General features: G+C 47.1%; 2 protein-coding genes across 4 annotated transcripts in view; one reads left to right on the top strand and one right to left on the bottom strand.

Moving 5' to 3' along the window:
• The window catches only part of LOC129694670 (uncharacterized), a 14,142-nt gene extending 5,964 nt beyond the window's left edge, over nt 1-8,178 (top strand). The window contains exon 2 of the mRNA XM_055631392.1: nt 3,702-8,178. Within this exon, the coding sequence (XP_055487367.1) occupies nt 3,702-7,462 (3,761 nt within the window). The 3' untranslated portion in view covers nt 7,463-8,178. The remainder of the gene's footprint in view (nt 1-3,701) is intronic.
• Nucleotides 8,179-33,727: 25,549 nt separating this feature from the next.
• LOC129694672 (zinc finger SWIM domain-containing protein 3-like) lies at nt 33,728-58,778 on the bottom strand. Of its 3 annotated transcripts, XM_055631397.1 has the most exons (8): nt 58,641-58,772; nt 55,569-55,743; nt 53,701-54,002; nt 50,587-50,695; nt 47,317-47,557; nt 44,121-44,556; nt 41,497-42,347; nt 33,728-33,992 (listed from the first exon to the last, which is right to left on the bottom strand). In XM_055631397.1, exons 3-8 carry the CDS (start codon nt 53,955-53,957, stop codon nt 33,940-33,942), a joined length of 1,947 nt encoding a protein of 648 aa, XP_055487372.1. In that variant the 5' UTR covers nt 53,958-54,002; nt 55,569-55,743; nt 58,641-58,772; the 3' UTR covers nt 33,728-33,939. The 3 variants fall into 3 exon arrangements, with proteins under 3 accessions (XP_055487372.1, XP_055487374.1, XP_055487371.1); XM_055631399.1 differs by lacking the exon at nt 55,569-55,743 and having other exon boundaries at nt 41,627-42,347; nt 58,641-58,778; XM_055631396.1 differs by lacking the exon at nt 55,569-55,743 and having other exon boundaries at nt 58,641-58,778.
• Nucleotides 58,779-60,948: the final 2,170 nt, after the last annotated feature.

The raw sequence follows: 60,948 nt of genomic DNA on the forward strand, positions 1-60,948 counted from the left end.
CAAGCTGGTGATAGATGTTTTTTTGGGTACAGGCACGATGGTAGCGGTCTTGAAGCATTTAGGGACAGTGCATGTTGACAGAGAGAGGTAAAAGATGTCACTAAAAACCTTTGCTAACAGTCCCGCAGTACTCTCCCTGGGGTGCCATCTGGACCAGCAGCCTTCCTGGGGTTGGCACTGCAGAGTGCTCTCCTGACATCCTCTGTGCTCACAGTGAGTGCCAGGTCGTCGGTGCTGGATGCGGCTGCAGGTGCAGGCTCCGCCTCATTCAGCTCAAAATGGGAGAAAAAGTGGTTGAGCTCCTCAGCTAGCGAGTTGCTACTGCTGCTGGTGGTTGACCCCTTGTGTCCTTGTAGTTGGTAAGTTGCTGAATGCCCTGCCAGACACGCCGAGGGTCCCTCTCGTTAAAGTCCCCCTCTAGTCCTCTTCCATACGCTGCCTTTGCCTCTTTGATGGCTCTCTTTAGTTTGGATCTGGCAGTGCTGTACAGTTCACCATTGCCAGATCTAAAGGCTGTTGCGTTCCCTCAGCAACTTCCTAACATCACTGGTCATCCATGGTTTGCTGTTTGGATAATACCTGACCTCTCTGTCGACAGTGATGTTAGTAATGCAGTTCTGTATGTAGAACATGACTGTGGATGAATAGTCTGTTATGTCCTGGTTTGCGAAAATATCCCACTGGGTGCGCTCAAAGCAGTCCTGAAGTTGGGCGGCAGCGCCCTCAGGCCAAGTCTTTATGTTTCTCACACTGAGATGTCTGTATGCTGGGGTGAGAAAGAGGGATAGAAAGAGGAATTGTAAGGGTAAAAAGACCCTAGTTGAATCAGGAGTTAAAATTGGCATGTAGCAAAAGTAATGCTGTGGTTGTTATGGGAGATTTCAACATGCAGGTAGACTGGGAAAACCAGGTTGGTACTGGACCCCAAGAAAGGGATTTTGTTGAGTGTCTTCATGATGGATTCTTAGAACAGCTTGTATTGGAGCCTACCAGGGAGAAGGCAAGTCTGGATTTAGTGTTATGTAATGAACCGGATTTGATAAAGGACCTCGAGGTTAATGAACCATTAGGAGGCAGTGACCATAACATGGTCAGGTTTAATCTACAATTGATGAGGGAGAAGAGTAGATCGGAGGTATCGGTGTTGCAGTTGAATAAAGTGGACTATGGGGGCATGAGGGAGGAGCTGGCCAAAGTTGACTGGAAAGATACACTAGCAGGGATGACAGTGGAACAAAAATGGCAGGTGTTTCTAGGAATAATACAGAAGGTGCAGGATCAGTTCATTCCTAGGAGGAAGAAAGATTCCAAGGGGAGTAAGGGGCGACCATGGCTGACAAGGGACGTCAGGGGCAGTATAAAAATAAAAGCTAAGAAGTACAACATAGCAAAGGTGAGCGGGAAGCAAGAGGATTGGGTAATGTTTAAAGAACAACAGAAGATAACCAAAAAGACAATATGGGGAGAAAAGATGAGGTATGAAGGTAAGCTAGCCAAGAATATAAAGAAGGATAGTAAAAGCTTCTTTATGTATGTGAAGAGGAAAAACATTAGTTAAGGCCAAAGTTGGACCTTTGAAGACCGAAAAAGGTGAATTTATTATGGGGAACAAGGAAATGGCAGATGAGTTGAACAGGTACTTTGGATCTGTCTTCACTAAGGAGGACACAACAATCTTTCTGGTATAGTAGTGGCCAGAGGATCTGCGGTGACAGAGGAACTGAAGAAAATCCACATTAGGCAGGAAATGTTGTTGGATAGACTGATGGGACTGAAGGCTGATAAATCCCCAGGGCCCGATGGTTCTGCATCCTAGGGTACTTAAGGAAGCGGCTCTAGAAATCGTGGATGCATTGGTGATAATTTTCCAATGTTCTATAGACTTAGGATCAGTTCCTGTGGATTGGAGGGTAGTTAATGTTAACCCATGTTTAAAGAAAGGCAGGAGAGAGAAAACAGGGAATTATAGACCAGTTAGCCTGACATCAGTGGTGGGGAAGATGCTGGAGTCAATTATAAAAGATGAGATGGCCGCACATTTGGATAGCAGTAACAGGATCGGTCCAAGTCAGCATGGATTTACGAAGGGGAAATCATGCTTGACTAATCTTCTGGAATTTTTTGAAGATGTAACTTGGAAAAGGAACAAGAGCGAGCCAGTGGATGTAGTGTACCTGGACTTACAGAAAGCATTTGATAAGGTCCCACATAGGAGATTAGTGGGCAAAATTAGGGCACATGGTATTGGGGGTAGAGTGCTAACATGGATAGAGAAGTGGTTGGCAGACAGGAAACAAAGACTAGGGATTAATGGGTCCCTTTCAGAATGGCAGGCAGTGACGAGTGGGGTACCGCAAGGCTCGGTGCTGAGACCGCAGCTATTTACAATATACATCAATGATTTGGATAAAGGGATTCAAAGTAACATTAGCAAATTTGCATATGACACAAAGCTGGGTGGCAGTGTGAACTGTGAGGAGGATGCTATGAGAATGCAGGGTGACTTGGACAGGTTGGGGGAGTGGGCAGATAAAGTTTAATGCGGATAAATGTGAGGTTATCCACTTTGGTAGCAAAAACAGGAAGGCAGATTACTATCTAAATGGCGTCAAGTTGGGAAAAGGGGAAATACAATGGGATCTGGGGGTCCTTGTTAATCAGTCTATGAAAGTAAGCATGCAGGTACAGCAGGCAATGAAGAAAGCGAATGGCATGTTGGCCTTTCTAACAAGAGGAGCAAAGAGGTCCTTCTGCAGTTGTACAGAGCCCTAGTGAGACCACATCTGGAGTATTGTGTGCAGTTTTGGTCCCCTAATTTGAGGAAGGACATTCTTGCTATTGAGGGAGTGCAGCATAGCAAGGTTAATTCCCAGGATGGCGGGACTGTCATATGCTGAGAGAATGGAGCAGCTGGGCTTGTACACTCTGGAGTTTAGAAGGATGAGAGGGCATCTCATTGAAACATATAAGATTGTTAAATGCTTGGACACGCTAGAGGCAGGAAACATGTTCCCGATGTTGGGGGAGTCCAAAACCAGGGGCCACAGTTTAAGAATAAGGAGTAAGCCATTTAGAACGGAGGGAACACTTTTTCTCACAGAGAGTTGTAAGTCTGTGGAATTCTCTGCCTCAGAGGGCGGTGGAGGCAGGTTCTCTGGATGCTTTCTAGAGAGAGCTCGATAGGGCTCTTAAAAATAGTGGAGTCAGGGGATATGGGGAGAAGGCAGGAACGGGGTACTGATTGTGGATGATTAGCCAGGATCACATTGAATGGCGGTGCTGGCTCGAAGGGCTAAATGGCCTCCTCCTGCACCTATTGTCTATTGTCTATCCTACTTGGGCCAGTGTTACATTTATACCAAGCCTACAAACCTGTACGTCTCTGGAGTGCGGGAGGAAACTGAAGATCTTGAAGAACACCCACGCGGTCACGGGGAGAATGTACAAACTCTGCACAGACAGCACCCGTAGTCAGGATCAAACTCGGGTCTCTGGTGGTGTAAGCGCTGTAAGGCAGCTACTTTATCAACATGCCGCAATGCCGCACCTATTACTGATGTGAACAGTCCAGTGAGTGTAGAGTGTTTGACTTTTAGCCAAAGACACATCCTGTACAGAGATTGAATCTACTGAAGGAATATTATTCACTTTGAGTAATTTTCACATTATTAACATGTTTTGATCGCTGATTTATTTTGTAGGCATCACCCTGTGGGACTTGCAGACACTGCAGAGCAACCTTGACTGTCGTGACCAGCCCAGCACTGAGTTTCACATCATTGCATCAGACTCCATGGATAAGAAAGCCACTGCCCTCAATGTGTCAGCATCACTGAAGGCGAGTTTCCTGGCTGGGTTAGTGGAGGTGAAAGGGTCGGCAAAATATCTCAGTGACACGAAGGAATCAGAGCAACAAGCACGAGTTACCCTTCACTACAAAGCAACAGCCGGGTTTTATCAACTGACGATGAATCACTTAGGGAGACAGAATATTACCTACCCGAGTGTGTTTGATGAGGGCTCAGCCACCCATGTTGTTACAGCAGTGCTGTATGGGGCCCAGGCCTTCTTTGTGTTTGACCAAATGGCTTCATCATCAGAGAACATACAGGATATTCAAGGTAACATGGAGGTGATGATTAAACATCTCCCTATGATTGCGATCGAGGGAGAGGCCTCCCTAGAAATGACAGATGAACAGAGCTCTCAGGCCGAGAAGGTTAGCTGCACCTTTTATGGGGACTTCTCGCTGAAGAACAATCCCACCACCTTCAAAGAAGCCATCAATATCTACGCAACACTTCCACACCTCCTGGGCTCAGGTGGAGAACATTCAGTCCCCGTCACAGTCTGGCTCTATCCTCTCAATAAACTGGACACCAAAGCTGCCCAGCTGGTGAGGGAGATCAGCGTGGGACTGGTCAATCGCTGGCAGCGTGTCCTGGAACAGCTCAGTGAGGCCGTGATGAGGTGCAATGACCTGATGAAAGACAGTGTCGCAGTTCAGTTTCCTGAGATCCGGGACAGGATATTTCAATTCCGAGAGATGTGTCCGGAGTACAAACTGGTTTTCCAAGGGACCTTAGCCAGAGTTTTACCGTCCATTCGGGGCGGTGGGAAGGAGGAAGTGTTGCTGGCGGACATACTGAAGAACAGAGAGCAGTCACCATTCAAACACCAGGCACTGACCACATGGCTGGATGACAAGGCACGGGAGATGAAGGTTGTGCGATTTTACCTCAGAATATTGAAAGATATACCAGTTGTGAAATCAGAGAGTGAATTAGATGACATGTTGATGGATTTAACAACAGATTACGTGGTCTGCTTTACATTTACAACATTACATCATGAGGATCTCTACCTGTCAGAGGCAAACAACTACCTCCAATCTCCCACAGCTCAGAAAATGGAGACACAACCTCCTGCTGATGGAGCCTGTGCACAACGACAAAGTGACTCCTGGTTTAATTTGCCATCTGTATCCCGGAAGATGAGGGAGCTTTCAGGATCATTCCTGGACTTTGCCACCGCCAATATAGCAGATGGGAAAATAAAATTTGCTGTTGTATCTGTGCGGGATGACAGCAACATAGGAGCGTCAATTTACCTGTATGATGGAGGATGTCTGGAGAACCGGTGCTTTGTTCCTCCGTTACAGCCCGAGATACCTACGTCTATTAGAACAACACATGACAGTGTGACGCTGCAGTTACAGCCACCAACATTTGGTGCTGGTGAAATTGTGGGCTACAAGGTAGAGTACCGAGGTAGCCAGCAGGAGGAATGGACAATTCTGGATACACCTGATCAATGCCACTCCTTCACAATACCTGGGTTACAGCCACACCAGGAGTATCACTTCCGATACAGAGCAGTGACCAAGGTCGGGGTCAGCAAGGCCAGTGAGAGCTACAGGGGCATCACCCGGCCAGCAAGTCCACCTGGTAAACCAGTCTTCCAGGATTGTTCATCCAGCCCAACACTGCACTGGGACAGACCAGGTCAGATTGGAGCTGATGTTAATATATTTCGGTACAGAATTGAATATAGAGAAGAACCGTCAGATAATTTCAACATGAAAAATGGATTATGGGAGGAAGTTAAGACAACAGACACACAATGTCACTATCGTTTAGAGGGACTAAAACCCACGACCGTCTACCGAGTCCGAGTGTCTGCTGACTGCGGTGAAACAGGGTCTAGTGAAGCAAGTGAGGAGGTTTCAATAAAAATCGGAAACACACCAATCACAATAACCCGGAAACATTGCAGAGATACTCAATTAATATTCAAAGGAAACCCTTCCATTTACAAGCTCAAACTACAGGAGGAGATAGCAGATAAAGTCAAACAGCTTGTGAAATGCTCCTTCGGAAAACCCACCTCAAAATACACAATGAAGACAATTATGGTCCTGGGAGCAACTGGGTCAGGAAAGACAACCCTCATCAATGGGATGATCAACTACATCTTGGGCGTGGAATGGGGAGACAACTTCAGATACAAGTTAATAGCGGAAGAGACAGGAAAATCCCAGGCTGAGAGTCAGACATCCTCCATCACTGCCTACCTGCTCCACCATCAGGTAGGATTTAACATCGATTACTCTCTGACGATCATCGACACGCCAGGATTCGGGGACACCAGGGGCATCAGCCGGGATCAACAGATCACTGAGCAAATCCGTGAGTTCTTCACTTCCCCACAGGGTGTTGATCAGATTGACGCCGTGTGTTTTGTTGCTCAAGCCTCCCTGGCTCGCCTCACTCACACACAGAAATACGTCTTTAATTCGATTCTTGCTATTTTTGGCAAAGATATTGCAGAAAACATTCAGATCCTGGTGACGTTCGCAGACGGACAGCCTCCCCCCGTCCTGGAAGCCCTGAAATTAGCTGAGGTACCATGTCCCAAAGACACAACGGGTCTGCCAGTACACTTCAAGTTTAACAATTCAGCCATTTTTGCCCAGCGTCCAACCTCTGTAAACTATGGCAACGAGTGCAGATCCCATGACAGTGGAGTAGGGGGAGAGAACGATGATAACTTTGATGCAATGTTTTGGAAGATGGGAGCAAACAGTATGAAGAAATTCTTCACAGCTCTGAACACAATGGAAACCAAAAGTTTGAGTTTAACCAGAGAGGTTCTGAAGGAACGTAAGCAGCTGGAAGTTGCAGTGGAGGGATTGCAGAAGCAGATCCGAGCTGGTATCACCAAACTGGAAGAACTCAGGAAAACAGAACAAGCTCTGAACCAACACCAGACCGAGCTGGATGCAAATAAAAACTTTGAATATGTGATTGAAGTTACAGATCCAGTACAGGTGGACATTAGCGGGAGTGGTAAATACATCACCAACTGTCAGAAATGTTTCTTTACCTGCCACTATCCCTGCATCTATTCTAACGATGATGATAAACGTAAATGTAGTGCAATGGACCAACAAGGGAACTGCAATATCTGTCCACAAAAGTGCATCTGGAATGTTCACTTCAACCAAAAGTACAAGTTTGATTATGTAACGAAAAAGGAGAAGAGAACATACAGGGAGTTGAAAGAAAAGTACGAGAAGGCCTATGGTGCGAGGATGACCCAGCAGAATGTTATGGAATCACTTGAGCGGGAGTTTGATGACGTGGAGTACACAGTTCTGGCGCTGATTGATCAATTATCTGGCAGCATTAGACGACTTGAAGAAATAGCTCTGAGGCCAAACCCATTATCCACCCCAGCTTACATTGACCTCATGATTCAGTCTGAGAAAGAAGAGGCGAAGCCCGGGTTCAAGGAGCGAATTCAGACACTGAGAGAAGTAAAGGAACAGGCAGAGTTAATACAAAAGGTAGAAAATAATGAGAATCTGTTACCAGGGGAGTTGAAGGGAGGTCCAATAGTTGGGAAAAAGACTCAAGGAAAATGTTCTAAAATAATAAATTGGTTCACATCCAATAAGTAGATGATAACCATTCCAACTGTTCTCAAATAGAGGGCGCAAATGTCTCACTCAGCCCAGAAACAGTCCATTCTTCTAATTCCCTCTCCTTCTCCTGCCTCACCTTCCCACAGCCTTTCACACCACACCTTGCTTCCTCAATACTGCCCCACCCTCACCCGCTAGCTGCCACACCCTTCACCCTGCTACTCGTCCAAGTACCACATCAGTACCTCATGAGAGCCTGAAGAATCTATCCACAACCCTTCATATAACCATATAACAATTACAGCACGGAAACAGGCCATCTCGACCCTTCTAGTCCGTGCCGAACACATAATCTCCCCTAGTCCCATATACCTGCACTCAGACCATAACCCTCCATTCCCTTCCCATCCATATAACTATCCAATTTATTTTTAAATGATAAAAACGAACCTGCCTCCACCACCTTCACTGGAAGCTCATTCCACACAGCTACCACTCTCTGAGTAAAGATGTTCCCCCTCATGTTACCCCTAAACTTCAGTCCCTTAATTCTCATGTCATGCCCCCTTGTTTGAATCTTCCCTACTCTCAGTGGGAAAAGCTTTTCCACGTCAACTCTGTCTATCCCTCTCATCATTTTAAAAACCTCTATCAAGTCCCCCCTTAACCTTCTGCGCTCCAACGAATAAAGCCCTAACTTGTTCAACCTTTCTCTGTAACTTAGTTGCTGAAACCCAGGCAACATTCTAGTAAATCCCTCTGTACTCTCTCTTCAAAACCTTTCCTCCTGTTCCATGTTCAGTTGCCGCGCGGAGAGCCCTAAATCACGGCGCTCAATTCTTCACTAGATGGACTGCCCCCTGCACCAGTTCGTAACCTGTCTTCCCCAAACCCCACTCTGTCCATTAGGTCAGACGGCACATTTGTACACCCAGCGTTGGAGAGGTGAAGCTTTCTGCCAGCTGTGTTCTACAATCATTCACATTCCGAGTCACAACTTCTGGGGGGCAAAGTAGTCATAGACAATGTCATGGAAACTGTTTTAACCCCCCCCCCCCCCCCCCCCCCCCCCCCACCCCCCCCCCCCCCCCCCCCCCCCCCCCCACCCCCCCCCCCCCAGCCTCAGGAAATGATACAGAGCGTGCGTGTCGACCTCAGCAGGACTGGACCTCTGTCGCCACTGAGACAGTGACAAACACACAGGAACTCCTCCAGCTCACAAGTACGTTGAGAAGTAGGGCTCATCAAGAGCCAAGAAGGACCAAATGAAATGGAGCATCACATCAGAGAACAACCTCCTTCACTCTCCGTGTGCTCACCACTCAGGGATCAGTACCTTCCATGTCCTGGACCCCATCACCCGATGGATGATGGACATTCTCCATGAAGGAGGAGCCTCAGGCCAAAGCCAACCAAATACCCCCATCTGCACACAAAACCATCTGCAAGAGGGACCACAGGGCACCAGACATCTGGGAACTAGAGCTGGGAGATAGCTGCTGGGTATCACTGTCATTGGAATGTGATCCAGAGCAGATTACATGGTGGTGTTTACAGGGAGCTGTGGAACTGGTTAAAGGCAAATATTAGTTGGGCGAGCTAGACTGCCTTCCACAGACATGATGGACTGAATGACCTTCTACCGTGCTGTGACTATCCCAGATTGCACCAGACCCATTCTCCAGCTTGACCTTCACCTTGATGTGAGCTTTTGGTTCCATGTTTATTATATTACCGAGGTCTTGTTCTACCTTCGGGACCGGGGATAAAAACATCGGTGAAATTCAGGTATAGGGTAACGAGTGAGGATGAGGAAGGACATCTGAGCCCCCTTGTGAAGAGGCTCAGAGTCCCTCTTGCACTCGGGGACAGGGTACGAGCTTGCTTTCCCCGCTGCCTAATGCACATCCTGCCCATCGATTCGCCAGCAACTGAGGCAGAGTTTCTGTGTCCCAGCTGGTAACGGGACTGAGTCACCACATTGACACCTTCCTGCCCTGTTGTGGCACATGCCTAGCCTGCAAGTCCTGCATATCGGAATGGAGTTCCTCCTAGTCCCGATGGCACTTCATACAATTTGCAAGTCCCGGCCTTGTTTGTCCTCCCAAATCATATCTCATATCGGCAGTGACTCCCACCTGCCATCCCTCTGACCATCTCACCAAATGAACAATATATCAAGTAGTCTCAGACTAGACTGATCATGGCTGACATCAATTTACATGTCATCTTCAAACTTACTAATCAGACTTCTGTCTTGAGATACAAATCATTCTTCTTTTCAACTGTCAGGCCCCATCACCAGCCTCTCTGACACAACATTGGTTATGGTCATCTGATCATAAATCCTCCACATCACGCTCTGAATCCTATTAACAAGCCCATTATGAATCCAATTTCTTCTAGATCCCAAAAGCTCGAACCTCTGTGACAAGTTTCCCTTATATACCTTGTCAAAGACTACATTACCCTCAATGCCCTAGTCAATACATTTTATTGCCTCTTCAAACAAATAATCAGCTTGATCAAGTAGGATCTCTTCTTAACAAAGATTTTCTGTCTGTGCAAGTGGACATCAACCTTGTTCCACAGCGTTTCTTCTCCTCTATGACTGATAGTAGATTCAGTGCTGTAATTACCTGGTTTATTCACACTGCCCTCCTTGAATAAAGAGACCACATTTCCACTCTTCAGCCTTCGTGTACTTTACTCAGAGACAACAGCAGGAATCCTTGCAAGGCTCAAAGCAATCTCATCCCCTTCCTCTCATAGCAGCCTTGGGTATATCCATCTTAAATCCCTCCAAGTTATCTAATATTTCCTTCTTAATGATAACATGTTTTAAGGTTCACCGACTGCAATGTCGTTCCCTTCCGTGAATACAGAGAAGAATTATTCATTTCAGATTTCATCCACATCCTATGGTTCCAATGGGTCCTATGCATTTGCTGGCTACATTTAAAATGCTTTGGTCTCATTCTTAATCATGTCTGCAATGATACGTTGTGCCCCCATTTGCTTAATAAGCATTTTTTACTTATTACGTCCAATACTCATTTTTTTAAATTCCATATTCTCCCTTTTCTTCATTCCTTGACAACATTTGTCTTCCGAAAGCAATAGGATAAATGTATTTTCCAAATGCAATTGGATAATTTTTTTAAAGAACAAAGTGCGGGGGTAATCCTGCTGTTCATGTAGCATCTCTGGAAGACATGTCCCACTGAGATGCTGTTTGACCTGCTGAGTTACTCCAGCAGTTATTGTTCGACTCATTATCCTTTCAAAAGTTATGTGTAATTTTTCAATGGACCATTGATCTAACGTTGATGCTACTGCATATTCAAGAATGTATACCTGGTAGACATTGCATTGTAATGAATATATGGCTTAATGCTAACAAGCTATTTTTGAAATTAACAATTATAGATGCGCTGGGTTTGATTAATGAGCCGTGTGTGTAAACTTTGATGATTCATTGGGAAGTTAGGTTCTTGTTCTGGGACAAATAAGTAGGCTCATCAGAAGCTACAATGAACACACCCTATTGAGTATTGATCAGGACATCTGACCACTGGGAGACAGAACAAAGTAAGTGTATCCATCAGGGAATATCAGTAAGGGAAAGGTGATGAGGAAACAGAGACAGAAAGAGTGACAACAGAAGGAGAAAAAGTTGATGGTGAAATGAAGAAGGGCAAGCGAATCAACAGAGGAGGGTGTTAAACAGGAATATAACCATATAACTATATAACAATTACAGCACGGAAACAGGCCATCTCGACCCTTCTAGTCTGTGCCGAACACGTATTCTCCCCTAGTCGCATATACCTGCGCTCAGACCATAACCCTCCATTCCTTTCCATGTAACCATCCAATTTATTTTTAAATGATAAAAACGAACCTGCCTCCACCACCTTCACTGGAAGCTCATTCCACACAGCCACCACTCTCTGAGTAAAGAAGTTCCCCCTCATGTTACCCCTAAACTTCTGTCCCTTAATTCTCGTCATGTCCTCTTGTTTGAATCTTCCCTACTCTCAGTGGGAAAAGCTTATCCACGTCAACTCTGTCTATCCCTCTCATCATTTTAAAAACCTCTATCAAGTCCCCCCTTAACCTTCTGCGCTCCAAAGAATAAAGCCCTAACTTGTTCAACCTTTCTCTGTAACTTAGTTGCTGAAACCCAGGCAACATTCTAGTAAATCTCCTCTGTACTCTCTCTATTTTATTGACATCCTTCCTATAATTAGGCGACCAAAATTGTACACCATACTCCAGAATTGGCCTCACCAATGTCTTGTACAATTTTAACATTACATCCCAACTTCTATACTCAATGCTCTGATTTATAAAGGCCAGCACACCAAAAGCTTTCTTTACCACCCTATCTACATGAGATTCCACTTTCAGGGAACTGTGCACAGTTATTCCAAGATCCCTCTGTTCACCTGAATAGAGGGAAAGGAGTCAGAGAGAGAGAGAGACGTTGCAACCACATGCGTCAGGGAATGGGAGAAACATTAGGGAAAGAGGGAGGTGTTGGTGAGGAGGAGAGACGATGGAGAGAGACGATGAGAGTGTGAGAGGTGACAGAAATGAGGCAGAGCCACTGGGGAGAGAGGAAAGCGAAGGTGATGAAGAGAAGTGAGTGCAGTCAAAAACAGACAGAGGTAATGGAGAGGAGCAGAGAAAGTGGTAGATAGATCACAGGGGGGGGGGGGGTGTAGAGGTGATCGAGAGAGACAGGGATGTGGTGACGCTAACAGAGGAGGAGATGGGCAACATGAAGTGGGGCAATGGGAGAGGCAACAGAGATTGGGGCAATGGGATATGTGACAGAGAGTGGGGCAATGGGAGAGGTGACACAGTGGGGCAATGGGAGAGGTGACACAGTGGGGCAATGGGAGAGGTGACACAGTGGGGCAATGGGAGAGGTGACAGTGGGGACATGGGAGAGGTGACACAGTGGGGCAATGGGAGAGGTGACAGTGGGGCAATGGGAGAGGTGACACAGTGGGGCAATGGGAGAGGTGACACAGTGGGGCAATGGGAGAGGTGACAGTGGGGCAATGGGAGAGGTGTGACAGTGGGGACAATGGGAGAGGGTGACACAAGTGGGGCAATGGGAGGGAGAGGTGACACAGTGGGGCAATGGGAGAGGTGACACAGTGGGGCAATGGGAGAGGTGACAGTGGGGACAATGGGAGAGGTGACACAGTGGGGCAATGGGAGAGGTGACAGTGGGGCAATGGGAGAGGTGACACAGTGGGGCAATGGGAGAGGTGCTCGAAGGAGTCAAAAGAGGGAAACAGAAGATGTTACAAAACTTACAAAATTCTTAAGGGAATGGGAGCAGGTGACACGTGGGGCAAAGTGGGAGAGGTGACACACTTAGTGGGGCAATGGAGAGAGGTGACACAATGGGGAGTCTCTGGAATGGGCCAGAGAGGGTGACACAGTGGGGCATATGGGAGAGGTGACAGTGGGGACAATGGGAGAGGTGACAGTGGGGACAATGGGAGAGGTGACAGTGGGGCAATGGGAGAGGTGCCCGAAGGAGTCAAAAGAGGGAAACAGAAGATGTAGTACAGACCCGAACTACACATTTCTTCCAGAACCAAGTAATCTCTTCTCCTGATTTACTTTGTAGATGTTCAGTAATCAAATAATAAATGATTCGTAAAATGAAATAAAATGCTTGCCGCTCTCAATACCAGTGTCTTGTTGTTGATTCCTCTCCACTAGCAAAATAAATCATGTGATTTCTCTAAAATAATACATTACATGAAAATATATACATTACATGAGGTATAACAATCTCCAGAAGAAACAGTTGTGAAAGAGGCAGGTGAAAACAGGGATAATAGGATTCAAAGGGCAAAGGTTCAGTGGGGGTCATGATGATATTACTGATAAAGAACCAGGTGGAGAGATGCAGAGGGTTGTTGGAGAATACTCGTCCCTCAGGTACCTGGTCCTTACTCATGTTTGGATAAGGGCGAGGATAACAGAGAATGTGTGCACACTGTCCATGACACATGCGACCATTCAAGTACAGGGCGAAAAGAGTAAAGCAGTAGCGACAGAGGGTGGCATGATCGAGGGAACAGACGTTGCTGCTCTCTACAGCAGAGACAAGGAGCTTCTGCCCCGTGCTACAATTAAGGATATCTCTGGAGAAAAAAAGAAACAACAGATGCCGGGATCATGAGCTAAACACAAAGTGATGTAGTAACTCAGCGGATCAGGCAACATCCAAAGAAGGATGGTGACCCGAAACGTAGTCTATCCATGTCCTCCAGACCAGCTGCCTGACCCGCTGAGTTATTCCAGCACTTTGTGTTTTATTTAAGGTAATCTCTTCTGGGCTGGAGAAGAACTTGGAATAGGAAGGAAATGTATTCAGGGCCGCGGAGCATTTTTGACAGTGGGGGGGGCTCAGCGATCACTGACCATTCGCCTTGGGGGTACCCAGCAAGAGACTGGAGTGACCGAGTGGGGGGGTGCTCCCATACTGGGGCCTTTTTGAAATGTGATGGATTAAAATCATGTTTTAGTGCATTGTAGAAGTATGGTTACAATGTTTTTTGTTTGAAGTATTTTTAAGATAATGTAGGGCCTACATGAGAGATAGGAGCAGGTGATTATTAATTTTGTTATAGGTCGACCTCCAAAAACCAGAGGATAATAATACAGGCCATCCTGCTCCTCAAAAAGTGGGAGGAGGGGTGGGAGAGGGGGGGGGGGGAGGGGGCGGAGAGGGGGGGGGGGGGGGGGGAGGGGGGGGGAGAGGGGGGGGGGGGGGGGGAGGGGGAGGGGGGGGGGGGGGGACAGGGGAAGTTCCAGGGAGAGGGAGGGGTGGACAGTTTAAGTTCCATTTGGAATATTTTGGAGGACCAAGAAACCAAGGAACAGGGAGGGGGGCAGGGAGGAGGGTGGGCAGAGAGGGGTGGAACTGGGAGGGGGGGACAGGGAGTAGGTGAGGGAGTAGGAGGGCAGGGAGGAGGAGGAGAGAGGGAGAGGAGGGGGGGAGAGAGAGAGAGGAGGGGGTCGCAAGGTTTTTATCAAACGACTTGCGAGAGGCACGACTGGCAGCACGTTGGGTTTGCAGAGGGAGGGAGGGGGAGAGGGAAGGGAGGGGGGAGGAGGATGGAGGGAGGGAGGGAGGGGGGGAGAGGAGGAGGGAGGGAGGAGGGGGAGGGAAGGGGGGGGGGGGAGAGGATGGGGGAGAGATAGGGAGAGGGCGGATCTGAACTCGGTGATGAGCGGGCGGCTCTGACGCGGCCAACCCCGGGCGACGTGGAGCATCGGCAGCTCTTGCCTGACGATTCCCCGGGTCCCCTGCGATCAACGGGAAAATACCAGGTTTCCCAGAGGGAGTAAATGCCCCGGCGCGACAATAACCGCCACCGCCATGTTCATGCCGATAACCGGCTGTGACCTCCCGATCTGCAGAGCATTTTGTGAACAGGGGGCGGGCGGGCGGGGGCGCGGGGTTGGAGCGGGCGGGCGGGTGGTCCAGCTGCGGGAGGCGCGGCACCAGCGGACTTGTGCTGGGCGCGGAGCTTGTGTCCACCACAGATCTTATAGTGAAGCCGCTGCCCCCGGGCCCCACACTCCCTCTCCCGCTGCCCCGGTCCACTCACTCCCTGTCCTGCTGCCCCGGACAGCGAAATCCCTATCCCCGCTGCCCCGGGCCCCGCACTCCCTCTCCCCGCTGCCCCGGGCCCCGCACTCCTTCTGCCCCGGGCCCCACACTCTCTCTCCCCGCTGGCCCCGCACTCTCTCTCCCCCCGCACCTCTCTCTCCCCGCTGCCCCTGCCCCCCCCCACTCTCTCTCCCCGCTGCCCCGGACCCCACACTCCTCTCTCCCCGCTGCCCCGGGCCCCGCACTCTCTCTCTCACCCCTCCCCCGGCCCCCGCACTCTCTCTCTCCCCGCTGCCCCGGGCCCTGCACTCTCTCTCCCCGCTGCCCCGGGCCCCACACTCCCCCTCTCCCCCCTGCCCCGCACTCTCTCTCCCCCCTGCCCCGGCCCCGCACTCTCTCTCCCCCGCTGCCCCGGGCCCCGCACTCCCTCTCCCCGCTGCCCCGGGCCCCGCACTCTCTCTCCCCGCTGCGGATCCAATCTTTGGCCGGAGCAAGATGGCGGAACAAGATGGCGGAGTCAGGTTGCTAAAATGTGTCCTATAATCACCCATGAATCCGCCCATGAGCGGACATGACGTTTGCGTGAGAGTAACCCATCTTGCTCCGCTATAGGATCTTTGGTGTCCACAGCGGCAGGGGGGCGGTGCCAGGAGGCGGGGGGGTGGTGCCAGGGGGCGGGGCCAGGAGGCGGGGGGCGGTGCCAGGAGGCAGGGGGCGGTGCCAGGAGGCAGGGGGGCGGTGCCAGGAGGCGGGGGGCGGGGGCCAGGAGGCAGGGGGCGGTGCCAGGAGGCAGGGGGCGGGGGCCAGGAGGCGGGGGGGCGGTGCCAGGAGGCGGGGGGCGGGGCCAGGAGGCGGGGGGGCGGGTGCCAGGAGGCGGGGGGGCGGTGCCAGGAGACAGGGGGCGGTGCCAGGAGGCAGGGGGGGGGGCCGGTGCCAGGAGGCGGGGGGGCGGTGCCAGGAGGCGGGGGGGGGCGGGGCAGGAGGCGGGGGGCGGGGCCAGGAGGCAGGGGGGCGGGGCCAGGAGGCAGGGGGCGGGGCCAGGAGGCAGGGGGGCGGTGCCAGGAGGCGGGGGGGCGGTGCCAGGAGGCGGGGGGGCGGGGCCAGGAGGCGGGGGGCGGGGCCAGGAGGCAGGGGGCGGGGGCCAGGAGGCAGGGGGCGGGGCCAGGAGGCAGGTGGGCGGTGCCAGGAGGCGGGGGGGCGGTGCCAGGAGGCGGGGGGGGGCGGTGCCAGGAGGCGGGGGGGCGGTGCCAGGAGGCGGGGGGGGCGGGGGCCAGGAGGCGGGGGGGGCGGTGCCAGGAGGCGGGGGGGCGGTGCCAGGAGGCAGGGGGCGGTGCCAGGAGGCAGGGGGGCGGTGCCAGGAGACAGGGGGCGGGGCCAGGAGACAGGGGGGCGGTGCCAGGAGGCAGGTGGGCGGGGCCAGGAGGCAGGGGGGCGGTGCCAGGAGGCGGGGGGGGCGGTGCCAGGAGGCGGGGGGGGCGGGGCCAGGAGACAGGGGGCGGGGCCAGGAGGCGGGGGGGCGGTGCCAGGAGGCAGGTGGGCGGGGCCAGGAGGCAGGGGGGCGGGGCCAGGAGGCGGGGGGGCGGTGCCAGGAGGCAGGGGGGGCGGTGCCAGGAGGCAGGGGGCGGGGCAGGAGGCAGGGGGGCGGGGCCAGGAGGCGGGGGGGCGGGGGGCCAGGAGGCGGGGGGGCGGGGCCAGGAGGCGGGGGGGGCGGTGCCAGGAGGCAGGGGGCGGGGCCAGGAGGCGGGGGGGGCGGGGCCAGGAGGCGGGGGGGGCGGCGGTGCCAGGAGGCGGGGGGGCGGTGCCAGGAGGCAGGGGGGCGGTGCCAGGAGGCGGGGGGGGGCGGGGCCAGGAGGCGGGGGGGCGGGGCCAGGAGGCGGGGGGCGGGTGCCAGGAGGCGGGGGGGCGGTGCCAGGAGGCAGGGGGGCGGTGCCAGGAGGCGGGGGGGGCGTGGATTAGTTGGCATGTGGGAATTGTAACGTCAGCAGCTGGTGAGCGACGTTTAGATTTTTAAATTCGAGTTTTGTGATAAAGTTTATTCAAAATTAGGGAAATAATTGACCAAGGAGTGGATTTCTGAACTCATAAAGACATACAGGGTTTATTGGCTAGACACAAAATGCTGGAGTAATTCAGCGGGACAGGCATAATCTCTAAAGAGAAGGAATGGGTGACGTTTCGGGTCGAGATCCTTCTTCAGACTGATTAATTGGCTCATGCACATTGTAAATTGGCCTTCGTGTGTAGGATCGAGCTAGTGTATGTGGTGACCGCTTGTCGGCGCGGACTCGAGAGGACCAAAGGGCCTGTTTCCACCCTGTATCTCCTAAGTCTCATGTCTAAAGAAGCGATTACTTTAACATGTCATCATTCTCGGCGCGGACACTGTGAGCCAAAGTGACTGTTTCTGTGCTGTACTGTTCTGTATTATTATCTGCAATTATTCCTCTTCAATGATGTTGAGGAAGGACATTCTTGCTATTGGGGGAGTGCAGCGTAGGTTCACCAGGTCAATTCCCGGGATAGGGAGACTGACATATGATGACTGATGGGTCGACTGAGCTTGAAATTAATTAGAATTTAAGGGTGAGAGGGGATCTTATAGAAACATACAACATTCTTAAGGCAGGCCCGTACGAAGCTTTTCAAAAAGTGGGGTGGCATGACAGGGTTACAAAAGTTTTATGTGAAATAATGTGCACATCACATAACAGCGCACATCACAAGCTGGAAGCCCCTCACGTCCAGGTTACAGGGGTTTGCTCTGGGGTTTTAGATGCTCACTGGTGCATTCTGAGCCTTATTTTGGAGCATTTTTGCACCAAACTTATAACCAATATTTCTGAAATAATTTTAGTTGAGTCAAGGGAAATGAGTGGGTGGAATGGGATCATTGTGTATACATTTTTAAATCAAGAATTGTTGTCCTTGTTTTAATAATCAAGTTGTACTGTTGTAAAATGTTATGTAAAATGATATAAAGGAGCATGCAAAATGCAAATAAAATACTGTGTGTTTTTGCAGTAAAGAAAACCTTGTTTAGAAAATGTTTTGTGTGTTGATTTGATTGCCTATTACTGTTAGACTGGGTTAGTGTGTGCAGTGCACCTTTAATGGTCCTCCTGACCTAACAACTTCACATCACATCAACTTCAACATGAAATCGTGATGTGAATACAACATTTAGTTCGACTTAAATTTCCATCATGAAAATTGAAGTCAAACTAAATGGTGCATTTACATAACCATAACTAATCTATTTTACTGTCATGCTATTATAACAAATTCTAGTTCCTTGACTCGTTTTGAATTCTCAACCATAATGTGATTGTGAATAATTGCAGAGCTGCCAAGTTTCACTGAGCATTTCTGTATTTTGATGGCTGAAAATTAGTATTTTGTTGGGGAAATCGGTATTTCTCACATAAATGCAATAGAATATACGACACAGAAACTGGACTTTTGAAAATCAGTATTTTGCATGCAACCTCATGTATTCTCAAATATTAGTATGGAATATTGAAAATCAGTACTACTGAATTTTGAAACCATTTTTGAAATGTGAATTTACAATTCTTGATTTTGATTCCATAATATAAAAATACATAACATAACATAAATTTCACAATTCATCATATAGCTTACCAAACAATCAAACATGCTGGCATGATGCTGCATAATCATTCAGGTGCTCTTGGTAAATGTCACATAAAGGTGAGCAGCATGGTAAGTAGAATTTTAAAGAATCACCCAGTGTTACTATTGTTGAGCCACGTGACTAGTATGACTGGAATTAGTTCTTAGTTCACTGTCACTCAGCACGCTGAGTGCTCCTGAATGTATATTGCCATTTACCACTACTTCTACTAATGCAAAGGCATTCATTGGCTTGAGCCTATATGCCATCCCTGGTTCCACGAATATAGCACCTCAGACAGGTTTATCTAACATGGCAGTCCTCAGTTTGTTAATGCTATCAAAGCATGTGTCGTTCCGAAGTACACTGATGTAGGTGGCTCTACTTCTGCCTCTTCTTGCAGTGCCCCATTTGGTCTCCAAATGTGACTTTATCTTTAATGGCAGTCCTCAGTTCGTTAACGCTGTCCAAGGCCTGTGTCATTCCGCAGCTAGTACACTGATGTTGGTAGCCCGACTTTTACCTCTTCATGCAGTGCCCTGTTTGGGCTCCCAAAGTGTGAGGGGATTAGCAGACAGTTCAGGGTTCCTCTCACAGACTTGGACAACACTCTTGGCAGTCATATATTGCCATTTAGCCATAAATCAAATTTTCTAGTTCCATTTTCCGAGAATGTAACTGTGCAAACCTACTCACCACATTGTCCAAGTCATGGGCAAAGTCATAGTGAATGTGCATTAAGCAGGGCTCAAAATTAGCGGTTGAATGAATGAATGAATGAATGAAAACTTTATTGTCATTCAGATATACACCTAGACACAGTGCACCTTGAACGAAATTTCGTTGCATTTGACTCTCCAAAATCAGTTAAAAGTTAAAAGTTCCAGGTGCGTCCATAAAAATGCGTCATGCGCATGGTTCTGTAAAATAAATATCTATTAAAAAGTTTTTAAAAGTGACGATATTTAAAAAGTTCTAGCCTCGGTTTTTTTGATTGTTCAGTAATCTTATGGCCTGGGGGATGAAGCTGTTGCAGAACCTGGTTGTCCCGCTCTTCATGCTGCGGTACCTCCTCCCAGAGTTAAGCAGTATGAACAGTCCAAATTGTGGGTGTGTGGGGGCTCTGATAATGCCCTTAGCTCTACTCAGACAGCGCTTGTACCCCATGTCCATGATGGAAGGAAGAGAAGTCCCAGTGATTTTTTCCGCTGTCCTCACCACTCTCTGAAGGCACTTCCAGTCCGCAGCTGTACAGCTGCCGCACCACGTGGAGATGCAGCTGGTCAGGACCGACTCAATTGTGCTTCTGTAGAATGTGGTGAGGATGGGAGGGTGGAGGTGTAAACTTCTCAACCTGCGGAGGAAGTACAACCGGGCCATTGGCCCGGGTGCCAATGGCCACCCAAAGTGTCGCCGGGCAACGTAAATGCAGAGTCGTTTTGCCCAGCTTGGCATTGCAGATACTGGTTTATACCAAAGATAGACACGAAAAACTGGAGTAACTCAGTGGGTCGGTCAGCATCTCTGGAGAAAAGGAACGTGACGTTTTGTCTCGGCGACGACAACGTAGTGTGGAGCAATGATATGGGATGTGGGGTGACAGAGGGTCAGAGCGAATGACGGGCCCCGCACAGCAGCGGCAGCGGCAGTGACAGCGGCTCCTCCTCCTCCAGCCCTGATAGCGGCCGCTGCTTGCCAATCCACTAACAGCGGTAACCGCTTTCAAAACAAACCCTTCCGCACGCCGAGGCCGGGAGGAGGGAGGGGGCACCCTTCCACCGTCTGAAGCAGCTGCATCGCTCGGCCCCATACCTTCTGTTGGATGGCAGAGGAAGGGAGGCAATAGACAATAGGTGCAGGAGTAGAGGCCATTTGGCCCTTTGAGCCAGCACCACCATTCAATGTGATCATGGCTGATCATCCCCAACCAGTACCCTGTTCCTGCCTTCTCCCCATATCCCCTGACTCCACTATTTTAAGCCCTATCTAGCTCTCTCTTGAAAGCATCCAGAGAACCTGCCTCCATCGCCCTCTGAGGCAGAGAATTCCACACGGTGGTGAGGAGATCCCAACTGCCTCCCCCTTTGGCGGCGGCACTTGGCGTTGGACAGGAATAGCCAAGGCAGCGGGGCGATGATACCGTCTATGTCCGATGAGCGCTGACCTTCCTTCCTCCCCCTCTCTTGTACGCCCCCCCTTATTCTGGGAACCCGCTCTCCACTGATCCCTATTCCCGCCTCTATTCAGTCCTCACTGACATCCCTGTGCTCCCCTGCCCATCTACTCCCCCCCCCCCCCCCCCATCTATTCATCCTGCACTGATCTCCCTATCCAACTTGCATTGATTCTCCTGCCACCGCCTCCCCCCCCCCCCCCCCACCATACACTGGTTATCTAATTTATCCTGTACTCACCCTCTTTCCCATCCATCCTGCACTGCCTCCCCCCATTCATCCAGTACTAACCCCCTCATTCATCCCCCCCGATCCATCCTGTACTGATTCCCTCATTCATCTTTTACTGAAAGTGGTAGATGGGGAGGGGAGCACAGGGGATGTCAGTGAGGACTGAATAGATGGGGAATGGGGATCAGTGTAGGGTGAAGTGGGGTCCCAGGATAAGGGCGGGTGGAGGAAGGTGTACAAGAGAGAGAGGGTAAGGGGCAGAGGAGGTGGTGAGGAAGGAAGGTCTGCACTTCTCGGACAACACCGGCATCATCGCCCCGTAGCCTTGGCCGTCCCTGCCCACTGCCAAAGGAGGAGACAGTTGAGATCTCCTCGCCACTACCTCCCGTCCTCCGCTGCTTATGGTCTATCGTATGTACTCAGCAAGGACTGTAGTTGTTATCAAAATTTTGATAAAAGGATGGAATGATGAAGCCGAATTTTAGTTAAAAATATAAGAAGATATTAAATTGGTTTCTGGGCTAGCTTACAGCTTATATTTAGTCTCAAATTAGGCTTGCCTTAGGTTGCGGGTGTGTGAGATAATAAATCCTATAACATTGTCTCCCAAGTGACAGGCAGAGGAGAAGCTAGAGAGATAGCTGGTCAAATCTTTGAAGCAAGAGGCAATAAAGCAGATGGCCAATGTTTATTAGGGACCAAGTGACAAAGAAGAACCAGGGAAGTGGAGATAAAATGACCTATGTTTATGGGGGAGGAGGTGATAGAGGAAGAGGGACATAGTTGGTCACATCTTTGAAGCAAGAGGCAATAAAGCAAATGGCCAATGTTTTTAGTATATCTTGTACCATTTAAACAAAAGGCCTTTGATGTGATGCAATTTGTGGAAACCTTTTCCTGTACCTCTGACATGACTAATGTCTGTGGAATGTGCTAAGGGGACAGAAAAAACCTATTTAAGGCAATGTAATTCTGTTGTTCAGAGAAGGTGGCTGAGCACAGTCAAGTGTCTGTGTTGGTCACTTGACTGGAATTCTCGCTCCCTTCCATCGGCCGATGTTAAGTAAAGTTTTGGACTGGTCTACCAAACAGTTTGTGTGGTGTCTGTTTATTAAGAAGCGAACCTGGTTTAGTAGTTAAAATAAGTAGCTTTTTCACCGCCAGCTAACAGGAACGTGCGGGGCCGAGCGGTGCAGGTGCTTCACACAGCGGAAGGGGACCTCCCCCTTCTTTCCTCCCTCCCTCTATCCTCCCAGCCTCGGCATGCGGGAGGGTTTGTTTTGAAAACGGTTATCGCCGTTGGCGGAGTGGCACTCAGCGGCCGCTATGAGGGCGGGCAAGGTGCAGGAGGAGGTGGAGCCACCATCGCCACTGCTGTGCGGGGCCCGTCATTCACTCCGGCCCTCCGCACTACAGCCGTCCCCGCCGCTGACCAGAAACATCACTTATTCCTTTTCTCCAGAGAGGCTGCCTGACCCTCTGAGTTACACCAATTTTTTTGTGTCTATCTATGGTCTAAACCAGCATCTACAGTGTCATGCCGGGTAAAATGACACGGCTTTTGCACGGCGGAACTTTAGATGGCCCTGCTCCCTCCCCTCACAACCCCTTCTCCTCTCTCCCTCTTCTCCCATTCTCCAACCATCTTTCCCGTTTATGGACCCAGCCTGTGACAGCTAGATCCCACTAATAGTACAGCGCAAAGGCCACATCACCTATTTTAGTAACAATGACTATGGAATAAATGCAGGCCCACCGATTCCGCACCGACCAGCGATCCCCGCACACTATCCCAGACACACTAAGGACAATTTATACTTATAGAGGGGGTTGCACGTAAAGTCATAGAAACATAGAAAATAGGTGCAGGAGTAGGCCATTCGGACCTTCGATCTTGCACTGCCATTCAATGTGATCATCCAACTCAGTATCCCGTACCTGCCTTCTCTCCATACCCCCTGATCCCTTTAGCCACAAGGGCCACATATAACTCCCTCTTAAATATAGCCAATGAACTGGCCTCAACTACCTTCTGTGGCAGTGAATTCCCCAGATTCACCACTCTCTGTGTAAAAAATGATTTCCTCATCTTGGTCCTAAAAGACTTCCTTCTTATCCTTAAACTGTGTCCCCTAGTTCTGGACTTCCCCAACATCGGGAATAATCTTCCTGCATCTAGCCCAGTGGTTCCCAACCTTTTTATGGCCATGCCCCACCTAATCACATCTAAAATCCTGATGCCCCCCTTCCCATGTGGTGAAATATAATTCTTATCATTTAAAAAGTGAACTCTGTTTCAGCTGAAGAAGCTTAAAACGCCAATGAAAAAGAAAAATGAAATAAACAAAAGTTTTGAGCAAGAAATTACTAAAGAGGTACCTATCAAATGCAAAATACCATTTGAGCTCACCTCAAGATAATTAGAATAAAGTTAGTGAGACCCTTGTGCTTCATGCCTGCTGCAAAGAGATTTTATATTAGGCACTAATTTAGTCGGCTTCAGTCTCAAATCTCCTCGTTTAGTGATATCCAGTCGATTTCTTTTCTTCAGTAGCAAATCATTTACAGCACTAAAGCCACATTCAGCTAAATATGAAGATGGGAACGGTAACAACAGTTTTCTTGCAAAGCTGGTTGAATTTGGGTATTTAGTTTCTGTCTCATCACAAAGCCATGCCATCGCTCCTTTTATGTTGAATAAAGTTTTAACTGACTCATCATTTTGTATTTCCGAGAGTTCTTCTTGGTACTGCATTGAAACATCAGATAGATCCACTAGCACTGGCTGCATCACCCATGTTGGAAAATCAATCTGTTTTAAATCAGAAAATCTTTCTTTCAAATCAGAGGCCAATATTTTCAGATGATCCACAATGACAAGTACAGCAGCATCAGTCGGCTCACATTTCTTTAGCCAATGAAACTGGTAAACATTTTTGTCAGAAATATGTTTTTGGCATAACTCGATAAATGAAATAAAGCCAAGTATCTTCGCCTTTGCATCAACAAGAGTTTCATTTGTTCCTTGAAGTTGTTTATTCAACACATTCAGTTTTTCAAAAATATCTGCTAAATAACTCACAAACGCTTTTCCATCAACGGTTAGCAGGTGCTTCATTTCAGGCTTGTCACTTAAAAAGTCACTAAGCTCATCAAATAGTTCCATGAATCTTTTCAAACAATTCCCCTTCGAAAGCCACCGTACCTCAGTGTGAAGTAAAAGTCTCACATGGTCTGCATTGTTATCTTCACAAAATTGCTTGAAAAGACGCCCACATTTGGCATTAGCTTTGATAGCATTGATAGATTTTATAACTGATTTCAGTACCTCATTAAGTACAGGAGAAATATTTTTCGACACTAAGTTCTCTCTATGAATAACACAGTGCACAAGAAGCATTTCCGGATTCTCATCTTTCATCAATTTTAAGCAGCCATTTTTCTTGCCCATCATAACAGGAGCACCATCAGCTGCACAAGATGTTATGTTTTCCATTGGTATATTATTGACATCTAAGTAGTGTTTTAGTTTATTATATATATCAGTGGCGGTAGTGGTGGTCTCTAACGATTTGCAGAATAACATTTCTTCAGCAAATTCACCTTTATCAATATATCTTACATAGGTTAGCAATAAGGCCTTACTGTCTCTCACAGTTGATTCATCCATTTGTACTGAGAATTTTCTTGATTTCAGCTTTTCAACAAGTTGTGTTTCAATATCTCCACTCATTTCATCTATTCTTCTCCTAACAGTGTTGTTACTGAGTGGCATGGCTTTAACATCTTTGTTATCTTTTTCCAGAACTGTTTTAAGAAATGCTGATATTGATGGTTTAATTAAATCCTCCCCTATAGTATGATTTTTTCCAGATTTAGCAATGAGTAAAGAAATGTCATAACTAGCCTCAAGAGTACGACTGACAGTAACAGTTTGTGCAGTGAACAGAGACTTTATTGTTGATCTTTTTTCAAACTTATCCTTTAAAGATTTGAAGTAATTCAAATCTGAATTTACATACGCACTATGTTTCGCCTTCAAATGTGCCTCAAGACGACCTGGTTTCATTGATTCGTTGGTCAAGCATTGTTGGCCATAAGAGGCAGAAAGGTGACCGTTCATCATGGACAGCGGGTATGAAACCAAGTTTTAAATATTCCTCTGAATACTGACGAACTTTCTTCTTGCTTGCACTACTCATTTTAGCACGAGCAGACAAAGAAATAATTCTCAGAAAATGGATTGCTTTCCCTTGAGAGAAAACGGAGGAAATAGATATTATAAGGGTAACTTAGCAAAAGCTCTTTGAATCGCATTTCTAAATCCAATTCAATAAATAAGGTTCTCCCATGACCTCGCGCGCTTCATGCGACGTGCATGAAGAGTGATGGCGCGGTGATTATGTAATAACTTACATATTACACAATAAAGACCTTTTTTACCCAAAATAAATTATTTACTCAAAATAACATTTGGAAAAATGGGCTGAAAGATGGCAAATGGAGTTTAATGCTGATAAATGTGAGGTGCTACACCTTGGCAGGACAAATCAAAATAGGACGTACATGGTAAATGGTAGGGAATTGAAGAATGCAGTTGAACAGAGGGATCTGGGAATAACCGTGCATAGTTCCTTGAAGGTGGAATCTCATATAGATAGGGTGGTAAAGAAAGCTTTTGGTATGCTAGCCTTTATAAATCAGAGCATTGAGTATAGAAGCTGGGATGTAATGTTAAAATTGTACAAGGCATTGGTGAGACCAAATCTGGAGTATGGTGTACAATTTTGGTCGCCCAATTATAGGAAGGATGTCAACAAAATAGAGAGAGTACAGAGGAGATTTACTAGAATGTTGCCTGGGTTTCAACAAGTAAGTTACAGAGATAGGTTGAATAAGTTAGGTCTTTATTCTCTGGAGCGCAGAAGGTTAATGGGGGACTTGATAGAGGTCTTTAAAATGATGAGAGATGGCGGAACAAGATGGCGGGGGCTGGTTGCCAAAATGAGTCATAAAATCACCCATGAATCCGCCCATGAGCGTACTACACGTTTGCGTGAGAGTAACCCATCTTGCTCTGCTATAGGATCTTTGCTGATGGGGGGTGAGGGGGAGAAGGAAGTAAAAAGGGAGGAGGAGGAGCCCGAGGGCAGGGGGATGGGAGGAGACAGCTCGAGGGTTAAGGAAGGGGAGGAGACAGCAAGGGCTAGCAAAATTGGGAGAATTCAACGTTCATGCCATCAGGACGCAAGCTACATAGGCGGAATATGAGGTGCTGTTCCTCCAATTCCATCAGGACGCAAGCTACCCAGGTTTGTAGGTTTGATTGGCTTTGGCAAAACTGTAAATTGTTCCTAGTGTGTAGGAAAGCGTTAGTGTACGGGGTGATCGCTGGTCGGCACAGACTCAGTGGGCCGAAGGGCCAGTTTCCATGCTGTATCGCTAAAGTTGATAAAACTTGGGCGAGGGCTTTGTTAACTTTGGTTATGGATGATTAAGGCAAGGGAACGAGTGCATGGAATTTAAGCAATAGGAAGTCACAAAATGTCTTGATGTATATTACCCAATACATGCATGTATTGCGAGCCATTTTGAGGAAGGAGGTGCTGGCTTTGGAGAAGGTCCAAGGGTTTACAAGAATTATCCCAGGAATGAATTGGTTAACATATGATGAGCGTTTGATGGCACCGGGCCTGTACTCTCTCGAGTTTAGAATTATGAGTGGAGACCTCATTGAGGTTCCCCAATTCAATTCACTATTGAAACGTACCAAATAGTGTGAGGCTTGGATAGAGTGGATGTGCAGATGATGTTTCCACGAGTGGGAGAATGTAGGACTAGAGGTAATAGCCTCAGAATTAAAGGACATTCCTTTAGGAAGGAGATGAGAACGCATCTCTTTAGTCAGAGGGAGGTGAATCAGTGTAATTCTTTGCCACAGAAGGCTGTGGAGGCCAAGTCAATGGATATTTATAAGGCAGAGATAGATAGGTAGATCTAATTGATGGGTCATGGGGAGAAGACAGGAAAATGGGGTTAGGAGAGAAAGATCAGCCTTGATTGAATTCTGGAGTAGACTTATTGGGCCGAATGGCCTAAATTGGCTCCTATCATGTATGACCTTAGGCACGTATGCCCACCATGCTTGAAAAGCAAACGAAAAAACATGCAAATGTCAGAAACCTGTGTAAAACCTGTAAGTGCAATTAAAGCTCAACTGGCCCTTCAGCATCTGCTGAGAGTGGGAGAGATACAGACACTAATCCTTTAGGTCCACTGACCCTTTCATCAAAACAGTTCTAGACTTCCATCCATCCATTGATTTAGTTCAGTTTAGGGATACAGGGCGGAAACAGGCCCTTTGGCCCACCGAGTCCGCACCGACCAGCGATCCGCACACATTAACACTATTCTAGACACCCTGGGACAATTTTACATTTTACAAGCCAATGAACCTGCAGACCTGCAGGTCATTGGAGTGTGGGGGGAAACCGAAGATCTCTGAGGAAACACACGCAGGTCACGGGGGGAACGGACATACTCCATACAGACAGTACGCGTAGTCAGGATGGAACCCGGGTCTCAGGCGCTGTTTGGGGGCAACGCCACCATGACGTCACCGTCACCGTGCAGCCCTGGGAACTGTTGGGAACGGTCCAGCGCTCTGGACTCCCTTGTAGTGCCCAGAATCAACTTCCCTCGTGACCAGAGGCAACAAAGATCGGGTTCTCCAAACAAAACATTTCCAGGCTTTACGATGAAAAACACTCTTTATTGTAAATAATTACGTCTGGTGTTCATTATTTCATTTTCCCAAATCTAAAAATGCGAACACTCACAATCACATCAGGCGTTTCAAAAAGAACAAATGGGGGTAAAAGGAGATTATTTAAACAACGTCAAAAATTAATACTCACGTTCATAAAAATAATTAAGTTAACAACGTTTCTCTTTTCCATTTGTGATCATTATCTGGTGCAGTGATCAGCAGGAATCGGCCAGAGATTCAGTTGCTGTGGAGATGTGGATGGGGAAAGGGATTCATGGCCATTAACATATGATGAGCATTTGATGGCACTGGGCCTGGACTGACTGGAGTTTAGAAGAATGAGGCGGGGGGAGGGGGCGGGCTTCATTGAAACGTACAGAATAATGAATAGTTGATGTGGAAGGACGTTTATAATGGGAGAGATTGGACTAGAGTTTAGCCTGGAATTAAAGTCTTTTGCACAAAATAGAGAGTACCGCGAGCATTGCAACACTTTCATTTCACTGCACATCTCGATAGAGGTTTTTAAAATGATGTGTATGTGAAAAATAAAGGGAAGATTGACTTGACTTGACTTGATTTAAACATGGCTCGGATAGAGAGTGAGCTGTGTGATTCCAGTGGAGAGGACGTTTTTATCACTCGTGGGAGAGATTAGGACTAGAGGTCATAGCCTCGGAATTAAAGGGCGTTCTTTTAGGAAGATGAGTATGAATTTCTTCAGTCAGAGGGTGGTGAATCTGTGGAATTCCTTGCCACATCAGTGGATATATTTAAAATAGAGATAGATAGGTTCTTGATTAGTTTGCGTGTAAGAGGTTAAAGAGAGAAGGCAAGAGAATGGGGTTAGGAAGGAGAGAGAGATCAGCCATGATTGTATGCCGAAGTAGTCTCGATGGGCCGAATGACCTATTTCTGCTCCTATCACGTTGGATCTTATGATGGGCATGTAACAGTTGCATCTATAATAGGGATAGTACCAGAGAGTGAGACAGAGGTAGGAACAGATACATGGATAGGAAGGGTATAAAGGGATATGAGCCAAACACGGGTAAATGGGATGAGCATAGATGAAGTACCTTAGTTGCCATGGACGAATTGGCCGAAAGTGCACTATAACTGTAAGAAAGTGATTGAGGAGCATGGGGAAGGAAGGAGAACCATATGTATCATACTGTTAGTTATTTGGGTCAGGGTGGTGTGGATGGGAATGCTTCAAACATTGCGCCCAACACAGGCGATTATTAGTGCGCTTGCCACAGAAGCAGATGTACAAACTCACATTGCAATCGCTCCAAACTCTTGAATCTGGATACACTATAAATGTATTGATTGTAATCATGCATTGTCTTTCTGCTGACTGGTTGGCACGCAACAAAAAGCTTTTCACTGTACCTCGATATATTGTACACGTGACAATAAACTAAACTGAAACTGGCTTTTGCTAGTCAAGGCAACGTTATTGTCAAATGCATAAGTACACCACATATACCACAACCAGCGAGCAGTGCTGAACTACTAGCTACCTCTTTGGTGACCCTCGGTCTATACTCGTTCAGACGTTGCTGGCTTTACCTTGCACCAAACGTTATTCCCTTATCGTGTTTCTATACACTGTAAATGACTCGACTAATCATGTATTGTCTTTTTGCTAACTGGATAGCACACAACTAAAGCTTTTCACTGTTCACTGACAATAAATTATAGTAAGTATGCAGATGATACCAAGATAGGGGGTGTTGTGGATAATGAAGAGGATTTCCAAAGTCTACAGAGTGATTTAGGCCATTTGGAAAAATGGGCTGAAAGATGGCAAATGGAGTTTAATGCTGATAAATGTGAGGTGCTACACCTTGGCAGGACAAATCAAAATAGGACGTACATGGTAAATGGTAGGGAATTGAAGAATACAGTTGAACAGAGGGATCTGGGTATAACCGTGCATAGTTCCTTGAAGGTGGAATCTTATATAGATAGGGTGGCAAAGAAAGCTTTTGGTATGCTAGCCTTTATAAATCAGAGCATTGAGTATAGAAGCTGGGATGTAATGTTAAAATTGTACAAGGCATTGGTGAGACCAAATCTGGAGTATGGTGTACAATTTTGGTCGCCCAATTATAGGAAGGATGTCAACAAAATAGAGAGAGTACAGAGGAGATTTACTAGAATGTTGCCTGAGTTTCAACAACTAAATTACAGAGATAGGTTGAATAAGTTAGGTCTTTATTCTCTGGAGCGCAGAAGGTTAAGGGGGGACCTGATAGAGGTCTTTAAAATGATGAGAGGGATAGACATAGTTGATGTGGACAAGCTTTTCCCTTTGAGAATAGGGAAGATTCAAACAAGAGGACATGACTTCAGAATTAAGGGACAGAAGTTTAGGGGTAATATGAGCGGGAACTTCTTTACTCAGAGAGTGGTAGCAGTGTGGAATGAGCTTCCAGTGGAAGTGGTGGAGGCAGGTTCATTGGTATCATTTAAAAATAAATTGGATAGGCATATGGATGAGAAGGGAATGGAGGGTTATGGTATGAGTGCAGGCAGGTGGGACTAAGGGGAAAAAAAATTGTTCGGCACGGACTTGTAGGGCCGAGATGGCCTGTTTCCGTGCTGTAATTGTTATATGGTTATATGGTTAAATTAAGCTGAACTGAAGTATGGTGAGACACAAGTACAATAGAAAATTCTGCTTCTGAAGAGTCTCGAACAAAAACATCACCCATTCCTTCTATCCAGAGATGCTGCCTGTCCCAATGAGTTACTTTTACATTTTGTGTCTACAATGGAACATCCATTCATCCTCCTCAGCATCGGGATCAGGGTGAGGGGAATTGGGAACCAAGGGAGCTGTATTGCAGAAAAGAACCCAAACACAGTACAGGCCCCAGGACAAGAGACCATCGCCACTGGCCATTGTATCCTGTCAAGTTCTCAATGATCCAACCATCTTGCACAGCCATGGTCCAGGTGACGTGGAATAACTCATATTTTATGATATTTTTATCTGATGTATTCTTGCTTTTAATATGCCTGCAAAGCTGTAGCAAGCTTGTTCCACTACTGTTGCAAATGACAATTAAATACTGACATCATACTGCTCATCATTATTGACCATATTGTTACACACTTCATGCAAACTGACAGCAACAATGACTTTCTTAGCTGTAAGGGCAAACGGCATAGGGATTGAAGAAAGCTATATAAAACTTACATCTAAATTTTAAATCCAAGTACAAACTCTGATCAAATCTCAGGCGCGACCCAAATATTTACATGCGTATGCTGATCTAATACGGGAACAGAAGTCCAACCATTTCACCAACTGAGATAAGGAACACAGTTAGAACAGAGAACGAGACACCAAATAATTAAACAACCTGAAAAGCCAATAGATGCTCCAATGGTTACAGGAACGGCAGATAGAGTAAGGGCATTCTGAGTGCAGTCATCTCCTTGTAATTGTCATTGAATGTAGTCAAAGTGTGGCACTGAGTGATGGTTACAAAGAAGACACAATAAACTGTGTTGAATAGTTTGAATTGTGAAAGGCATGGATAGAGTGGATGTGGAGAGGTTGTTTCCACTAGTGGAAGAGCCTTGGACCAGGGGCCATGACCTCAGAATAAAAGGAGGAGGAGGAAACAACCTGAGGAGGAGGAATTTCTTTAGACAGAGGGTGTTGATTCTGTGGAATTCATTGCCACAGACGTCTGTGGAGGCTATCAGTGAGGACATTGACAGATTCTTGATTAGTTCGGGTGCCATGTGCTATGGGGAGAAGGCAGGAAATTGGAGCCTATTTCTGCATCTAGAACATTCGAAACAGCAGGTGATGGAATCTTAAGCTAAAAACAAAGTGCTGGAGGAACTCTGCGGGTTATCCCACATGTGCGGCAGGATTGGACAGATGATGTTTTGGGTCGGGAGCCAAACCAAAAATTAAGTTTGCTGATCACTGTGGTGGTCCATTCCCTCAGACACATGCTGGCTGACCGGGAGGAGGTGGCTGATCTAGTGCTTCCTCTTGAACATTCTTCAAGGAGCTGATCATGGACTTTAGGAGGGCACATCATCCGAGGACGTACACTCCATTGAGGATAAATGGGGATCCTGTGGATAGGGTGAACAGTTTTAAAATCTCCACATCACTGAGGATGTGACACACAACACAACCTTTACCACCTAGGCAATTGAGGAAATGATTGTCTCCGAGTAAACAGTGCTTAGACGCAGCGGCGGTGGATCCCAATCAAAACAAATTACCATCTGGTTTGCAAGTTGCCACGAAAGAAGGCTCTGCAAGAGTACATGTTTCAAGTGCACTAGGGAACTTCACTCACCCCCTGCAGGAACTATACACAGGAGGTGCAACTCTTTCCCAAAATCATGAGAGTATCTTCCACCCCTGCAACGGATTTCCAGGATACGGTCAGGCAAACGCCTCCGTTGGCAGTGAGAACTCTCTAGAAGGAGTTTCTTCCCAGAGGCAATTCGGAGAGGGGATCACCAGGGACTAACTTACAAACGTTCTTCTAGGGGTTAGGAAAGAATAGATGTTAGATTGTGTTTATAATTTTCCCGGTTGTTTTGGAAGTTTGTCTTTTGCACAGTCTGCGAGCATTGGTTTCATTTCAGCTTAAGGTATGTGACAAATACTTGACTTGGACTTGAAATCCTTTAAAACGGAGGCAGGATTGGAAGATGACTTTTTTCACACAGAGAGTGGTGTCCATTCTCCCTGGAACTCTCTGCCACAGAGGGTAGTACTTCCAGGCCAGTTCATTGGCTATATTTGGATAGAGGGCCAGGATTGAAAGCTCCATCACATGACTGAGAAACAACCCAACCTCCAACTAGACCCGATTTTTATAATAAACTTTAGAAAATGTTGATCCCAATCAAAACAAATCTGCTGCAAGTTGACGAAAGTATAAAACACATGTTAAGTGCCAGCACCTTTTTCCTTACCATATAACCATATAACAATTACAGCACGGAAACAGGCCATCTCGACCCTTCTAGTCCGTGCCGAACACATAATCTCCCCTAGTCCCATAAACCTGCGCTCAGACCATAACCCTCCATTCCCTTCCCATCCATATAACTATCCAATTCATCCTTGACAGAAATCTTTCCCAGCCACCGTGTATTTCCAACATTTCCTATTTGTTTCCTGGACATTCCCAGGTCCCTGTGTCTCCGCAGTAGCCTAAAGGAAGACAAGAGGTTGTACATAGTCAGACTGACGAGGGAACACATAGGTCTTGTTCCCAGCCTGCAAGGAATCAGCCGATCTCAGTCAGTGCTCCCGCAGAGAAGCCAGAGCTGTGTTCAGTTATCCAATCCTGGCTCCTGTTCGCTGCTTAAAATTCCCACTGAATGGATGTCATGATCCCTGGAATGTCAGAACCCGATCCAAGTCCAGTTGAAGAACACCATTAAAATCACTTCCAGGATAAAGTGTTGAAATTCATTGACCGCGACAGTCCGCAAATTAATTCAGCTTCAAAGCTCAATCAGAGGCCGACCGACTGTTCACTATCAATGGCGATTGGTGTCTGACAATCTTCATTGGATGCATCTATACGTACACCCGCGTAACGCACACACAGGGCAGACCGACAGTTCACTATCAATGGTGATCAGTGTACGGTAATGTTCATAGGATGCATCTACACACGTTCACTCACACTCGCACACGTACATATGTGTACACACAGACATAACGCACACAAGGCTGACTGTGTACACACACGGGCACACACCTATGTTGGATGCATCCATACACACACACACGTGCACACGCACACGTAACATACACACACACGTAACACACACAGAGCCGAGCGACAGTTTATTATCAATGGTGATCAATGTATGGCAGTGTTCATTAGGTGCATCTGCACACACAAACACACACTCAGACACACAAGCGTAACACACATGGGGGTATGAAGAGAAACCAACTTAGATCCTGATTACTGGGATCTCGGTGAATCATTGTGACTGTGAGCGTCAGTCACTCAGATCTGAAATCAGTTCTTACGCACGTCTTCAACTTGCCTCGGTGGCTGGAGACGACGATTCTTGCTCTGTTGCACCAGTCACTGAAAACAAAGGAACATGAGTGAGTGATATTGGAGGGGTCACAGCAATGTAAGCCGAGAGGGAAACTGACATTCATAAATTATTGGGGGACGCCATGTTATACGTCTAAACATGCACCAGAGTACACCATGGTGCAAAACGGTAAATCAATATTTGAGGAAACATACAATACATCATGATAGAGGGCTCGGTAAGTCCCGCTGAGTTACTCCAGCATTTTGTGTCTATCTTCGGTCAATAAGTATCATAGTCTATCAGTGGAAAGGTAATCTTCTGATAGATAAATGGTGAGAGGGGCAAAGTTTCAAGGAGATGTGCGAGGAAATGTTTTCCCATTTTCATTTTACACGGAAGATGCTGAATGTCTGGAACATGCAGGGGTGGTAAATCTGTGGAATTCTTGGCCACAGAAGGCTGTGGAGGCAAAGTCAGTGGATATAGTTAAGGCAAAGATAGTTAGATTCTTGATTAGTGCGGGTGTCAGAGGTTTCAATGTGCAGGTAGACTGGGTAAATCAGGTTGGTACTGGACCCCAAGAAAGGGAGTTTGTAGAGTGCCTCCGAGATGGATTCTTAGAACAGCTTGTACTGGATCCTACCAGGGAGAAGGCAATTCTAGATTTAGTGTTGTGTAATGAATTGTCTTGGTGAGACCACACCTGGAGTATTGCGTACAGTTTTTGGTCTCCAAATCTGAGGAAGGACATTATTGCCATAGAGGGAGTGCAGAGACGGTTCACCAGACTGATTCCTGGGATGTCAGGACTGTCTTATGAAGAAAGACTGGATAGACTTGGTTTATACTCTCTAGAATTTAGAAGATTGAGAGGGGATCTTATAGAAACTTACAAAATTCTTAAGGGGTTGGACAGGCTAGATGCAGGAAGATTGTTCCCGATGTTAGGGAAGTCCAGGACAAGGGGTCACAGCTTAAGGATAAAGGGGAAATCCTTTAAAACCCGAGATGAGAAGAACTTTTTTTTCACACAGAGAGTGGTGAATCTCTGGAACTCTCTGCCACAGAGGGTAGTTGAGGCCAGTTCATTGGCTATATTTAAGAGGGAGTTAGATGTGGCCCTTGTGGCGAAGGGGATCAGGGGGTATGGAGAGAAGGCAGGTACGGGATACTGAGTTGGATGATCAGCCATGATCATATTGAATGACGGTGCAGGCTCGAAGGGCCGAATGGCCTACTCCTGCACCTAATTTCTATGTTTCTATGTTTCTATGAACCAGATTTGATAAGGGAACTCAAGGTAAAGGAGCCATTAAGAGCTGGTGACCTTAATATGATAAGTTTTAATCTGCAATTTGAGAGGGAGAAGGTTAAATCAGAAGTGCTGCAGTTTGAACAAAAGGGACTATGAAGGCATGAGCGAGGCGATGGCCAAAGTTGACTGGAAAGGGACCCTAGCTGGGATGACGGTGCAACAGCAATGGTAGGAATTTCTGGGAATAATCCAGAAGATGCAGGATCATTTCATTCCAAAGAGGAAGAAAGATTCCAAGGGGAGTAAGAGGTGACCGTGACTGACAAGGGAAGTCAAGAACAGTATAAAAATAAAAGAGGAGACGTATAACATTGGAAAGATAAGCGGGAAGACAGAGGATTGGGAAACCTTTAAAGAACAGAAGGCAACTAAAAAGACAATACGGGGAGAAAAGGTGAAGTACGAAGGTAAACTAGCCAAGAATATAAAGGAGGTTAGGAAAAGCTTCTTTAGGTATGTGAAGAGGTAAAGATTAGTTAAGACAAATGTGGGACCCTTGAAGACCGAAACAGGTGAATTTATTACGGGGAATAATGAAATGGCAGATGAGTTGAACAGGTACTTCAAGGATGTCAACAAAATAGAGAGAGTACAGAGGAGATTTACTAGAATGTTGCCTGGATTTCAGCAACTAAGTTACAGAGAAAGGTTGAACAAGTTAGGGCTTTATTCTTTGGAGCGCAGAAGGTTAAGGGGGGCTTGATAGAGGTTTTTAAAATGATGAGAGGGATAGACAGAGTTGACGTGGAAAAGCTTTTCCCACTGAGAGTAGGGAAGATTCAAACAAGGGGACATGACCATATAACCATATAACAATTACAGCACGGAAACAGGCCATCTTGGCCCTACAAGTCCATGCCGAACAATTTTTTTTTCCCCTTTGTCCCACCTGCCTGCACTCGTACCATAACCCTCCATTCCCTTCTCATCCATATGCCTATTCAATGACTTGAGAACTAAGGGACTGAAGTTTAGGGGTAACATGAGGGGGAACTTCTTTACTCAGAGAGTGGTAGCTGTGTGGAATGAGCTTCCAGTGAAGGTGGTGGAGGCAGGTTCGTTTTTATCATTTAAAAATAAATTGGATAGTTATATGGATGGGAAGGGAATGGAGGGTTGTGGTCTGAGTGCAGGTATATGGGACTAGGGGAGATTATGTGTTCGGCACGGACTAGAAGGGTCGAGATGGCCTGTTTCCGTGCTGTAATTGTTATATGGTACTTTGGTTCTGTCTTCACTAAGGAAGGAGAGGATGAGGCAATGTAGTAGAGGGAGGGGAGAAGGCTGAAAGAGAGGTGGGGTTGGGACAAAGTCTGGCAAGTGATAAGTGGATAGACCCAAGGTGCTGGAGTAACTCAGCGGCTCAGGCAACATTTCTGAATAGAGATGAGATGACGTTTAGGGTCGACACCTCTCTTCAAACTGAGAGACTTTTCTCTAGCTCCCGTGGACCTACAACGACCCTGGCCTCACCATCACCCACCAACAGGTCGGGTTTGATGGGGACAGATAAGGCCAGAGATGAAAAGCCAAAAGGCTAGGACAGGAAAAGCATGAATGGTAAAGTCAGGGGAAGGTAAATAGTTGGAAGGGGACAGGAGGTATGGTGTACAATTTTGGTCACCTAATTATACGAAGGATGTCAACAAAATAGAGAGGGTACAGAGGAGATTTACTAGAATGTTGCCTGGGTTTCAGCAACTAAGTTACAGAGATAGGTTGAACAAGTTAGGGCTTTATTCTTTGGAGCGCAGAAGGTTAAGGGGGGACTTGATAGAGGTTTTTAAAATGATGAGAGGGATAGACAGAGTTGACGTGGAAAAGCTTTTCCCACTGAGAGTAGGGAAGATTCAAACAAGGGGACATGACATGAGAATTAAGGGACTGAAGTTTAGGGGTAACATGAGGGGGAACTTCTTTACTCAGAGAGTGGTAGCTGTGTGGAATGAGCTTTCGGTGAAGGTGGTGGAGGCAGGTTCGTTTTTATCATTTAAAAATAAAATGGATAGTTATATGGATGGGAAGGGAATGGAGGGTTATGGTCTGAGCGCAGGTATATGGGACTAGGGGAGATTATGTGTTCGGCACGGACTAGAAGGGTCGAGATGGCCTGTTTCCGTGCTGTAATTGTTATATGGTTATATATGGTTATATAGGAGGGAATGGGCAAGCAGTGGGGTGCGGGAATGTGGGAGAAATGGGTCCACATCCAGATGGGCAAGAGAGGTGGGTATTTGTCTCACCCCATGACATAACATTCATGAGGCACACCATCCCCACCATGACACACTGGTAAACCTGAGGAGCACCTTCAGCAACAGACTGATTCCACTAAGATTCAGTACAGAACGCCACAGGGGATCTTTCCTCCCTGTGGCTATCAAACTGTACAACACCTTCCCCTTCTGTCGTGGGGTAGACTGACTCTTCTCCCCAATATTTGAACATCACCAATCCTTTCCACTCATCACTTTAATTTCATGTTTCATGTATCTTGTGTTTTATGAATGTTGGCAGATCAATTTCCCTCCTGGGATCAATAAAAGTTCTATCGTACGAATCATCCAGCTTGCTTCCCCTACAACAATTAGTATAAAGGGTCCTGACCCGAAACATCACCTTTCCTCATCCTCCAGAGATGCTGCCTGATGCGCTGAGTTACTCCAGCATATACTGTCCACTTTCTACAGTACTTCCCTGAAAGTGGCAACATATGTGTAGAGAGTGGTCAAGAAGGCATATGGTCTGCTTGCTTTCATGGGTCATGGGTACATTGACTCTAACAGTCAGGAAGTCATGATGCATCTTGATAGGACTTTGGTTTAGGCTGCATTTGGAGTATTGCATCCAGTTCTGGTTGCCCCATTATAACCATATAACCATATAACAATTACAGCACGGAAACAGGCCATCTCGACCCTTCTAGTCCGTGCCGAACACATAATCTCCCCTAGTCCCATATACCTGCGCTCAGACCATAACCCTCCATTCCCTTCCCATCCATATAACTATCCAATTTATTTTTAAATGATAAAAACGAACCTGCCTCCACCACCTTCACTGGAAGCTCATTCCACACAGCTACCACTCTCTGAGTAAAGAAGTTCCCCCTCATGTTACCCCTAAACTTCAGTCCCTTAATTCTGAAGTCATGTCCCCTTGTTTGAATCTTCCCTACTCTCAGTGGGAAAAGCTTTTCCACGTCAACTCTGTCTATCCCTCTCATCATTTTAAAAACCTCTATTAAGTCCCCCCTTAACCTTCTGCGCTCCAAAGAATAAAGCCCTAACTTGTTCAACCTTTCTCTGTAACTTAGTTGCTGAAACCCAGGCACCATTCTAGTAAATCTCCTCTGTACTCTCTCTATTTTGTTGACATCCTTCCTATAATTAGGCGACCAAAATTGTACACCATACTCCAGAATTGGCCTCACCAATGCCTTGTACAATTTTAACATTACATCCCAACTTCTATACTCAATGCTCTGATTTATAAAGGCCAGCACACCAAAAGCTTTCTTTACCACCCTATCTACATGAGATTCCAAGATTGTAAGATTATAGGAAGTATTTGGAAGCTTTGGAGAGAGTGCAGGAGGTTTGCCAGAATATTTTGCCTGGATTAGGAGGTATTAGCTACAGGGAGAAGTTGGACATACTTGGATTGTTTCCTCTGGAATGTCGGAGGTTGTGGAGAGACCTAATAGAGGTTTGTAAAATGATGAAAGGCATAGATGGGGTGGAGAGTCAGGATCCTTCTCCCAGAAATAAAAAAACCCAATACTAGAGGGCATTGCATTAAAGTGAAAAGGGTAGAGTTTAAAGGAGAGGGGAGCAGAGAGGATCATTGGCGTCTCCCTACCCTCGGTACAAGAACTGTTCCAGAGCAGCTGTCTGAAAAAAGCTCAGAGAATAGCTACGGACAAACTGCACCCCCTCCACACACACCTGGATCTCCTGCCATCAGGCAAGAGATACCGTAGCATCAAAGCCAGACTGCTAAACAGCTTCCTGCCACAGGCTGTGAGGCTGCTAAACAGTCACTCTGTACTCACAGTCACCTGATTCTGCGGCGTTGCACTGACATTTTAATAACTCTGGCACTGGCCACTCAAATCAGCTGCCCTGGACATTTTAATGATTGTTTTTTACTGTGTTTTAATGTTGCTGTTTTACCTGCTTTTAACTATTTATACTGTTTCATCAGGGACCTGATTGTTTTTACTGTTATTATGTGTGAAATGTTTTAAGTTTCATGTGCGATGCTCCGGTATTCCCTGGGAAACGTCTTCTCATTTTGCACTGTACAACTGTTGCTTTGTAAGAGGACAATAAAGGTTGATTGATTGATTGATTGATTGAGATGTGTGGGGCAAGTTTCTTTTTACACAGAGGTTGGTGCCTGGATCGTGCTGCCAGGGGTGGAAGTTGAAGCAGATACAATAGTTTGAAAGACTATTAGATGGGACATAGATATGTATATAGATATGTAGGAACAAGTTAGGGCTTTATTCTTTGGAGCGCAGAAGGTTAAGGGGGGACTTGATAGAGGTTTTTAAAATGATGAGAGGGATAGACAGAGTTGACGTGGAAAAGCTTTTCCCACTGAGAGTAGGGAAGATTCAAACAAGGGGACATGACATGAGAATTAAGGGACTGAAGTTTAGGGGTAGCATGAGGGGGAACTTCTTTACTGGCCTTGAATCCTCCTCTGCTCCCTTGGCATATGGGGTTCCACAGGGCTCAATTTTAGGGCCCCTGCTTTTCTCCCTTTATCTACTTCCACTGGGCTCAATTTTAAGAAGGCATGGCATCTCCTTTCACTTTTACGCGGATGATAGCCAGTTGTACATGCCACTCAGGAAAGAAGATAATTATTCCCTAAAATCGCTTCTGTCTTGTCTTGAGGACATTAAGTCCTGGATGGCCTTAAACTTTCTCTGGGACTTAACGAAAAAAAGACAGAAGTGATTTTGTTCGGCCCTAATGGCTGCCGTGAACCTCCCTCTGTTGACTTGGGTCCACTTGCAGTGTTCGTAAAGCCAACAGTTTTAAACCTGGGTTTTATGATGGACGGTGATTTTAAATTAGATAAACAAATAGGCACAGTGGTTAAGTCCAGCTTCTTTCACCTAAGGAAGCTGGCAAAGGTGAAGCCTATTCTCGAGCGGCAGCATTTTGAAACAGTAATTCATGCCTTTATTTCATCTCGGCTGGATTACTGTAATGCGCTCTACTCTGGAGTCTCACGAGCTTCGTTGGCTCGTCTCCAGTTGGTCCAAAATGCTGCCGCTCGCCTTTTAACCGGAACTCGAAAGAGGGAGCACATTACGCCAATTTTGGCCTCCCTTCACTGGCTTCCAGTGCACTTTCGAGTTCATTTTAAAATTCTTTTATTTGTTTTTAAATCATTGAATGGCCTCGCCCCGCCTTACCTCTCTGAGCTGCTCCACCTATATGCTCCTACCCGGTGCCTCAGGTCAGCGGATCAGCTGCTCCTTGAGGTACCAAGGTCTAAGCGGAAGCTCAGAGGGGATAGAGCCTTTTCTGTTGCTGCACCGGCACTCTGGAACACCTTGCCGCTGCAGATCAGACAGGCCCCTTCACTGTCCATCTTTAAATCCTCCCTAAAAACTCACTTTTATTCACTGGCTTTCGACACTGGCTGAGACATTGTTCCTGTTTTAGTGCTTTTAATGTCTTTTAATTTTTTACTGTTTTTATAGTCCTGTCGTCTTAATGGTTTTAGTAGTTTGTAATAACTTTTTGTTGATTTCCCATGTACAGCACTTTGTGGTAACTGATGTTGTCTAAAAGCGCTTTATAAATAAAGTTATTATTATTATTATTATTACTCAGAGAGTGGTAGCTGTGTGGAATGAGCTTCCAGTGAAGGTGGTGGAGGCAGGTTCGTTTTTATCATTTAAAAATAAATTGGATAGTTATATGGATGGGAAGGGAATGGAGGGTTATGGTCTGAGCGCAGGTATATGGGACTAGGGGAGATTATGTGTTTGGCACGGACTAGAAGGGTCGAGATGGCCTGTTTCCGTGCTGTAATTGTTATATGGTTATATGGTATGAAATGGGAAGATATGGATTAAATGCAGGTAGATAAGTGATGGTCTTGGCATCATGTTCATTGTGCGCTGAAGGGCCTGTTCTTGTGCTGTACTGCTCCATGTTTTGTGTGTATCTTTGCTTCACTCTCTCTGAGACTGTGTTGCTACAAACCATTGATTTCGGTGACTTGCACCTGGCCACCTCTGGCCCAGATGTCGGTGACGGCCGTCATAACCTCCAGGCACCTGCCAAAGTCTTCGGCCGGACACCGGGTGGCGAGGGAGGATAGTTTGCGAGCTACCTTGAAGGCCTGGCGGTACCGCTCCTGCTGCACCTTGTCCCGCTCCCTCAGTGACGCGGGTGGGAACTGACCGCCGAGGAAGTGCTCCTGCGTCCAGCGCCCGGCGCAGAGCGAGGGCTCGAAGAGGTCGGAGCCCAGCCGCCGCCGGAGAGCCAGGACGTGCCGGCAGGGGAGCCTCATGGAGGTACGGAAGGCACACTGGCAGCTGGCCTGGTCCGTCACGAGGGCCCGGCGCCGACACACGGGCCAGGCCCTATCGGCCTCCACACTGAGGAAGGAGACCCACTCCGCTTCCTCCAGCTCCCTCTGCACCCGGCGGAAGGCAAAGTCGGTGAGCAGCTCCCGGTAGAAAGACTCGACGGAGTTGTCCTCCAGCCCTGCAGGAGGCGCTCTCTGCAACACCCGCTGGTCGCACTCTGCCCGCACCGTGTCCACGGCCTTCAGGAGGTCCCGGGTGAAGGAGGTCACGTTGGAGAAGTCCTCGACCATGGCCGCCAGCCTCTGGCTCAGCGCCTGCACCCGCTGCAGGGAGCTGGTGAGGTAGCTCTCGTTCTCGTGCTTGAAGCCCTCCACCCACTGGCGGCGCGACCCGTGCCACGTCTTGTGGAAGTAGTCAACGGCACTCTCCGCGTTGGAGTCCAGCAGCTGGCGGTACAGCAGGTCGTAGTCCTCTGTCCACGTCGCGTAACACATACTGTGCAGGATCTGCAGCAGCTGGCTCCTGGCGGGAAGAAAGGGAAGAGGAGACAAGGTTAGGAACCTCCCGGTGCAGCACCATGGCGTAGTGGTAGAGTTGCTGCCTTACAGTGCCAGTCCCAGGATCCATCCTGACTACAGGCATTGTCTGTGTGGAGTTTGTACGTTCTCCCTGTGACCACGTGGGTTTCCTCCCACGTTCCAAAGCCGTGCAGGTCTGTATGTTAATTGGCCTCTGTATCGAGTGTGGCCTAGAACTAGTGTGAACGGGTGATCAATGGTCGGCGTGTACTCAGTGGGGCAAAGGGCCTGTTTCCACGCTGTATCTCCAAAACTAAGTTAAACTCTCACCTCAACAGTCCCCATCGGCTGCAAGAAAAACTCCAATATTTCTTTCCTGAAGAAAAATAAAGTGACCTCCTCAATGTCCACTGAACAGTGGAGTCAAACAGCATGGAAATAGGCCGCTCGGCCCAACTCGTCCTTGCTGACCAAGATGCCCCATCTAATGCTGACCAAGATGCCCCATCTAATGTTGACCAAGATGCCCCATCTAATGTTGACCAAGATGCCCCATCTAATGTTGACCAAGATGCCCCATCTAATGTTGACCAAGATGCCCCATCTAATGTTGACCAAGATGCCCCATCTAATGTTGACCAAGATGCCCCATCTAATGCTGACCAAGATGCCCCATCTAATGCTGACCAAGATGCCCCATCTAATGTTGACCAAGATGCCCCATCTAATGCTGACCAAGATGCCCCATCTAATGACCAAGATGCCCCACCAAGATGCCTCATCTAATGTTGACCAAGATGCCCCATCTAATGTTGACCAAGATGCCCCATCTAATGCTGACCAAGATGCCCCATCTAATGTTGACCAAGATGCCCCATCTAATGTTGACCAAGATGCCTCATCTAATGCTGACCAAGATGCCCCATCTAATGCCCCATGATGCCCAAGATGCCCCATCTAATGCTGACCAAGATGCCCCATCTACAGAAAGGGAGAGGAGGGGCAAAAGGGGAAGGAGGGGGCAAGGGGGGAGAGGAGGGTGGAAAGGAGGAGGAAGAGTGGGGCAGGGGAAGACTGGATTGTGTGGACCATGTTGTGGAATGAGTCACACCCTTATCTGACCCACGCCGTGACAGGAGGAGGTATATTTGGGAAAACACAACCTGCCCCCGCCCCGGCCCTACAACGGAAACATGATTCCAGAGCTTATTGGTGCCCAATGGTGGAGTAGAGGGGGCAGGAGGAGATTAGAGGGGGCAGGGGGAGATTAGAGGGAAGGAGAGGAGAGGAGGGGGGTGGAGGAGAGGAAGGGTGAAGCAGGGGAGGAGTGGGTGAAGGAGGGGAGGAGTGTGTGAGCAGGAGGAGGAGGAAACAGGAGTAGGGGAAAGGAGCGGAGAGAGGAGGGGGAGGAGTTGAGTGGGACAGAGGAGGAGAGGGAGACGGAGAAAGGAGACGGAGAAAGGAAGTTGCGGTTAAGAAAGAAGGAAAGAAAAGAAGGAAAAAAAAAAAAAAAAAAAAAAAAGTTTGTTCGGCACGGACTTGTAGGGCCGAGATGGCCTGTTTCCGTGCTGTAATTGTTATATGGTTATATTATAGAGAGAGAGAGCAGAGAGTGGAGTAGATGGGACATGGGGAGACTGGATTGTGCAGAGGGATGAGAGTCACAACTTTAACGAACAAACACAATGTGACAGGCGGAGGAATATTTGGGAACTCCCATCCCCCACCCGCCCGCTCCGCTCCAGTCCCACGAGGGAATGTCGGTGCCAGTGCTTACTGTTGCCCGGCGGTCAGGTGCAGCTTCTCGGTGGTCACATGGTCCTGGAAGACGCTCAGGGTGTGGGCGAGGCAGGCCAGCGGTTTGCAGTGGGGCAGCACATCGGTCACCAGCTCCCCGTTGCACACCTTGCTGCCGACCACCACCGCCCGCGTTCCCTCCGCCGCCGGGTTCTTCTGCCTGAAGATGCGGAGAAGCTGCCGGACGGTCCCGCGCTCCTCGCTCTGCAAGAACCACAGGCTCGCTAGCTCGCTCTCCCCGTTGCCGTTGATGGCCAGCAGCAGGTAGGTGGGCAGCTGCAGGCCCGCCCAGCTGTAGGTGGCGCCCACCAGCAGCACCTCGGGGAACCTCTCGAAGGTCTGTTTCATGCGGCCGTCCTGGTAGTAGATGGCCTGCAACATGTTGGCCTTGTTCACCACCATCACCACCGTGCCGTCTGCAAGTAAACGCAGACAAGAGTCAGAACAAGGGACTGACCCACTCTCACCCGGGCCACAAACTCTTTGAAGTAGAAACATAGAAAATAGGTGTATGCCATTCGGCCCTTCGAGCCAGCACCACCATTTAATATGATCATGGCCGATTATCCAGAATCTGTACCCTGTTCTGGCTTTCTCCCCATATCCCTTGATTCCATCAGCCCTAAGACCTATATCTAACTCTCTGAGCACATCCAGACACAAAAACAGCTTCTTCCCACGAGTGGTAGCTCTACTTAACAGCCTCTCTACACCACTACATTCTGGTCTGTAAGTCAAACACTTATGAACTCTCCAAGTGCACTTTAGATATTTACAGTGCATTGAGAAAGTATTCAGACCCATATAACCATATAACAATTACAGCACGGAATCAGGCCATCTCGGCCCTACAGGTCCGTGCCGAACAACTTTTTTTTCCCCTTAGTCCCACCTGCCTGCACTCATACCATAACCCTCCATTCCCTTCTCATCCATATGCCTATCCATTTATTTTTAAATGATACCAATGAACCTGCCTCCACCACTTCCACTGGAAGCTCATTCCACACCGCTACCACTCTCTGAGTAAAGAAGTTCCCCCTCATATTACCCCTAAACTTCTGTCCCTTAATTCTGAAGTCATGTCCTCTTGTTTGAATCTTCCCTATTCCCAAAGGGAAAAGCTTGTCCCCTTCACTTTTTCCACATTTTGTTACATTACAGCCTTATTCTAAAATCGGTTAGTCATTTTTTTTAAATTATCAATCTACGCACAATACCTCATAATATAAAAGCGAAAATAGGTGTATAGTAATTATTGCAAAATAATTAAAAATAAATAACTGAAATGTCACATTTACGTAAGTATTCAGACACTTTGCTGTGACTCAAAATTGAGCTTTGGTGCATCGTGTTTCCATTGATTATCCTTGAGATGTTTCTACAACTTGATAGGAGTCTACAAGTAGTAAATTAAATTGATTGTACATAATTTGGAAAGGCACACACCTGTCTATATAAGGTCCCACCGTTGACTGTGCATGTCAGAGCAAAAAACAAGCCATGAAGACGAAGGAATTGTCTGTAGACCTCCGAGACAGGACTGTGTTGAGACACAGATCTGGGGAAAACATTTTTTGGAGCATTGCAGGTCCCGAAGAGCACAGTGGCCTCCGTCATTCTTAAATAGAACTTTGAAACCACCAGGACTCTTCATAAGAGCCTGGCCAAACTGAGCAATCGGGGGAGAAGGGCCTTACTAACATATTCAGGGAGGTGACCAAGAACCCGATGGTCACTCTGACAGAGCTCCAGAGTTCCTCTGTGGAGATGGGAGAAACTTCCAGAAGGACAACTATATCTGCAGCAATCCACCAATCAGGCCTTTATTGTAGAGTGGCCAGACGGAAGCCACTCCTCAGTTAAAGGCACACGACAGCACACTTGGAGTTTGCCAAAAGGCACCTAAACAAGATTCCCTGGCCTGATGAAACCAAGATTGAACACTTTGGCCTGAATGCCAAGTGTCACGTCTGGAGGAAACCAGGCACCGCTCATCACCTGGCCAATACCATATCTACGGTGAAGCATGGTGGTGGCAGCATCATGCTGTAGGGATATTTTTCAGCTGTAGGAACTGGGAGACCAGTCAGGATCGAGGTAAAGATGAACGGAGCAAAGTATAGAGAGATCCTTGATGAAAACCTGCTCCAGAGCGTTCAGGACCTCGGACTGGGGCAGACGTTCACCTTCCAACAGGACAACGACCTAAAGCTCACGTCCAAGACAACGCAAGAGTGGCTTTGTGACAAGTCTGTGAATGTCCATGTGGCCCGGCCAGAGCCCGGACTTGAACCCGATCGAACATCTCTAGAGGGATCTGAAAATAGCTGTGCATCGACACTCCCCATCCAACCTGACAGAGCTTGAGAGGATCTGCAGAGAAGAATGGGATAAATTACCTAAATACAGGTGTGCCAAGCTTGTAGCGTGATACCCAAGAAGACTTGAGGTTGTAATCACTGCCAAAGGTGCCTCAATAAAGTACTGAGTAAAGGGTCTGAATACTTATGTAAATGTGATATTTCAGTTATTTATTTTTTATTATTTTGCAAAAATTTCTAAACACCTGTTTTCACTTTTTTATTGTGGGCTATTGTGTGGAGATTGCTGATAAAAAAAATTAATTTAATCAATTTTAGAATAAGGCTGTAACGTACCAAAATGTGGAAAAAGTGAAGGGGTCTGAATACTCTCTGAATGCACTGTACATGTTCAATATACAGCAAAACTGTCCCTTTTTACTCTTGCACTATATTTTTACATTGTTTAATTATAATGTTTTTTTAATTATCTGTTGTCTCGTGTTTTTACCACGTGCGAGCAAAGCACCAAGTCAAAATCCTTGTGTACATACTTGGCTGATAAATAGAGTGTGATTGTGAAATTGATTCTGAACAAAGTAGTGGTAACGCACAGTGACAAGGGTGAGGTACGTTTGCCTTCAACGGTCGGTGCACTGAGTACAAGAGTCAGATAGTCAAGATGCAGCTCGTCAAACCTGGAGCAGCCCGTTAGCCCTGGGACAAGCGAGGAGACCTTCACCTGCCTTGATTCATGATTAGTACGTGTGTCAGATGTTATAGGGAGAAGGCAGGAGAATGGGGTTAGGAGAGAGAGATAGATCAGCCATGATGGGCCGAATGGCCTATTTTTACTATTCCTTATGACCTTACCCTTGACGGCCGCCAGTGTGGGCACCATCTTCTCCAAGTCGGTTTTGTTGACCTTGAACTGGCCACATTTCTCCTTGCGTGCGGGGCTATGGGCATCCTCGTCAGCGAGCATCTTGCCGGCAACCTCCCCCAGCTGCACCTTGACACCCGCTCCATTACTCCGCAGCGAGACGATGGAAGTGGTGTCCACGCGCAGCGCTTTAACACAGAGCCTTTGGTGCTGGAGCCTCTCCTCCTCTTCCTGTGTGGTATAAGCAAGGTCGTAGGGTCAGTTCAGTTTAGTGTAATGTCACATGTACCAAGGTACAGCGAAAACGACATCTGGTTTGGAGGTCAATTGTCCTCTGTAAATTGCCCCTAGCGGGTCGGGAGTGGATGAGAAAGTAGGATAACATAGAACTAGTGCTAACAGGTGGTCGATGATCAGCGTGGACTAGGTAGGCCTATGTTTCCATGCTGTATCTGTAAACTAAGCTAAGATCCCGTATTAGAACATAGAACACGACAGCACAGGAATGGGCCCGCCAGCCCATATTATCTGTGACAAACATGATTCCAAGTTAAACTGATCTCATCTCCCTGTACATGATCCATATTGCTCTAGTCCCTGAACTTCCATGTGCTTATCCCAAAGCCTCTCAAACACCACTATGGTATCTACATCCACCACCATCTCTGGCAGTGTATTCCCCATCCCCACCCCTCTCTGTGTAAAAATCTTGCCTCGCACATTAAACTTTCCCCCTCTCACCATATAGCTACACCCTCTAGTGTTGGACATTTCCACCCTGGGGAAAAGCCTCTGATTACCTTATGTATGCCTCACATAACTTTATATACTCCTATCGAGTCTTCCCTCAACCTCTGACGTTCCAGAGAAAATAACCCAAGTTTATCCAATCTCCCACTGTAGCTGAAACCTTCTAATCCAAGCAGCATTCTGGTAAACCTCCTCTGCACCCTCTCAAAACCCTCCGCATCTTTCCTGTAATGAGGCGACAAGGACTACACGTAATACCGCAAATGCAGTCTAACTAAAGCCCTATAGAGATGCATCATGATGTGCTGACTCTTATAGTCAATGCCCCATAGCACAGAAGACAAGCATACCATACCCTGGTTAACATATGATGCACGTTTGACGGCACCAGGACTGTACTCTCTAGAGTTTAGAAGAATCAGGGAGGACTTCATTGAAATGTACCGAGTAGAGAAAGGCTAGGATGGAGTGGATGTGAGAGGATGTTTCCACTAGTGGGAAAGTGTCGGACTAAAGGCCATAGTCTCAGAATTAAAGGACGTTCCTTTAGGAAGGAGAAGAGGAGGAATTTCTTTAATCAGAAGGTGGTGAATCAGTGGAATTCTTTGCCACAGAAGGCTGTGGAGGCCAAGTCAATGGATATTTTTATGGCAGAGATAGATGGATTGGTGATTGGTAGAGGTGTCAGGGGTTATGGGGTGAAGGCAGGAGAATGGGGTTAGGAGGGAGAGATAGATCAGCCAACAATGAATGGCGAAATAGACTTGATTGACTGAATGGCCTAATTCTGCTCCTATTATTTATGACACCTTCTTAACCACCCTGTCTATTGTGCTGCCTCCTTCAGTGACCTATGAACTTGGACTACAAGATCCCTCTGCACATCAATGATGAAGCCGAATTTTAGTTAAAAATATAAGAAGATATTAAATTGGCTTCTGGGCTAGCTTACAGCTTATATTTAGTCTCAAATTAGGCTTGCCTCAGGTTGCGGTGGGTGAGGTAATAAATCCTATAACATTGTCTCCCAAGTGACAAGCAGAGAGGAGAAGCTAGAGAGATCTCTTTGAGATAAGATGTCGTAAACCAAATGGCCAATGTTTATGAGGGACCAAGTGACAGAGAGGAAGCAGCGAAAGAGCTAGGGTGATCTCTTTGAAGATAAAATGACCTAAACCAAATGGCCAATGTTTTTTAGTATATCTTGTACCATGTAAACAATGGGCCTTTGATGTGATGCATTCTGTGGAAACCTTTTCCTTTACCTCTGACCATGACTAATGTCTGTGGAATGTGCTAAGGGGACAAAAAAACCCTATTTAATGCAATGTAATTCTGTTGTTCAGAGAAGGGGACCGAGGACAGTTGAGTGTCTACATTGGTCACTTAGCTGGAATTCTCGCTCCCTTCCATCGGCCGATGTTAAGTAAAGTTTTGAACTGGTCTACCAAACAGTTTGTGTGGTGTCTGTTTATTAAGAAGCGAACCTGTTTAGTAGTTAAGAAAAGTAGCTTTTTCATCAATGCTGTTAAGGGCCATTAACTGTATACTCTCTCCTTATATTTAAAATCTCAAAGTGCATCACCTCACACTTGCTCGGGTTAAACTCCATCTGCCATTTCTCTGCCCCTTTCTGCAGCTGGTCTATGTTCTGCTATCTTCTACAGCATTTCTTGCTGTCTACAACTCCTAATTTGTGTCATTAGCAAACTCACTCACCAACCCATCTACATTTACGTCTAGGTCATATATATATAATACAAAATCTCTCTAACTCTGCCCCCTCTGGCCCTGCCCTCTCTCTCTACCCCCCCCCCCCCCATCTCTAGACGCACCTGTGAGGTGGGGGCTATGCATCCGTGGATAAGGCGGGGATGGGGTAAAAGGAGCCAATGAATAATATTAATTTAATATCAAGGGGGATGGTTTGTTTGTGTGTGTGTGCGCGTGTGTGTGTGTGTGTGTGTGTGTGTGTGTGTGTGTGTGTGTGTGTGTGTGTGAGTGAGTGAGTGAGTGAGTGAGTGAGTGAGTGAGTGTGTGTGTGTGTGTGTGACACCCTTTCTCTAGTATAATACAAAATCTCTCTAACTCTGACCCTAGGCCATTCCTGAATTTTAATCCCTGTGCAATTGACTATGCCATATAACCATATAACAATTACAGCACGGAAACAGGCCATCTCGGCCCTACAGGTTCGTGCCGAACAACTTTTTTCCCTTAGTCCCACCTGCCTGCACTCATACCATAAATATAACCATATAACTAGTCTGAATCATCCTTTAGCAGCTATTTGGAACGTTCTCCATCTATGTGTCTCTCCACCTCCACAACTACCATGGGGGAAAACATTCGGAACATCTTCCCCATCTAGTTTCTGAAGAAGGGTCTTGACCCGAAACGACACACAGACACAGACAGACAGACAGACAGACAGACACACCCCCCCCGACAATCTGAAGCAGCGGCAGATACAAAAACTCCACCTACTGGTGTGTGTGTTCTGCTTTTACCTGCGGCACTGTGTGATTATGCGATTCATTCATCTCTTTCACCACAAACTTGTCTCCATCTGCAGAAAGACGGACTTTAATGATACACGGACACTTCATCTTGTTGGTTCTGAAAAAGACAGTGGGAGGTAGTGTGTAAGCCAACTGGGTGAAGACCAGCAGTCTATAGACACAAAGTGCTGGAGTAACTCAGCGGGTCCGGCATCATCTCTGGAGAAAAGGAATCGGTGACGCTTCGGATCGAGACCCTTCTTCAGTTTTGCTCAGTTTAGTTTATTGTCATGTGTACCGAGGTACGGTGAAAAGCTTTTGTTGCATGCTAACCAGTCAGTGGGAAGACAATACATGATTACAATCGAGCCATTTCCAGTGTATAAATACATGATAAGGGAATAGCAAATATAGTCCGAGGGTCACCAATGAGGAAGATGACAGTTCAGGACTGCTCTCTACTTGTGGTAGGATGATTCAGACCAGCAGTGTATGGCTATATTTTACAATCATCACAGAATCCAACAGAAATATTAGATTGACATTGGCCATCAAGCAGTGTCAGTGGGAAGACAAGATGGTGCTGAATGAATGGCCTTTGACTGATAATAAACTCCTTCACAAACTGGGGAGGACTTGAAGCAACAGCTGCAATAAAATGTGATTCATGCAGAATTGGTGTAAGATAACCTCGTACATAACAAAGGGGAGGGACACAAAATACTGGAGTAACTCAGCGAGTCATGCAGGATCTCTGGAGAAAAGGAATAGGTGACATTTCGGGTTGGGACCCTTGATCAGATTGAGAATCAGCGGAGAGGGAACTAAGGGATGAAGGGGTACAAAGAACAAATTAGTAAAATTTATGAAAGAACAAATGAAAGCCAGCAACGATGATAAAGGAAAGGTGGAGCCCACAATGGTCCATTGTTGGCTGTGGTGAAGATGATAACAAGTAGATACAAACAGTGAGACTAAGCAAGACGACAGTGAAATTAATAGAACGACAAAGGTGGGGGAAGCTTCTAGTTTCCCTCTCCCCTGACTCTCAGTTTGAAGACGGGTGACAAACCCAAACGTCACCTATTATTTAATAAATAACCCAAGAGGTAACCTTTTCTGCACAGTGCAGTGGGTAAATGAAACTAACCTCCAGTGGTGATAGATGGGGCAGGTACTATAGCATTTAAAAGACATTTGGAAAGGTACATGGATAGGGAAGGTTCTGAGGGACCAGTGACAAACGCGGGCAGGTGGGACTGGTGTACATAGGCCATCTCGATGAGCGGTGGCAAGTTGGGCAGAAGGGCCTATTTCTGTGTAGGATAACTCTCCCACTCTAGACAATCCCAGCGAGTCGTGCATGTGCGGGGTGGAAGATTACAACCTTCATGTGGTCCGTCTGCCCTGTTTCGACGAATGCAATCAACCCGGCGTGCACAATCAAATAAGATCAAATAGAACAAGTTGTCCTACAACTTTAGGCTGTGCACACCGTACGCAAGAAGAAGAGTGTATGTGCGGGTAGGCATGAGCAAATATAGGTGTTGGGAGAGGGAGGGAGAGAGAGAGGGAGAGGGAGAGAGAGAGAGATAGAGAGAGAGAGATAGATAATAATAATCTTATTTATATAGCACATTTTTAGTCAACTTGCATTGACCCCAAAGTGCTTCACATCATTACATTACATTTACACACAGGCAAAGGTGGGTGAAGTGTCTTGCCCCAAGGACACAACGACAGTATGCACTCCAAGCGGGATTTGAACCGGCTACCTTCCGGTTGCCAGCCGAACACTTAGCCCATTGTGCCATCTGTCGTCCGAGAGGGAGAGAGGGGAGAGGGGGAGAGAGAGAGAGGGAGTGGGGGAGAGAGAGAGGGGGAGAGAGAAACACACACATAGACAAAGATGAACAGAGTGCAAAAGAGGGAAAAAATGAACAGAGGGACAGAAAAAAAAGAGAAAGAGAGAGACAGACGGACCGAGGCAGCACTAGAGCTGCTGCCTCACAGCACCGGAGAATCAGGTTCGATTCTGACTACAGGTGCTGTCTATGCAGAGATTATACGTCCTCCCTGTGACCACGTGGGTTTTTTCAAAGTGGTTTATTTCCACATTCTAAACTCGTGCAGGTTTGTGGATTAATTTGCTTTTGTAAATTGCCTCTAGTGTGTAGAGAGTGGATGAGAAAGTGGGATAACATAGAACTAGTGTGAATGGATGATTGATGGTCGGTGTGGACTCGGTGGGCTGAGAGGCCAGTTTCCATGCTGTAATTCTAAACAAAACTAACTCCCCAGCACAACATATAATTTCATTTAAAAAGGATAAAAACATCTTTAAATAAGAGCGTAGGAAATAGAGGCGAGGTATTGCATGTTCTATGTTATCCCACTTTGTCATCCACTCCCTACACATTCGGGACAATTTACAGAGGGCCAAATAACCATATAACAATGATAGCACGGAAACAGGCCATCTTCCCCTTCTAGTCCGTGCCGCCACACTAATCTCCCCTAAGAAGTTCCCCCTCATATACCCCTGCGCTCAGTCCCTTAACCATTCCCTGAAGTCCCATCCGTATAACTATCCATCTTCCCTTTTTAAATGGAAAAACGAACCTGCCTCATCAACCTGTCCTATCACTGGAAGCTCATTCCTCACAGGTCCCCCCTCTCTGAGTCCAGAGAATAAAGTTCCCCCTCATGTTCCCCTAAACTTCAGTAACTTAGTTGTTTCTCATGTCATGGCCCCATTGTTTGAAAATCTCCCCTACTCTCAGTGGGAACAGCTTTTTCACGTCAACTCTGTCTAAACATCTTTAAATTAGAGCGTAGGAAATAGAGGCGAGGTATTGAGTGTTCTATGTTATCCCACTTTGTCATCCACTCCCTACACATTCGGGACAATTTACAGAGGGCCAAATAACCAAGAAACCCGCACGTTTTGGAAATGGGATGAAACTGAAGCACACAGAAGAAACACAGCTGGTCACAGAGTGGACGTGCAAACTCCACACACAGAGCACACCCGAGGTCAGGATCGAACCGGGATCCCTGGCGTTGTGAGGCAGTGGCTCTACCAGCTCTGCCCCTGTGTCGCTCCTGCAGGTATTTCCTCACCTCTGGATTGGCCGTTTGCCGAATCCTTTGGTCTTGAATAACTTGCCGCCGTGAACGCATGCGTAGTCGATCTCGGCAAACTTCAGCGCAATGTTCATCGGGCGCTTGGGTGCCCGTCGCCGCTGCGCCTCGATGGTCCGCGAGTGCCTGGTCCACATCTGCACGGAGTTGTCCCTCTGGTAGCGGCGGAACTCCCGGTGCAGCTCGCTGTAGCTCGAGAACTCGGCGCCCACTCGGAAACCCGTCACCTGGGACATGGCTGCACGTGTGTCAGATGGAGTTGGCCGACTGGAGAGCAGGCACTGAGAATAGACCACATGCAGAAGATGCAGATCAGCCAAGGTAGAACTGATCAGAACAGCTCATATCTAGAGTTCAAGAATGGCACGGTGGCGCAACTGTAGAGTCACTGCCTCACAGCGCCAGAGACCCAGGATCGATCCTTTGCTCGGATGCTGTCTTTAAAATGTACTTTAGAGTTCAGACTACAGCACGGAAACAGGCCCTTCAGCCCATCGAGTCCACCCCAACCAGCGCTCTGCTCTCGCCTTATACTAGCACTATCCTACATGTTAGGACAACTTACAAATTTACAGAAGCTAATTAACCTGCAAACCCGCTTGTCTTTGGAGAGTGGGAGGAAACTGAAGATCTCGGAGAAAGCTCATGGAAAATATGTACAAACTCTGTACAGACAGCACCCGTAGTCAGGATCGAAACCGGGTCACTGTTGCTGCAAGCGCTGTAAGGCAGCAACTCTACCACTGCGCCACTGGAATCTCCACGTCACATCCACTATCTCATCCCATCCAGATCTTATCCTTGTGAATGCTGGTAATAGCATCCGTTAGTTTTTCTACCTCTAACCTTTACCTGTCTGCACCGCTCATAGAGTCATACAGCATGGAAATTGGCCCCTCAGCCCAACTCGCCCATGCGACCAACATGTCCATGCCTAATCCCTGGGATATGGAGCAGAGGGGATTATACACCTGTGATGGGGGAGTCCAGGGATTGGGGGCGGGGGGATGGGTTGGAAAATTCCAGATTTGGGACTGGGATCAATTGCGAGGATCGGGGGCAGAAAGATATTTCCTGTTGATAGTCAACCATGAGTCAGCAGAGTGTAATTCAACGGGAAAAAAGACTCAAAGTGCTGGAGTAACTCAGCGGGTCAGGCAGCATTTCAGGAGAAGCTGCTTTCTTCCCATATGCCTCAATTCCATTAGTGCTAAGAACTATATTTAACTCTCTTGAACACATCCAGTGAATTGGCCTCCACTTTCTTCTGTGGCAGAGAATTCCAGATTTACAACTCTCTGGATGAAAACGTTTTTCCTCATCTCAGTCCAATATGGCCATAGCATTCTTAATATGTGACCTCTGTTTCTGGACTCCCCCAACATTGGGAACATTTTTCCTGCAGCTAGCCTATCTTATCCTTCTAAATGCCAGTGAATGTAAGCACAGTCGATCCATTCTTTTATCATATGTCAGTCCCACCATCCCTGGAATTAACCTGCTGCACCCTCTCAAAAGCAAGAATGTCCTTCCTCAAATTAGGTGACCAAAACTGCACACAATACTGCAGGTGTGGTCTCACCAGGTCCCTGTACAACTACAGTAGGACCTCTTTGCTCCTATACTCAAATCGTTCAGCTATGATGGCCAACATGCCATTTGCTTTTTTCACTGCCTGCTTACTTTCTATGACTGATGTACAAGGACCCCCAGGTCTCGTTGCGCCTCCCGTTTTCCAAATCTGACACCATTTAGAAAATAATCTACCTTCTTGTTCTTGCCACCACAGTGGATAACGTCACATTTATCCACATTATACCGCACCTGCCATTCTTCTGCCCACTCACCCAACCTATCCAAGTCACCCTGCAGCCTCATAGCATCCTTCTTGCACCTCACACTGCCACCCAGCTTTGTGTCTTCCGCAAACTTGGAGATGTTATATTCAATACATAGGTACAAAGGTGATGTTTCGGGTTGGGATCCTTCCTCACAATGTTTGTAGGGATGGAGGGAAGAAATCTGGAAGGGAGGAAGAACAAGGCAAAGAGTAGAAGGTAAGAGGTGAACACAGGCGAGGGAGGGTTTTGATAGACAGATGGTTAGACAGAGGCCAGAGAAGGAAATAAAAAGGCGTGAGACGAAAGGTTTGAAGAGTTCTACTATGGTATTGGGGTTAGAGATGGAGGACAATTCGGAGACAGGGCAATTCTCAGTTTGCGAGAACAGTGGCTCAGGATTTAGACGGCACAGCATTGGAAATTGGAAAGATTGCCATGCATTTACATGGCACTGGTGACCTAGCCCGGTTTGTGGGCAGATTGCAATTCCCCAGGTTCAAGGGTTAGAGGTCAATCCCTGGGGTTGTGGGAATTCCCTGGATCAGAGATGAGATCCGATCATTAGGCTTGGGGGAGACAAGTTGCAATCCGAGAGATTGGGGACTGCGGGGAAGATCCATGGCACCGATTCCTGCGTTTCCAGAAATTACAATTCCTGAGAATTAGGGTAAGATTTGGGGAGATCTGGGATCAGAGATGGGGCATGTTCCAACTCCTGGGATCAGTGATGAGGTGAGATCCAATTCCTGGAATTAGTGATGGGCTATGGTCTAATCCCTGGCATCACCAATGGGGCAAACTCCAATCCCTGGCATCAGAGACAGGGTGGGGCCCATTCCCAGAGGATAAAACAGGCTCCAATCCCAGGAATCAGAGGACGGGTGGGGTCCAATCACTGGGATCAGAGACTGTGCCGTCTAATGCTTCGGTGCAATGGGAAGTGGGAATCACTGGGATCAGGGACAATCCCTGGGATATAAATTCCTGGAGTTGGAATAATAATTGACTGAGTGCAGGTGGCGGAATAATTGCGTTAGAGGTGGGTGCATCCTTGGGTTAGATAGTGGAAATTCTTGGGGTTCAAATAGCACTGCCTGCATCGGAGCACTGGTTGAATCTGAGGTAATCCCTGGGTTCGAGAGGATGGCAATTCCAGACATTAGAATAATTGCCCTGAGCCGGGGGAATCCCCCAGTCTGGGTTGGGAGCATCTTGCAATTCTCAGCATTGGGAAGGAAATCACGAGATTGTGGATCAGGGTTGGGGGCAATCCTTGATTCAGGTATGCTGCAAGTTCCTGGGATTGGGATAATCGCCCATGTGTGGGTGGGGGGTAATTCCCTGGGTTGGGTTAGGGGTATCTTGCAATGCTCAGCATTGGGATAGAGGACAATCGCTAATTTAGAAAGGATGGATATTTCTGGTGTTGGAATAATAATTCCCCGTGTGCAGGTGGGGATAATTCAATTCCCTGTGTTGGGGGTAGGGGCATCCTGCAATGCTACAGGATAGTACATCAGAATAAATCCCTAATTTTGATGGATGAAAATTCCTGGGATTGGGATAATAATCGCCCTTGTGCAGGTAGGGTGGTAATTCTCCATGTTTGCAATGAGAGCATCTTGCAAGACCCCGCATTCGGAGAGAAATCCCTGGGATGGGATTTAGATCGGATGGAAATTCCCGGCATTGGAATAATAACCACCTATGGGATAATTCCCCAGGTTTGGGGTCGGGGCATCTTGCAATGTTCAACATTGGGATAGGGGGTTGGGATCAATTCCGGATTTAGATAGGATACAAATTCATGGGATTGCGATAAAAAATACCAGTGCATGTGCGGGGGATAAGTCCCTGGGTTTGGGATAGGGGTGTCTTCCAATGCTCAGTATTTAGGTATGTTACAAAACCTACCTGAATCGTCATTGGGAATCTGTCCAAAGCCATGTCCGCGATTTTGGCGCTGTTTGGAGGGGGCGGGTTTAAAACGCGATTTTTACTAGGCTGTTCTAATCGCAGATGTTCAGCCTAGTAAATCATTAACGAAAAATCGCTGCAAGACCCGGTCGCAAAAGGTATTATTAGTTTTATAGGCCTCGATAATATAGTTATAATAGTTTTAAAATTGCTCTCTCATTCCGCAACCTCTCGCAGCGCCAGTGTTTTATAAAGCAAACAATTAAAGGTATGTACCTTATTTTTACATTAAATGGGGCATATATATAACTCTGTATATCAAGTTATCTATAGCGAGTAGTTCATTTTGGGCTTTTTATATCCCGCAGTATTTTTCTCGGCATTTGAGGGCACTACTCCAGCGTGATGTGAATGTTCTAAACCAGCGCGTTCACATGAACCCACTAGAAAGCCGATTTAAATGGGCATTTATTAACAGCAATTGAACACTAAATTCCTTCCATTTGGCCTATAAATTAATGTAAATTAGATATAAAAATCATGTTATATTGTGAATTATTTGTGAATAATCTTTGGACACTTAGGCTATTTAAAAATGTTAATCTTTCCTTAAGAAATGGCCTGTTGACTATCCAAGATCACAGCTTTTTTGTAATGTCCATTGAAAATCAATAGGGAACAAGATGCTAATTTCCGAGTATGAAAAAGGCCATAACCTTTTTAATACTTGAGATATGAAAGTGAATTTGGTGTCAAATTAAACTTATTGTTATGCTTTATCTGATGGGATAAATTGCAGACTTGATTTTTAAAATCTCAAAATTTTGTAACATTGCTACAGTATTGGGATGGAAATCCGCGGGATAGTAGATCGGGATCAATCCCTGAATTAGGTTGATGCAAATTGGGATAACATTCCCTGTGTGCGGGCGGGGTTAATGCATTGGGACGGGGGGCGGTTGCAGTCCGGTGCAGGATTGGGATGATCCCGGATTCCTGGGCTCAGGGATGGGATTCCCCGCGTGTTTGGCGGCGTCTGATGCGCAGCCGCGGTCCCGGCGCTTTGTCGCCGCTCCGGGCCCGGGCCCGGGTTGTCGCTGCCGGCGCTGCCGTCACTGCCGTCACTGCCGGCGCCGCTCTCACAGCACCCGGGACACCTACCGTTCAACTGTGAGCGAGCGAGCGAGCGGCCCCGCTCTCTGTGTCTGTGTCTCTCCCTCTCTCTGTCACTCTCCGTCTCCAGCCCCCAGCGCGCGCGCCCTCCTTGTCCGGGCCGCCGGCTCCGCTCGCGCTCCGGGCCTGCACATGCGCACTGCCACGGCCGGACCCGACACCCTGCACATGCGCACTGCCACGGCGACTGGTCGGCGCCGGGCACTTTCCCCCACCCTTTGCATTATGGGGGATCTGCCCGCCATTGCTCTCCAGTCAAGTTCAAGTGAGTTTATTGTCATGTGTCCCTGTATAGGACAATGAAATTCTTGCTTTGCTTAAGCACACAGAAAAAATAGTAGGCATTTACTACAAAACAGATAAATGTGTCCATATACTATGATATAAATATATACACACATGAATAAATAAACTGGTAAAGTGCAAATAACAGAAAGTGGTTGTTAATAATCAGAGTTTTGTCCTAGCCAGGTTGAATAAGTTAGGTCTTTATTCTCTGGAGCACAGAAGGTTAAGGGGGGACCTGATAGAGGTCTTTAAAATGATGAGAGGGATAGACAGAGTTGATGTGGACAAGCTTTTCCCTTTGAGAATAGGGAAGATTCAAACAAGAGGACATGACTTCAGAATTAAGGGATAGAAGTTTAGGGGTAATATGAGGGGGAACTTCTTTACGCAGAGAGTGGTAGCGGTGTGGAATGAGCTTCCAGTGGAAGTGGTGGAGGCAGGTTCATTGGTATCATTTAAAAATAAATTGGATAGGCATATGGATGAGAAGGGAATGGAGGGTTATGGTATGAGTGCAGGCAGGTGGGACTAAGGGGAAAAAAAAATTTGTTCGGCATGGACTTGTAGGGCCGAGATGGCCTGTTTCCGTGCTGTAATTGTTATATGGTTATATGGTTATATAAATATATACACACATGAATAAATAAACTGGTAAAGTGCAAATAACAGAAAGTGGTTATTAATAATCAGAGTTTTGTCCTAGCCAGGTTTAATAGCCTGATGGCTGAGGGGAAGTAGCTATTCCTGAACCTGGTCGATGCAGTCTTCAGGCTCCTGTACTTTCTACCTGAAGGCAGCAGGGAGATGAGTGTGTGGCCAGGATGGTGTGGGTCTTTGATGATACTGCCAGCCTTTTTGAGGCAGCGACTGCGATAAATCCCCCCGATGGAAACATAGAAACATAGAAACATAGAAATTAGGTGCAGGAGTAGAGGCCATTCGGCCCTTCGAGCCTGCACCATTCGCCATTCAATATGATCATGGCTGATCATCCAACTCAGTATCCCATACCTGCCTTCTCTCCATACCCCCTGATCCCCTTAGCCACAAGGGCCACATCTAACTCCCTCTTAAATATAGCCAATGAACTGTGGCCTCAACTACCCTCTGTGGCAGAGAGTTCCAGAGATTCACCACTCTCTGCGTGAAAAAAAGTTCTTCTCATCTCGGTTTTAAAGGATTTCCCCTTTATCCTTAAGCTGTGACCCCTTGTCCTGGACTTCCCTAACATCGGGAACAATCTTCCTGCATCTAGCCTGTCCAACCCCTTAAGAATTTTGTAAGTTTCTATAAGATCCCCTCTCAATCTTCTAAATTCTAGAGAGTATAAACCAAGTCTATCCAGTCTTTCTTCATAAGACAGTCCTGACATCCCAGGAATCACCTGGTTGATTGTCATGTGTCCCTGTATAGGACAATGAAATTCTTGCTTTGCTTAAGCACACAGAAAAAATAGTAGGCATTTACTACAAAATAGATAAATGTATCCATATACCATGATATAAATATATACACACACGGATAAATAAACTGGTCAAGTGCAAATAACAGAAAGTGGTTATTAATAATCAGAGTTTTGTCCGAGCCAGGTTTAATAGCCTGATGGCTGAGGGGAAGTAGCTATTCCTGAACCTGGTTGTTGCAGTCTTCAGGCTCCTGTACTTTCTACCTGAAGGTAGCAGGGAGATGAGTGTGTGGCCAGGATGGTGTGGGTCTTTGATGATACTGCCAGCCTTTTTGAGGCAGCGACTGCGGTAAATACCCTCGATGGAAGGAAGGTCAGAGCCGATGATGGACTGGGCAGTGTTTACTGCTTTTTGTAGTCTTTTCCTCTCCAGGGCGCTCAAATTGCCGAACCAAGCCACGATGCAACCGGTCAGCATGCTCTCGACTGTGCACCTGTAGAAGTTAGAGAGAGTCTTCCTTGACAATCCGACTCTCTGTAATCTTCTCAGGAAGTAGAGGCGCTGATGAACTTTTTGATATTTGCGTTCGTATTCTCGGACCA

Source organism: Leucoraja erinacea, unplaced genomic scaffold (assembly GCF_028641065.1).
Source record: "Leucoraja erinacea ecotype New England unplaced genomic scaffold, Leri_hhj_1 Leri_74S, whole genome shotgun sequence".
NCBI classification, from domain to species: domain Eukaryota; kingdom Metazoa; phylum Chordata; class Chondrichthyes; order Rajiformes; family Rajidae; genus Leucoraja; species Leucoraja erinaceus.

What these genes read in the sequence shown, in the direction of transcription:
- LOC129694672 (XM_055631396.1), bottom strand. Translation starts at nt 53,957, where the DNA reads ATGTCCCAGGTGACGGGTTTCCGAGTGGGCGCCGAGTTCTCGAGCTAC. An exon ending in CACACTGGCGGCCGTCAAGG is followed by an intron (nt 44,557 to 47,316) that starts GTAAGGTCATAA and finishes GTTTACTTGCAG; the next exon opens with ACGGCACGGTGGTGATGGTG. An exon ending in CACCTGACCGCCGGGCAACA is followed by an intron (nt 42,348 to 44,120) that starts GTAAGCACTGGC and finishes TCTTCCCGCCAG; the next exon opens with GAGCCAGCTGCTGCAGATCC.